Source organism: Salmo salar, chromosome ssa16 (assembly GCF_905237065.1).
Source record: "Salmo salar chromosome ssa16, Ssal_v3.1, whole genome shotgun sequence".
In the NCBI taxonomy this organism is placed as follows: Eukaryota; Metazoa; Chordata; class Actinopteri; order Salmoniformes; family Salmonidae; genus Salmo; species Salmo salar.
This window is the reverse complement of record NC_059457.1, coordinates 88,167,778-88,239,866: the sequence shown is the minus strand read 5'-3', so window position 1 is coordinate 88,239,866 and position 72,089 is coordinate 88,167,778. Positions and strand designations below refer to the sequence as shown.

The 72,089-nt window shown below is 39.9% G+C and overlaps 2 protein-coding genes across 3 annotated transcripts; both read left to right on the top strand.

Annotated features, from left to right (window-relative positions):
* Window positions 1-16,358: 16,358 nt before the first annotated feature.
* LOC106594916 (zinc finger protein 850-like) lies at window positions 16,359-28,330 on the top strand. Its single transcript, XM_045696748.1, has 3 exons — window positions 16,359-16,671; window positions 20,430-20,678; window positions 25,499-28,330. The coding sequence occupies exons 2-3, from the start codon at window positions 20,576-20,578 to the stop codon at window positions 27,655-27,657; spliced, it is 2,262 nt and encodes a 753-aa protein (XP_045552704.1). The 5' UTR covers window positions 16,359-16,671; window positions 20,430-20,575; the 3' UTR covers window positions 27,658-28,330.
* Window positions 28,331-35,574: 7,244 nt separating this feature from the next.
* On the top strand, window positions 35,575-53,447 carry LOC123727742 (oocyte zinc finger protein XlCOF6-like). 2 transcript variants are annotated; one of them, XM_045696750.1, is made up of 4 exons: window positions 35,620-35,730; window positions 39,038-39,286; window positions 45,310-45,377; window positions 50,917-51,204. In XM_045696750.1, exons 2-4 carry the CDS (start codon window positions 39,184-39,186, stop codon window positions 51,031-51,033), a joined length of 288 nt encoding a protein of 95 aa, XP_045552706.1. In that variant the 5' UTR covers window positions 35,620-35,730; window positions 39,038-39,183; the 3' UTR covers window positions 51,034-51,204. The 2 variants fall into 2 exon arrangements, with proteins under 2 accessions (XP_045552705.1, XP_045552706.1); XM_045696749.1 differs by lacking the exon at window positions 45,310-45,377 and having other exon boundaries at window positions 35,575-35,730; window positions 50,917-53,447.
* Window positions 53,448-72,089: the final 18,642 nt, after the last annotated feature.

Sequence of the window (72,089 nt, the reverse complement as noted above, 5' to 3'; positions counted from 1 at the left end):
GGTAGATCAGTGGTTATCTCTGTATTAGTATTATCCACATTAAAACACCTAGGTAGATCAGTGGTTATCTCTGTATTAGTATTACCCACATTAAAACACCTAGGTAGATCAGTGGTTATCTCTGTATTAGTATTATCTCTGTATTATCCACATTAAAACTCCTAGGTAGAACAGTGGTTATCTCTGTATTAGTATTATCTCTGTATTACCCACATTAAAACACCTAGGTAGATCAGTGGTTATCTCTGTATTAGTATTATCGCTGTATTATCCACATTAAAACACCTGGGTAGAGCAGTGGTTATCTCTGTATTAGTATTATCTCTGTATTACCCACATTAAAACACCTAGGTAGAGCAGTGGTTATCTCTGTATTAGTATTATCTCTGTATTAGTATTATCCACATTAAAACACCTAGGTAGATCAGTGGTTATCTCTGTATTAGTATTATCCACATTAAAACACCTAGGTAGATCAGTGGTTATCTCTGTATTAGTTTTATCCACATTAAAACACCTAGGTAGATAAGTGGTTATCTCTGTATTAGTATTATCCACATTAAGACACCTAGGTAGATCAGTGGGTATCTCTGTATTAGTATTATCTCTGTATTACCCACATTAAAACACCTAGGTAGATCAGTGGTTATCTCTGAATTAGAATTATCTCTGTATTAGTATTATCTCTGTATTACCCACATTAAAACACCTAGGTAGATCAGTGGTTATCTCTGTATTAGTATTATCGCTGTATTATCCACATTAAAACACCTAGGTAGATCAGTGGTTATCTCTGTATTAGTATTATCCACATTAAAACACCTAGGTAGATCAGTGGTTATCTCTGTATTAGTATTATCTCTGTATTATCCACATTAAAACTCCTAGGTAGAACAGTGGTTATCTCTGTATTAGTATTATCTCTGTATTACCCACATTAAAACACCTAGGTAGATCAGTGGTTATCTCTGTATTAGTATTATCGCTGTATTATCCACATTAAAACACCTGGGTAGAGCAGTGGTTATCTCTGTATTAGTATTATCTCTGTATTACCCACATTAAAACACCTAGGTAGATCAGTGGTTATCTCTGTATTAGTATTATCGCTGTATTATCCACATTAAAACACCTGGGTAGAGCAGTGGTTATCTCTGTATTAGTATTATCTCTGTATTACCCACATTAAAACACCTAGGTAGAACAGTGGTTATCTCTGTATTAGTATTATCGCTGTATTATCCACATTAAAACACCTGGGTAGAGCAGTGGTTATCTCTGTATTAGTATTATCTCTGTATTATCCACATTAAAACACCTAGGTAGAGCAGTGGTTATCTCTGTATTGGTATTATCTCTGTATTACCCACATTAAAACACCTAGGTAGATCAGTTGTTATCTCTGTATTAGTATTATCTCTTTATTATCCACATTAAAACACTTAGGTAGATCAGTGGTTATCTCTGTATTAGTATTATCTCTGTATTACCCACATTAAAACACCTAGGTAGAGCAGTGGTTATCTCTGTATTAGTATTATCTCTGTATTAGTATTATCCACATTAAAACACCTAGGTAGATCAGTGGTTATCTCTGTATTAGTATTATCTCTGTATTATCCACATTAAAACACCTAGGTAGAACAGTGGTTATCTCTGTATTACCCACATTAAAACACCTAGGTAGATCAGTGGTTATCTCTGTATTAGTATTATCTCTGTATTACCCACATTAAAACACCTAGGTAGATCAGTGGTTATCTCTGTATTAGTATTACCCACATTGAAACACCTAGGTAGATCAGTGGTTATCTCTGTATTAGTATTATCTCTGTATTACCAACATTAAAACACCTAGGTAGATCAGTGGTTATCTCTGAATTAGAATTATCTCTGTATTAGTATTATCTCTGTATTACCCACATTAAAACACCTAGGTAGATCAGTGGTTATCTCTGTATTAGTATTATCTCTGTTTTACCCACATTAAAACACCTAGGTAGAGCAGTGGTTATCTCTGTATTACCAACATTAAAACACCTAGGTAGATCAGTGGTTATCTCTGTATTAGTATTATCTCTGTGTTACCCACATTAAAACACCTAGGTAGAGCAGTGGTTATCTCTGTATTAGTATTATCTCTGTATTAGTATTATCCACATTAAAACACCTAGGTAGATCAGTGGTTATCTCTGTATTAGTATTATCCACATTAAAACACCTAGGTAGATCAGTGGTTATCTCTGTATTAGTATTATCTCTGTTTTACCCACATTAAAACACCTAGGTAGAGCAGTGGTTATCTCTGTATTACCAACATTAAAACACCTAGGTAGATCAGTGGGTATCTCTGTATTAGTATTATCTCTGTATTACCCACATTAAAACACCTAGGTAGATCAGTGGTTATCTCTGTATTAGTATTATCTCTGTATTATCCACATTAAAACTCCTAGGTAGAACAGTGGTTATCTCTGTATTAGTATTATCTCTGTATTACCCACATTAAAACACCTAGGTATATCAGTGGTTATCTCTGTATTTGTATTATCTCTGTATTACCCACATTAAAACACCTAGGTAGATCAGTGGTTATCTCTGTATTAGCATTATCGCTGTATTATCCACATTAAAACACCTGGGTAGAGCAGTGGTTATCTCTGTATTAGTATTATCTCTGTATTATCCACATTAAAACACCTAGGTAGAGCAGTGGTTATCTCTGTATTAGTATTATCTCTGTATTAGTATTACCCACATTAAAACACCTAGGTAGATCAGTGGTTATCTCTGTATTAGTATTATCTCTGTAGTACCAACATTAAAACACCTAGGTAGATCAGTGGTTATGTCTGTATTAGTATTATCTCTGTATTATCCACATTAAAACACCTAGGTAGATCAGTGGTTATCTCTGTATTAGTATTATCTCTGTATTACCAAGATTAAAACACCTAGGTAGAACAGTGGTTATCGCTGTATTACCCACATTAAAACACCTAGGTAGATCAGTGGTTATCTCTGTATTAGTATTATCGCTGTATTATCCACATTAAAACACCTGGGTAGAGCAGTGGTTATCTCTGTATTAGTATTATCTCTGTATTATCCACATTAAAACACCTAGGTAGAGCAGTGGTTATCTCTGTATTGGTATTATCTCTGTATTACCGACATTAAAACACCTAGGTAGATCAGTGGTTATCTCTGTATTAGTATTATCTCTGTATTACCCACATTAAAACACCTAGGTAGAGCAGTGGTTATCTCTGTATTAGTATTATCTCTGTATTAGTATTATCCACATTAAAACACCTAGGTAGATCAGTGGTTATCTCTGTATTAGTATTATCTCTGTATTATCCACATTAAAACACCTAGGTAGAACAGTGGTTATCTCTGTATTACCCACATTAAAACACCTAGGTAGATCAGTGGTTATCTCTGTATTAGTATTATCTCTGTATTACCCACATTAAAACACCTAGGTAGATCAGTGGTTATCTCTGTATTAGTATTACCCACATTGAAACACCTAGGTAGATCAGTGATTATCTCTGTATTAGTATTATCTCTGTATTACCAACATTAAAACACCTAGGTAGATCAGTGGTTATCTCTGAATTAGAATTATCTCTGTATTAGTATTATCTCTGTATTACCCACATTAAAACACCTAGGTAGATCAGTGGTTATCTCTGTATTAGTATTATCTCTGTTTTACCCACATTAAAACACCTAGGTAGAGCAGTGGTTATCTCTGTATTACCAACATTAAAACACCTAGGTAGATCAGTGGTTATCTCTGTATTAGTATTATCTCTGTGTTACCCACATTAAAACACCTAGGTAGAGCAGTGGTTATCTCTGTATTAGTATTATCTCTGTATTAGTATTATCCACATTAAAACACCTAGGTAGATCAGTGGTTATCTCTGTATTAGTATTATCCACATTAAAACACCTAGGTAGATCAGTGGTTATCTCTGTATTAGTATTATCTCTGTTTTACCCACATTAAAACACCTAGGTAGAGCAGTGGTTATCTCTGTATTACCAACATTAAAACACCTAGGTAGATCAGTGGGTATCTCTGTATTAGTATTATCTCTGTATTACCCACATTAAAACACCTAGGTAGATCAGTGGTTATCTCTGTATTAGTATTATCTCTGTATTATCCACATTAAAACTCCTAGGTAGAACAGTGGTTATCTCTGTATTAGTATTATCTCTGTATTACCCACATTAAAACACCTAGGTATATCAGTGGTTATCTCTGTATTTGTATTATCTCTGTATTACCCACATTAAAACACCTAGGTAGAACAGTGGTTATCTCTGTATTAGTATTATCTCTGTATTACCCACATTAAAACACCTAGGTAGATCAGTGGTTATCTCTGTATTAGCATTATCGCTGTATTATCCACATTAAAACACCTGGGTAGAGCAGTGGTTATCTCTGTATTAGTATTATCTCTGTATTATCCACATTAAAACACCTAGGTAGAGCAGTGGTTATCTCTGTATTAGTATTATCTCTGTATTAGTATTATCCACATTAAAACACCTAGGTAGATCAGTGGTTATCTCTGTATTAGTATTATCTCTGTATTATCCACATTAAAACACCTAGGTAGATCAGTGGTTATCTCTGTATTAGTATTATCTCTGTATTACCCACATTAAAACACCTAGGTAGATCAGTGGTTATCTCTGTATTAGTATTACCCACATTAAAACACCTAGGTAGATCAGTGATTATCTCTGTATTAGTATTATCTCTGTATTACCAACATTAAAACACCTAGGTAGATCAGTGGTTATCTCTGTATTAGTATTATCTCTGTATTAGTATTATCCACATTAAAACACCTAGGTAGAGCATTGGTTATCTCTGAATTAGTATTATCTCTGTATTACCCACATTAAAACACCTAGGTAGATCAGTGGGTATCTCTGTATTAGTATTATCTCTGTATTACCCACATTAAAACACCTAGGTAGATCAGTGGTTATCTCTGTATTAGTATTATCTCTGTAGTACCAACATTAAAACACCTAGGTAGATCAGTGGTTATGTCTGTATTAGTATTATCTCTGTATTATCTCTGTATTATCCACATTAAAACACCTAGGTAGAACAGTGGTTATCTCTGTATTACCCACATTAAAACACCTAGGTAGATCAGTGGTTATCTCTGTATTAGTATTATCTCTGTATTACCCACATTAAAACACCTAGGTAGATCAGTGGTTATCTCTGCATTAGTATTACCCACATTAAAACACCTAGGTAGATCAGTGGTTATCTCTGTATTAGTATTATCTCTGTATTACCAACATTAAAACACCTAGGTAGATCAGTGGTTATCTCTGTATTAGTATTATCTCTGTATTAGTATTATCCACATTAAAACACCTAGGTATAGCATTGGTTATCTCTGTATTAGTATTATCTCTGTATTACCCACATTAAAACACCTAGGTAGATCAGTGGTTATCTCTGTATTAGTATTATCTCTGTATTACCCACATTAAAACACCTAGGTAGATCAGTGGTTATCTCTGTATTAGTATTATCTCTGTAGTACCAACATTAAAACACCTAGGTAGATCAGTGGTTATGTCTGTATTAGTATTATCTCTGCATTATCCACATTAAAACACCTAGGTAGATCAGTGGTTATCTCTGTATTAGTATTATCTCTGTATTACCAAGATTAAAACACCTAGGTAGAACAGTGGTTATCGCTGTATTACCCACATTAAAACACCTAGGTAGATCAGTGGTTATCTCTGTATTAGTATTATCGCTGTATTATCCACATTAAAACACCTGGGTAGAGCAGTGGTTATCTCTGTATTAGTATTATCTCTGTATTATCCACATTAAAACACCTAGGTAGAGCAGTGGTTATCTCTGTATTGGTATTATCTCTGTATTACCGACATTAAAACACCTAGGTAGATCAGTGGTTATCTCTGTATTAGTATTATCTCTTTATTATCCACATTAAAACACCTAGGTAGATCAGTGGTTATCTCTGTATTAGTATTATCTCTGTATTACCCACATTAAAACACCTAGGTAGAGCAGTGGTTATCTCTGTATTAGTATTATCTCTGTATTAGTATTATCCACATTAAAACACCTAGGTAGATCAGTGGTTATCTCTGTATTAGTATTATCTCTGTATTATCCACATTAAAACACCTAGGTAGAACAGTGGTTATCTCTGTATTACCCACATTAAAACACCTAGGTAGATCAGTGGTTATCTCTGTATTAGTATTATCTCTGTATTACCCACATTAAAACACCTAGGTAGATCAGTGGTTATCTCTGTATTAGTATTACCCACATTAAAACACCTAGGTAGATCAGTGGTTATCTCTGTATTAGTATTATCTCTGTATTACCAACATTAAAACACCTAGGTAGATCAGTGGTTATCTCTGTATTAGTATTATCTCTGTATTAGTATTATGCACATTAAAACACCTAGGTAGAGCATTGGTTATCTCTGTATTAGTATTATCTCTGTATTACCCACATTAAAACACCTAGGTAGATCAGTGGTTATCTCTGTATTAGTATTATCTCTGTATTACCCACATTAAAACACCTAGGTAGAACAGTGGTTATCTCTGTATTAGTATTATCTCTGTAGTACCAACATTAAAACACCTAGATAGATCAGTGGTTATGTCTGTATTAGTATTATCTCTGTATTATCTCTGTATTATCCACATTAAAACACCTAGGTAGAACAGTGGTTATCTCTGTATTACCCACATTAAAACACCTAGGTAGATCAGTGGTTATCTCTGTATTAGTATTATCTCTGTATAACCCACATTAAAACACCTAGGTAGATCAGTGGTTATCTCTGTATTAGTTTTACCCACATTAAAACACCTAGGTAGATCAGTGGTTATCTCTGTATTACCAACATTAAAACACCTAGGTAGATCAGTGGTTATCTCTGTATTAGTATTATCTCTGTATTAGTATTATCCACATTAAAACACCTAGGTAGAGCATTGGTTATCTCTGTATTAGTATTATCTCTGTATTACCCACATTAAAACACCTAGGTAGGTCAGTGGTTATCTCTGTATTAGTATTATCTCTGTATTACCCACATTAAAACACCTAGGTAGATCAGTGGTTATCTCTGTATTAGTATTATCTCTGTAGTACCAACATTAAAACACCTAGGTAGATCAGTGGTTATGTCTGTATTAGTATTATCTCTGTATTATCCACATTAAAACACCTAGGTAGATCAGTGGTTATCTCTGTATTAGTATTATCTCTGTATTACCAAGATTAAAACACCTAGGTAGAACAGTGGTTATCTCTGTATTACCCACATTAAAACACCTAGGTAGATCAGTGGTTATCTCTGTATTAGTATTATCGCTGTATTATCCACATTAAAACACCTGGGTAGAGCAGTGGTTATCTCTGTATTAGTATTATCTCTGTATTATCCACATTAAAACACCTAGGTAGAGCAGTGGTTATCTCTGTATTGGTATTATCTCTTTATTATCCACATTAAAACACCTAGGTAGAGCATTGGTTATCTCTGTATTAGTATTATCTCTGTATTACGAGGCCCATCGAATACATTCCGAAGCTACTAGCTAACAGTCAGCTATCCTTTGCTAGCGGTCATCAGCTACCTTAATCCCGGATAACTCTCGCCAGTCTGTACAGCGCGACTCAAACCAGAGCTAGTCGGACTTATTCTTCTCCATATCTCCGGATTCCTACCGCAAGCTCTGAAATATAATTTTATTTATTTATTTATTTATTCATCCTACAATCTAAGCTTGATGCCCTCAATCTCACAAAACCTATCAATGAACCTACCAGATATAACCCCAAATCCGTAAACACGGGCACCCTCATAGATATCATCCTAACTAACTCGCCCTCCAAATACACCACTGCTGTTTTCAACCAAGATCTCAGCGATCACTGCCTCACTGCCTGCATCCGTAATGGGTCTGCGGTCAAACGACCACCCCTCATCACTGTCAAACGCTCCCTAAAACACTTCTGCCAGCAGGCCGTTCTAATCGACCTGGCCGGGGTATCCTGGAATGACATTGACCTCATCCCGACAGTAGAGGATGCCTGGTTATTCTTTAAAAGTGGCACGCCCTGGCCATAGAGAGGGTTTTATTCTCTATTTTGGTTAGGCCAGGGTGTGACTAGGGTGGGCATTCTATGTCCTTTTTTCTATGTTTTGTATTTCTTTGTTTTGGCCTGGTATGGCTCTCAATCAGGGACAGCTGTACATCGTTGTCGCTGATTGGGAGCCATACTTTGGTAGCCTGTTTGCCTTTGGGTTTTGTGGGTGGTTAATTTCTGTTTTGTATTGCTTACCTGACAGAACTGTTTGGCTGTCGATTTCTGTTTCTGTGTTCTCTGTAAAATAAATTAATGATGAGCACTAACCACGCTGCGCCTTGGTCTACTCCCTTCAACAGCCGTTACAAAAAGTGCCTTCCTCACCATCTTAAATAAGCATGCCCCATTCAAAAAATGTAGAACCAGGAATAGATATAGCCCTTGGTTCACCACAAAAACATCCTGTGGCGTTCTGCATTAGCATCGAATAGCCCCCGTGATATGCAACTTTTCAGGGAAGTTAGGAACCAATATACACAGGCAGTTAGGAAAGCTAAGGCTAGCTTTTTTAACAGAAATTTGCATCCTGCAGTACAAACTCAAAAACATTCTGGGACACTGTAAAGTCCATGGAGAATAAGAGCACCTCCTCCCAGCTACCCATTGCTCTGAGGCTAGGAAACACTGTTAAATCCACTATAATTGAGAATTTCAATAAGCATTTCTCTACGGCTGGCCATGCTTTCCACCTGGCTACCCCTACCCCAGTCAACTGCCCGGCACCCTCCACAGCAACCCGCCCAAGCCCCCACCATTTCTCCTTCACCCATATCCAGATAGCTGATGTTCTGAAAGAGCTGCAAAATCTGGACCCCTATAAATCAGCCGGGCTTGACAATCTGGACCCTCTCTTTCTAAAATTATCTGCCAAAATTGTTGCAACCTCTATTACTAGCCTGTTCAACCTCTCTTTCGTATCATCTGAGATTCCCAAAGATTGGAAAGCTGCCACGGTCATCCCCCTCTTCAAAGGGGAGACACTCTAGACCCAAACTGCTACAGACCTATATCTATCCTACCCTGCATCTCTAAGATCTTCGAAAGCCAAGTTAACAAACAGATTACCGACCATTTTGAATCACACCGTACCTTCTCCGCTATGCAATCTGGTTTCAGAGCCGGTCATGGGTGCACCTCAGCCACGCTCAAGGTCCTTAACGATATCATAACCGCCATCGATAAGAGACATTACTGTGCAGCTGGATTCATCGACCTGGCCAAGGCTTTCGACTCTGTCACCACATTCTTATTGGCAGACTCAACAGCCTTGGTTTCTCTAATGATTGCCTCGCCTGGTTCACCAACTACTTCTCTGATAGAGTTCAGTGTGTCAAATCGGAGGGCCTGTTGTCCGGACCTCTGGCAGTCTCTATGGGGGTGCCACAGGGTTCAATTCTCGGGACGACTCTCTTCTCTGTATTCATCAATGATGTCGCTCTTGCTGCTGGTGATTCTCTGATCCACCTCTACGCAGACGACACCATTCTGTATACTTCTGTCCCTTCTTTGGACACTGTGTTAACTAACCTCCATACGAGCTTCATTGCCATACAACTCTCCTTCCGTGGCCTCCAACTGCTCTTAAACGCAAATAAAACTAAATGCATGCTATTCAACCGATCATTGCCTGCACCTGCCCGCCCATCCAGCATCACTACTCTGGACAGCTCTGACTTAGAATACGTGGATAACTACAAATACCTACAGTGGGGGGAAAAAGTATTTGATCCCCTGCTGATTTTGTACGTTTGCCCACTTACAAAGAAATAATCAGTCTATAATTTTAATGGTAGGTTTATTTGAACAGTGAGAGACAGAATAACAACAAAAAAATCCAGAAAAACGCATGTCAAAAATGTTATAAAATGATTTGCATTTGAATGAGGGAAATAAGTATTTGACCCCTCTGCAAAACATGACTTAGTACTTGGTGGAAAAACCCTTGTTGGCAATCACAGATGTCAGACGTTTCTTGTAGTTGGCCACCAGGTTTGCACACATCTCAGGAGGGATTTTGTCCCACTCCTCTTTGCAGATCTTCTCCAAGTCATTAAGGTTTCGAGGCTGACGTTTGGCAACTCGAACCTTCAGCTCCCTCCACAGATTTTCTAAGGGATTAAGGTCTGGAGACTGGCTAGGCCACTCCAGGACCTTAATGTGCTTCTTCTTGAGCCACTCCTTTGTTGCATTGGTTGTGTATTTTGGGTCATTGTCATGCTGGAATACCCATCCATGACCCATTTTCAATGCCCTGGCTGAGGGAAGGAAGTTCTCACCCAAGATTTGACGGCACATGGCCCCGTCCATCGTCACATTGATGCGGTGAAGTTGTCCTGTCCCCTTAGCAGAAAAACACCCCCAAAGCATAATGTTTCCACCTTCATGTTTGACGGTGGAGAGGGTGTTCTTGGGGTCATAGGCAGCATTCCTCCTCCTCCAAACACGGCGAGTTGAGTTGATGCCAAAGAGCTCCATTTTGGTCTCATCTGACCACAACACTTTCACCAGTTGTCCTCTGAGTCATTCAGATGTTCATTGGCAAACTTCAGACGGGCATGTATATGTGTTCTTGAGCAGGGGGACCTTGCGGGCGCTGCAGGATTTCAGTCCTTCACAGCGTAGTGTGTTACCAATTGTTTTCTTGGTGATTATGGTCCGAGCTGCCTTGAGATCATTGACAAGATCCTCCCGTATAGTTCTGGGCTGATTCCTCACCGTTCTCATGATCATTGCAACTCCACGAGGTAAGATCTTACATGGAGCCCCAGGCTGAGGGATATTGACAGTTCTTTTGTGTTTCTTCCATTTGCGAATAATCGCACCAAATGTTGTCACCTTCTCACCAAGCTGCTTGGCGATGGTCTTGTAGCCCATTCCAGCCTTGTGTAGGTGTACAGTCTTGTCCCTGACATCCTTGGAGAGCTCTTTGGTCTTGGCCATGGTGGAGAGTTTGGAATCTGATTGATTGATTGCTTCTGTGGACAGGTGTCTTTTTTTACAGGTAACAAGCTGCGGTTTGGAGCACTCCCTTTAAGAGTGTGCTCCTAATCTCAGCTCGTTACCTGTATAAAAGACGCCTGGGAGCCAGAAATCTTTCTGATTGAGAGGGTGTCAAATACTTATATCCCTCATTAAAATGCAAATCAATTTATAACATTTTTGACATGCATTTTTCTTTATATTTTTGTTGTTATTCTGTCTCTCACTGTTCAAGTAAACATACCATTAAAATTCTTTGTCAGTGGACAAAAGTACAAAATCAGCAGGGGATCAAATACTTTTTTCCCCCACTGTAGGTGTCCGGCTAGACTGTAAACTCTCCTTCCAGATTCACATTAAGCATCGCCAATCCAAAATTAAATCTAGAATCGGCTTCCTATTTCGCAACAAAGCATCCTTCACTCATGCTGCCAAACATACCCTCGTAAAACTGACCATCCTACCGATCCTCGACTTCGGCGATGTCATCTATAAAATAGCCTCCAACACTCTACTCAACAAACTGGATGCAGTCTATCACAGTGCCATCTGTTTTGTCACCAAAGCCCCATATACTACCCACCACTGCGACCTGTATGCTCCCGTTGGCTGGCCCTCGCTTCATACTCGTCGCCAAACCCACTGGCTCCAGGTCATCTACAAGTGTCTGCTAGGTAAAGCCCTGCCTTATCTCAGCTCACTGGTCACCATAGCACCACCCACTTGTAGCACGCGCTTCAGCAGGTAAATCTCACTGGTCACCCCCAAAGCCAATTGCTTCTTTGGTCGCCTTTCCTTCCAGTTCTATGCTGCCACTGACTGGAACGAACTGCAAAAATCACTGAAGCTGGAGATTCCAATCTCCCTCACTAGCTTTAAGCACCAGCTCAGCAGCTCACAGATCACTGCACCTGTTCATAGCCCATCTGTATACAGCCCATCTACCTACCTCATCCCCATACTGTATTTATTTATTTATTTATTTTGCTCCTTTTGCACCCCAGTATCTCTACTTGCACATCCATCTTTTGCACATCTACCATTCCAGTGTTTAATTGCCATATTGTAATTACTTCGCCAATATGGCCTATTTATTGCCTTAATTCCCTTATTTTACCTCATTTGCACTCACTGTATATAGACTTTTTGTTTTATTTTTTCTACTGTATTACTGACTGTATGTTTTGTTCATTCCATGTGTAACTCTGTGTTGTATGTGTCGAACTGCTATGCTTTATCTTGGCCAGGTCGCAGTTGCAAATGAGAACTTGTTCTCAACTTGCCTACCTGGTTAAATAAAGGTGAATTTCTTTTATTTTTTTAACTGCAGTACCGAAAATTCCCTCTGAGCACAGTGGAAAACATGCTTATAGACTGTAAGCCTGGCCCCTTGATCCGAGAAGGGTGTAATTGCAGACCGCAGTTAGGGGCGTTCTCTGATATCGGGTGTTTAATGACTTCAAGTTTACACCAATTGATGCTCCCCATTGGTCCGTGGCCGTTTCTTTTGCGTTGGGGACAACAGTTGTTGACTACTGTAGCATTGTAGCTAAACATCACCCTAACCCGTTTCCTAACCTTAACCTCAGTCTCCTAACCACCACGTTAATTATCATAACCTGCCACGTTAGTTATCCAAACCTGCATGGTAAACAAGTCCCTAACCCTCACCATTTTCCTAACCTTAACCTCAGTCTCCTAACCTGCCACGTTAGTTATCATAACCTGCCACGTTAGTTAACCAAACCTGCATGGTAAACAAGTCCCTAACCCTCACCATTTTCCTAACCTTAACCTCAGTCTCCTACCTGCCACGTTAATTATCCTAACCTACCACTTTAATTATCCTAACCTGCCACGTTAATTATCCTAACCTGCCATTTTAATTATCCTAACCTGCGACTTTAATTATCCTAATCTGTTATGAATGCTATGTGCCTAGTTAAATAAATACTTTTTTTTAACAAATAGTCTCCATCACTTTCATAACACCGGAACTGACCAATGGCATGTATCATTTTTTATTATATCAGGGAACATCCACATCAAGAAACTGTACAGCAGTTCTCCTACTGGGAGGCGCGGGAAATAGTTTAAAGAGCGATTGGTGCTGAGGAAGCTATGGCAGTGGATGTCCCGCAGCCGGTTTAGATTCATAATGTCATTTACCAGTTGAAGGATACCGATTGTAAAGATTAATTGTACGTGCAGCTGAAAGGTGTTTGGGAGTTCAGGAATGAACATTGGAAGCATTGCAGGCAGTGGTGGAAAAAGTACCCAATTGTCATACTTGAGTAAAAGTAAAGATACTTGAGTCCTTTCCTATCAAGGTAAAAGTGAAAGCCACCCAGTAAAATACTACTTGAGTAACAGTCTAAAAGTATTTCGTTTAACATGTATCAAACGTAAATGTAATTGTTAAAATATACTTAAGTATCAAAAGTAAAAGTATAAATCATTTCAACTTCATTATATTAAGCAAACCAGACAGCACTATTTTATTGTAGTTTAAATGTACGGATAGTCAGGGGCTCACACCAACACTCAGGGTGCGTTCCTAAATTCGCTCTGACTATATACTCTGATTTCAGAGCACTCTGGTCTGAGGCTGCCAGAGGGAAGAATAATTGATGAAAAAAGAACGCTCAACATCCTTGAATACGGCTGGTGTCAGTAAACGTCGGCAAACAACGCGTAATTAAATTGTTGCCTGTAGCACAGTTAAAGTCACCAATGCTCTGGATAACATGAACACAGCCTAACCAGCTCTGCTAAGGCGAGTAAAATGGTCAGAGTTCTCTCATTTGCACTGGAAGTAGCTAGCAAGCTAGCCAATGTTAACCAGTTAGCTTGGATGCTTGACTGCCGTTGTGAGGTCAGAACGCTTGAATCAACCCTACTCCTCCGCCAGAACGTCCAGTGTGGTTCTGAACGCTCCGAGACCGATACGAACTGACAATCTGACAACGCTCTGAATTTACGAACGCCCAAGCGCACTCTGGCACTCCAGATTACATTTAAGATCACAAGCATAATTTACAAACAAAACATTTGTGTTTAGTGAGTCCCCCAGATCAGATGCAGTAGGGATGCGTGAATGGAACAATTTTCTGTCCTGCTAATCATTCAAAATGTAACTAGTACTTTTGGGTGTCAGGTAAATGTATGGAGTAGAAAGTACAATATTTTCTTTGAGAATGTAGTGGAGTTAAAGTACAAGTTGTCAAAAATATACTTAAGTACTTTACACCACTGATTGCAGGGAATACTGACTGAAGATGTTCCTCCCTACGAGGCCCATGAGACTGTGTAGGGATGTGATTTGAATAGGACTGTGACTGAAGATGTTCCTCCCTACGAGGCCCATGAGACTGTGTAGGGATGTGATTTGAATAGGACTGTGACTGAAGATGTTCCTCCCTACGAGGCCCATGAGACTGTGTAGGGTTGTGATTTGAATAGGACTGTGACTGAAGATGTTCCTCCCTACGAGGCCATGAGACTGTGTAGGGATGTGATATTAATAGGACTGTGACTGAAGATGTTCTTCCCTACGAGGCCCATGAGACTGTGTAGGGATGTGACTTGAATAGGACTGTGACTGAAGATGTTCCTCCCTTACGAGGCCCATGAGACTGTGTAGGGATGTGATTTGAATAGGACTGTGACTGAAGATGTTCCTCCCCCGAGGCCCATGACTGTGTAGGGATGTGATTTGAATAGGACTGTGACTGAAGATGTTCCTCCCTACGAGGCCCATGAGACTGTGTAGGGATGTGATTTGAATAGGACTGTGACTGAAGATGTTCCTCCCGAGCCATAGACTGTGTAGGGTGGATTTGAATAGGATGTGACTGAAGCTGTTCCTCCCTACGAGGCCAAATAGGACTTACTAATTTCCTCCCGAGGCCCATGAGACTGTGTAGGGATGTGATTTGAATAGGACTGTGACTGAAGATGTTCCTCCCTACGAGGCCATTGAGACTGTGTAGAGCTCCATTTTTATGGAATGGTCTGCCTACCCATGTGAGAGATGCAGACTCAGTCTCAACCTTTAAGTCTTTACTGAAGACTTATCTCTTCAGTAGGTCCTATGATTAAGTATAGTCTGGCCCAGGAGTGTGAAGGTGAACGGAAAGGCTGGAGCAACGAACCACCCTTGCTGTCTCTGCCTTGCCGGTTCCCCTCTTTCCACTGGGATTCTCTGCCTCTAACCCTTTTACAGGGGCTGAGTCACTGGCTTACTGGTGTTCTTCCATGCCGTCCATGGGAGGGGTGCGTCACTTGAGTGGGTTGAGTCACTGACGTGGTCTTCCTGTCTGGGTTGGCGCCCCCCCCTTGGGTTGTGCCATGGCGGAGATCGTTGTGGGCTATACTCGGCCTTGTCTTAGGACGGTAAGTTGGTGGTTGGAGACATCCCTCTAGTGGTGTGGGGGCTGTGCTTTGGCAAAGTGGGTGGGGTTATATCCTGCCTGTTTGGCCCTGTCCGGGGTATCATCGGATGGGGCCACAGTGTCTTCTGATCCCTCCTGTCTCAGCCTCCAGTATTTATGCTGCAGTAGTTTATGTGTCGGGGGCTAGGGTCAGTCTGTTACATCTGGAGTATTTCTCTTGTCTTATCCGGTGTCCTGTGTGAATTTAAATATGCTCTCTCTAATTCTCTCTTTCTGTCTTTCTCTCGGAGGACCTGAGCCCTAGGACCATGCCTCAGGACTACCTGGTATGATGACTCCTTGCTGTCCCCAGTCCACCTGGCCGTGCTGCTGCTCCAGTTTCAACTGTTCTGCCTGCGGCTATGGAACCCTGACCTGTTCACCGGACGTGCTTGTTGCACCCTCGACAACTACTATGATTATTATTATTTGACCATGCTGGTCATTTATGAACATTTTAACATTTTAACATCTTGACCATGTTCTGTTATAATATCCACCCTGCACAGCCAGAAGAGGACTGGCCACCCCTCATAGCCTGGTTCCTCTCTAGGTTTCTTCCTAGGTTTTTGGCCTTTCTAGGGAGTTTTTCCTAGGGAGTTTTTCCTAGCCACCGTGCTTCTTTCACATGCTTTGCTTGCTGTTTGGGGTTTTAGGCTGGGTTTCTGTACAGCACTTTGAGATATCAGCTGATGTACGAAGGGCTATATAAAAATTAATTTGATTTGATTTGATTTGTAGGGATGTGATTTGAATAGGACTGTGACTGAAGTAGTGGGATGTTATTTATCTATTTTTGTATTTTGTTTTGATGTCGTTGTCCCCCCTCCCTTTATCCACAATGGACATGTATTTGTTTCTACAGTTTATTAACGGTACAGTAGGTGGCGGCAGACACGTTATATTTGTGTAAATGTCAGTATACCAGAGAAGAAGATGACGCTGTTGTATTGTCGTTGTGGGGAACAGGAAGTTCCGGGTAGTTAACGACAGAACTGTGCTGTTATGTCGATAGGGGTTGTGTCCGTTACAATTGTATTATTGTAGGTATGTAATAGCACGTTTAAACTTTCTAATGTCGAAATAATATATAATATGCTAGGTAACAAATCCGTCAAGGTATTATCACGTTTGGTAAAGGTTTTAATTGTATGTGTTGTTTTGGGGTCAAACCGAGGGAGTGAAGAACGTGATTAAAAACGATTTTACAAGTCACATAGCTAGACTTTGGGTTTGTCTGAACATAATATCGTCAAACTCATTATATAAAGATTCCACTTATTTGAGTTCGTTTTCACATGTTCTTGGTTTTGTGTAAAATGTTTATGAGCTGGTAAATAGCCTCGTCCGAACCATCCTGATCTCGCGAGTTTACATACACTGTTTCGTTAATGTAAGCTCGCGAGATCAGGATGGTTCGGAGGACGCTAGTCAAATGGCGGCTTCAACGGTTTCGGTCGTCTTTCTAGGAGTTTGCTCGTGGTGAAATGGTGATGGAGTGTCAAAGTAGAGGGAAGCTAACTGAAGTTATCCATCACCATTTGGAGAGAGAGGCCAACTGCATGGAATGGCGTCGATTAATGCAGATGAATCAGAGCACGTGTCAAACTCATTCCATGGAGGACCAAGTGTCTGCGGGTTTTCTCTCCACCTTTGTACTTGATTAATGTATTAAGTACACTAATTAGTAAGGAACTCCCCTCACCTAATTGTCTAGGTTTTAATTGAAAGGAAAAAACTAAAACCTGCGGAGACTCGGCCCTCAATGGAATGAGTTTGACACCCCTGAAACAATGGAAATGGAGAGAGAGTTTGAGAAGCAACAGCTGTGCTGGAATGCGATCAATGTGGGGGACAGTTCTGATATGGAGCAGGAGGATGAGGGCCTAGAATGTGAATGGTCTGTAGTGGAAAGACATAGGAAGAACAGAGATAATGATACTGGAAGCAGTGGTGCATGTAGTATAGAAACTCTAAAGAGGTCCAAGGTAGGGAGCTAGAGTAATAATGTGTCACAGTGGAAAGTTGGGATGGTGTTTGAGGAGACCACAGGGCCTCATTTACACCCTATCTGATTAACCAAGGCCATAAAGAGAGGTGAAGTTAAACTGGGCCGCATCCGTGTAAATGAGAACTTGTTCTGAACTAGCCTACCTGGTTAAATAAAGGTGAAATAAAAAATTGAAAATGGTAGATTGTTAATATCTTGTACTAGTCAGGTTCATCAAGGGAAGATTCTTCAAATAGAAAAACTTAATAGGATGAAGCTCAGAAGCCGTGCTAAATTGGAGTAATCTCTGAGGTCCCAATATATATGTCCATGGATGATCTTCTTAAAGAACGTGAAGGGAGACAGAGTGGTTGAAGCCTAAAGGTTGATCAGTAGGAAAGAGGGTTAAAGAAGTGAAAGCTTATCAGTGTTGTTGGAAGGTTTTGATGGAGCTTCCATGGTTGGTCCTGTAGTAAGAGGACCTACTGTCATACTGATGGAGCTTCCATGGTTGGTCCTGTAGTAAGAGGACCTACTGTCAGACTGATGGAGCTTCCATGGTTGGTCCTGTAGTAAGAGGACCTACTGTCATACTGATGGAGCTTCCATGGTTGGTCCTGTAGTAAGAGGACCTACTGTCAGACTGATGGAGCTTCCATGGTTGGTCCTGTAGTAAGAGGACCTACTGTCAGACTGATGGAGCTTCCATGGTTGGTCCTGTAGTAAGAGGACCTACTGTCAGACTGATGGAGCTTCCATGGTTGGTCCTGTAGTAAGAGGACCTACTGTCAGACTGATGGAGCTTCCATGGTTGGTCCTGTAGTAAGAGGACCTACTGTCAGACTGATGGAGCTTCCATGGTTGGTCCCGTAGTAAGAGGACCTACTGTCAGACTGATGGAGCTTCCATGGTTGGTCCCGTAGTAAGAGGACCTACTGTCAGACTGATGGAGCTTCCATGGTTGGTCCTGTAGTAAGAGGACCTACTGTCATACTGATGGAGCTTCCATGGTTGGTCCCGTAGTAAGAGGACCTACTGTCAGACTGATGGAGCTTCCATGGTTGGTCCCGTAGTAAGAGGACCTACTGTCAGACTGATGGAGCTTCCATGGTTGGTCCCGTAGTAAGAGGACCTACTGTCAGACTGATGGAGCTTCCATGGTTGGTCCCGTAGGAAGAGGACCTACTGTCAGACTGATGGAGCTTCCATGGTTGGTCCCGTAGTAAGAGGACCTACTGTCAGACTGATGGAGCTTCCATGGTTGGTCCTGTAGTAAGAGGACCTACTGTCAGACTGATGGAGCTTCCATGGTTGGTCCTGTAGTAAGAGGACCTACTGTCAGACTGATGGAGCTTCCATGGTTGGTCCCGTAGTAAGAGGACCTACTGTCAGACTGATGGAGCTTCCATGGTTGGTCCCGTAGTAAGAGGACCTACTGTCAGACTGATGGAGCTTCCATGGTTGGTCCTGTAGTAAGAGGACCTACTGTCAGACTGATGGAGCTTCCATGGTTGGTCCTGTAGTAAGAGGACCTACTGTCAGACTGATGGAGCTTCCATGGTTGGTCCCGTAGTAAGAGGACCTACTGTCAGACTGATGGAGCTTCCATGGTTGGTCCTGTAGTAAGAGGACCTACTGTCAGACTGATGGAGCTTCCATGGTTGGTCCTGTAGTAAGAGGACCTACTGTCAGACTGATGGAGCTTCCATGGTTAGTCCTGTAGTAAGAGGACCAACTGTCAGAACTGGTCTTCCTACTAGTCCTGACATGGTTTCGAGGCCTGTTCAGAAATCTTGTGCCCATAATTGCGCTGTGACAAAGGATACTTTAATATTGAATAAAATGTACTTCATAGCTTTCATTGGTAAGGTTATCAACAACTTGGATTGTGTAAAGCAGAGATACCAGATTTAAAGTTATCTTGTAAACTTCAGCAGAGTTGTTGGTGGTAACAGATGTTATTGTTGGCATGGTATTTGATAAGCTGGATAACCTAAGGGTGGATTGTCTCAGCATGATATAGACCCCAATGTTTGCAACCACAGAAAGGGATCTATTGATAAAGTTTATTAGGGGTGTGGGAGGGTTTTTGGGGAAGGGGGGTGTGGTAGAAGTTAATAGGGATTTCTTGGTTTATTTTATTAGTACAGAATGAGACAGACATGAAACTTAAACGTTTGTTTGTGGACCACCATGATACCATAGGAGGTCTGCATCAACGGACTTCAGTGCAGGTAGTGCCTCATCAGAGAGAGAACATTTCAGTTGCACTACAGTTTTGAAGCTGAATGTAATGATTATCAGTTCTTTACATGTGTACTAATATTCAGACACATTCAGTTGTTTCTATATTCATCTATAGTTCAGGGTTTTCACATGGGGCTTAAAGTAAATAAATATTAGTGCCTGAAAAAGTCCTTGAATTTGACTTGCCACTGTACGACCCCTGATCATTCTTACTATGGTGTGAATGGGAAATACAATTGGTTTATGTGAGTGAAGTAATACAGTGAAGATAAGGTTATTCAGGAAAATAGTACATAGTGCTTCATAAAACATACTGCAACCTTGTACTAAATGGTTTTTGAGTCATTTATGTGAGTTGAGGAAATGTACTATAGATTAAGTGCACTTATGTTGTGCAATTTAAAATGTGTACTTTGTGTCTGTGAATGAATGTTTTGTCAAGGATTAGCTACCTGATCTACTGAAATGTGTTAATTGAACAACAAAAAAAAGAATATATTTTTACAGAATAAAGTGCCAGAACTGTCAAGTAAATATCTTTTGTGTCCGTTTGTCTTTATTACTACAGGCCGACTCAGATTAAGTGTGAGTCCGGTAACATCAACAGTGAGGACAAACCCAGCCTGCCTCTCTCCTTCCACACTGAGTCCAAACCTACAGTCACTGGGTCCTGATTGTGACAGTGGAGCCCAGTTTGCACTGCAGGATCCGGAGATGGCATCAGTGAAGCTGGAAGACTGCAGTCAAACACTGGAGCTGAATGTCAACATTAAAGATGAAGAGGAGGAGGAGAAGATTAGGACAACTGTTAATCATGGTAAGAGCAGGTTCTATCTATGTTATCTTCATAAATTAGACCTCCATAAGTTATGACCCAGTCTACTGCTAGGTTGAATTCTGTAATTCTGACATCACACATCCCTAAACAACTCAAGACTTCACAGCGAAGCAACATTTTTTTAAACTTGTAACGCCAGCCTATGCCCACACATTGTCTCAAGAACGTAAAAAATGTTTCATACCCTCAATCAGTTAGTTAGGCATACCTCATTTCAAAATAGGCCATGACATCATCACTGTCAATATTGAATTATAATTCTTCACGTTTTACCAGTGAAATGACCAAGCTGCGTCTGCATACCAATCGTTTGATCTCAATCAATTTCATGGGAATATGCATTTAAATCTTCTTGAATTACTGTTTGGTGAGCAAATTAGAGCAGATGGTGTTAAATTATATTGACTTCCTGTATTTTGTTTTAATCAAAGCACATTCTGCCTAATGGCGCGCGCTGTTGAGTTTGGGATGATTCAGCAAACCATCTTAAAATCTCGTAAGAAATGAGGTGTTGTTTTTGTTGTAACAGTAATGTTATGCTATAATATTTGGTTATGTGGACTACTAATTAATCATTAGGTGATCGTCCTAGACATTGATCTACCTACTAAACAAACACCATTGTGGCGGCTCATCGCTCCTGCAGCACTACACCCCTGCAGTCTGCTGCACCGAACTAGCGATTGATGCTCACCTGGCCTACTCTTTTGCCTCGCGCAACATTTGGTGACGCAGAAATGAGAGAACATGTTTGGCTGTTTTTATGAAAATCTGGGAATATTTGCCCAAGGAAACATTAAGTAGCCTAGTGATTAGAGCTTTGGGCCAGTAACCGAAAGGTTGCTGGATCGAATCCCTGAGCTGACAAGGTAAAAATCAGTCGTTCTGCCTCTTATCAAGGCCATTAACCCACTGTTACCCGGAAGGCCTTCATTATAAATAAGAATTGTTCTTAACTGACTTGCCTAGTTAAATAAAGGTTAAATGTAATAAATATATATATAATAAGGACGTCAGTCAATTGAAATGAATTAGGCCCAAACCTGTAGATTTCACATGACTGGGCAGGGATGCAGCCATGGGTCGGCCTTGGAAGGCATAGGCCCACCCACTCGGCAGCCAGACCCACCTCAGGTCCTTGGCTGACGTTGTTACACGTGGTCTACGATTGTAGCCAGTTTGCTCTGTTCTGTGAAGGGAGTAGCGAGATCTTCAGCCGTTTCCAGCTACAATAGTGATTTACAACATTAACAATGTCTACACTGTATTTCTGATCAATTTGACATTATTTGAATGGACAAAAAATGTGCTTTTCTTTCAAAAACAAGGATATTTGCAAGTGACCCCAAACTTTTGAATTTATTTATTTCACCACTAATGGTAGTGTTTTTTATATATATTTTTTTAACCTTTTATTTAACTTCCTTAGCATACTGGTTATTGTCCGGAATTTCGGATGACTGATGTGCTCAAAGTAAACTGCCTGTTAGTCAGGCCCAGAAGCTAGGATATGCATATATATAAATATTTTTTAAATCTTTATTTTAACAGGGAAAACAGACTGAGACCTGAATCTCTTTTACGGCTGTGTCCTGTGTAAACATGTTGATATGTACAGTTTTAGGCATACAGACAAGAACATTTCAAACATACAAAACAAAGACACAATTCAACAGAAACAATCACAGACAACATCATATTGATCCTCCATAACATTTTTGAAATGGGCAAGGGACACCAGAGTGTCTAACTTAAGTTGGATCTGCAGTTTGTTCCATAAATAAGGTGCAAAGAAATTAAAGGCAGTCCTACCCAACTCTGTGGAGACCGCAGGAGTCTGTAATGTAATCCACATCTGTGATCTGGTTTTAAAATTAGTATATCTAGTGGAAATTAATGATGATATATATGGAGGTAGTTTTAAAAGAAGTGCTTTAGAAATAAACAAGAGAGCATGTTGCTCTCGCCTCACAGATAGAGAGGCCCAACCCACGTTGATATAGGATACAGTGATGAGTTTTTTTAACTATCACCCGTGATATACTTGATAGCATTGGATAGAAATCACTCTGAAGTTTCTAATGTCTGTGAGTATAACAGAACTGATATGGCAGGCGAAAACCTCGAGGAAAATCCATCTGGAATTTTTATTTTTTGAGGTCACAGGTTTTTTCAATGCTTGCCTATGGCATATACAAATAGATTGGACCCAGATTGCAGTTCCTGTGGCTTCCACTAGATGTCAAGTCTTTAGAAAGGGTTTCAGGCTTGTTTTTTGAAAAATGAATAACTATTTGTAGTTTTTCCAAGGTGTCCCCTGTTAGAAAAGTGGTCATGTTGCACGTATCAACGAGAGTGCGCTCTTCGTTATTTATCTTCGCTATTGAACACACTATTCTCCGTCTTAAATATTATAGTTTATTTAGATATTAGAATACCTGAGGATTAATTAGAAACATCGTTTGACTTGTTTGGACAAACTTTACTGGCAACTTTTTGGATTCGTTTGTGTGCATGTTGAACGAGTGAATTACTGAATCAAGCGTGCCAACTAAACTGACATTTTTGGGATATAAACTTTATCGAACGAAACGACCATTCATTGTGTAGCTGGGACCCTTGGGATTGCAAACAGAGGAAGATCTTCAAAGGTAAGTGATTTATTTAATTGCTGTCTGTGATTTTGTGACGCCTGTGCCGGTTGAAAAAGTATATTGACGTGAGGCGCTGTCCTCAGATAATCGCATAGTATGCTTTCTCCGTAAAGCCTTTTTGAAATCTGACAACACAGTTGGATTAACATGAAGCTTTTAACCTGTTGGGGGTAGGGGGCAGTATTGACACGGCCGGATAAAAAAACGTACCCGATTTAATCTGGTTACTACTCCTGCCCAGTAACTAGAATATGCATATAATTATTGGCTTTGGATAGAAAACACCCTAAAGTTTCTAAAACTGTTTGAATGGTGTCTGTGAGTATAACAGAACTCATATGGCAGGCAAAACCTGAGAGGATTCTGAACAGGAAGTGGCCTGTCTGACAAGTTGTTGTTCATCTTGGCTCTTTTTATTGAAGACTGAGGATCTTTGCTGTAACGTGACACTTCCTACGGCTCCCATAGGCTCTCAGAGCCCGGGAAAAAGCTGAATGATATCGAGGCAGCCTCTGGCTGAAACACATTATCGCCTTTGGCAAGTGGCCGATCAGAGGACAATGGGCTTAGGCGCGTGCCCGAGTCGACCCCATGCTTTATTTTCTTTCGTCTGTTTACCTAAATGCAGATTCCCGGTCGGAATATTATCGCTTTTTAACGAGAAAAATGGCTTAAAAATGGATTTTAAACAGCGGTTGACATGCTTCGAAGTACGGTAATGGAATATTTAGAATTTTTTTGTCACGAAATTTGCGCCATGCTCGTCACCCTTGCTTTACCCTTTCGGATAGTGTCTTGAACGCACGAACAAAACACCGCTATTTGGATATAACAATGGATTATTTGGGACCAAACCAACATTTGTTATTGAAGTAGAAGTCCTGGGAGTGCATTCTGACGAAGAACACCAAAGGTAATAACATTTTTCTTATAGTAAATCTGACTTTGGTGAGTGCTAAACTTGCTGGGTGTCTAAATAGCTAGCCCTGTGATGCCGAGCTATCTACTTAGAATATTGCAAAATGTGCTTTCACCGAAAAGCTATTTTAAAATCGGACATATCGAGTGCATAGAGGAGTTCTGTATCTATAATTCTTAAAATAATTGTTATGCTTTTTGTGAACGTTTATCGTGAGTAATTTAGTAAATTCACCGGAAGTTTGCGGGGGTATGCTAGTTCTGAACGTCACATGCTAATGTAAAAAGCTGGTTTTTGATATAAATATGAACTTGATTGAACAAAACATGCATGTATTGTATAACATAATGTCCTAGGTGTGTCATCTGATGAAGATCATCAAAGGTTAGTGCTGCATTTAGCTGTCTTCTGGGTTTTTGTGACATTATATGCTAGCTTGAAAAATGGGTGTCTGATTATTTCTGGCTGGGTACTCTGCTGACATAATCTAATGGTTTGCTTTCGTTGTAAAGCCTTTTTGAAATCGGACAGTGTGGTTAGATTAACGAGAGTCTTGTCTTTAAAATGGTGTAAAATAGTCATATGTTTGAGAAATTGAAGTAATAGCATTTCTAAGGTATTTGAATAACGCGCCACAGGATTCCACTGGCTGTTACGTAGGTGGGACGATTTCCTCCCGCCGGCCCTAGAGAAGTTAAATGATGTAAGACACTTGTATTTTCATGAATGTTTAATATTACTATTTTTGTATTTTGAATTTCGCGCTCTGCAATTTCACCGGATGTTGTCGTACGTGTCCCGCTAGCATTTGGACATGCGCCCAAACAGGTTAACTAGGCAAATAAGAACAAATTCTTATTTTCAATGACGGCCTAGGAACAGTGGGTTAACTGCCTTGTTCAGACCTTGTCAGCTCGGGGATTCGATCTTGCAACCTTTCGGTTGCTCTAACCACTAGGCTACCTGTCACCCGTTATGTCCAGAAGAGGACTGGTCACCGCTCTGAGCCTGGTTCCTCTCTAGGTTTCTTCCTAGGTTCCTGCTTTCTAGAGAATTTTTTTGTGGCCACTGTGCTTCTACATCTGCATTGCTTGCTCTTTGGGGATTTTAGGCAGGGTTTCTGTTAAGCACTTTGAAAAACTACTGATGTTAAAAGGGCTTCATAAAATACATTTGACTGACATGTATATCACACCAACTGACTGGTTCTTCTGATGTTCACACAGGACACCATGTTGAGACATTCTCTACATCCAGAGAGCAACAGCAGGAAGATCACAGAGCTAAGAGGTCTCACCACTGCCCACATTGTGAAAAGATTTTCCCATTTCTATCAAAGCTAAAAATACACCTAAAAATACACAGAGGAGAGAAGCCTTACTCCTGCTCTGACTGTGGAAAATTCTTCAAAACATCAACTAAGCTAAAAGTTCATCAGAGAACACATACAGGAGAAAAACCTTACTCCTGTTCTGACTGTGGAAAAAGCTTCACGACATCAACGGTGCTAAAACTTCATCAGAGAAGACACACAGGAGAGAAGCCTTATTCCTGCTCTGACTGTAGAAAATGTTTTATAACATCATCTCAGCTAAAAGTTCATCAGAGAACACACACAGGAGAGAAGCCTTTCTTCTGCTCTGACTGTGGAACTAGTTTCTCTCAACTTTCCCACTTAAAAACACATGAACGCATACATACAGGAGAGAAGCCTCATTACTGCTCTGACTGTGGAAAATGTTTTAAAACATCAAATGAGCTAAAAGTTCACCAGAGAACACACACAGGAGAGAAGCCTTATGTCTGCTCTGACTGTGGAAAATGCTTCACAACATCAACTGATCTAAAAGTTCATCAGAGAACACACACAGGAGAGAAGCCTTATTCCTGTTCTGACTGTGGGGTGAGTTTCTCTCGACTCGGTACCTTAAAAACACACCAACAGATACATACGGGAGAGAAGCCTTACTTCTGCTGTGACTGTGGGGAGAGTTTCTCTCAAAAGACCAACTTAAAAGCACACCAACAAATACATACAGGAGAGAAGCCTTACTACTGCTCTGACTGTGGAAAATGTTTCTCCCAATTGGGTAACTTAAAATCACATGAACGTATACATACAGGAGAGAAGCCATACTCCTGCTCTGACTGTGGGAAGAGTTTCTCCCAATTGCATACGTTAAAAACACATGAACGTATACATACGGGAGAGAAGCCTTACGTCTGTGCGGACTGTGGGGTGAATTTCTCTCATCTGGGCACCTTAACAACCCACCAACGTATACACACAGGAGAGAAGCCTTACTCTTGCTCTGACTGTGGAAAATGCTTCACAACATCAACTGATCTAAAAGTTCATCAGAGAACACACACAGGAGAGAAGCCTTATTTCTGCTTTGACTGTGGAAAATGTTTTAAAACATCAAATGTGCTAAAAGTTCATCAGAGAACACACACAGGAGAGAAGCCTTATTCCTGCTCTGACTGTGGAAAATGCTTCACAACGTCAACTGATCTAAAAGTTCACCAGAGAACACACACAGGAGAGAAGCATTACTACTGCTCTGACTGTGTAAAATGCTTCAAAACATCAACTGAGCTAAAATTACATCAGAGAACACACACAGGAGAGAAGCATTACTACTGCTCTGACTGTGTAAAATGCTTCAAAACATCAACTGAGCTAAAATTACATCAGAGAACACACACAGGAGAGAAGCCTTACTACTGCTCTGTCTGTGGAAAATGTTTTAAAACATCAACTGAGCTAAAAGTTCATCAGAGAATACACACAGGAGAGAAGCCTTATTACTGCTCTGACTGTGGAAAACGTTTTAAAACATCAAATGAGCTAAAAGTTCATCAGAGAACACACACAGGAGAGAAGCCTTACGTCTGCTCTGACTGTGGGAAGAGTTTCTCCCAATTGTATACCTTAAAAACACATGAACGTATACATACAGGAGAGAAGCCTTACTCCTGCTCTGACTGTGTAAAATGTTTTAAAACATCAACTGAGCTAAAAGTTCATCAGAGAACACACACAGGAGAGAAGCCTTATACCTGCTCTGAATGTGGAAAATGTTTTAAAACATCAAATGAGCTAAAAGTTCACCAGAGAACACACACAGGAGAGAAGCCTTATGCCTGCTCTGAATGTGGAAAATGTTTTAAAACATCAAATGAGCTAAAAGTTCATCAGAGAACACACACAGGAGAGAAGCCTTTCTTCTGCCCTGACTGTGGAATTAGTTTCACTCAACTTTCCCACTTAAAATCACATGAATGTATACATACAGGAGAGAAGCCATACTCCTGCTCTGACTGTGTAAAATGCTTCAAAACATCAACTGAGCTAAAAGTTCATCAGAGAACACACGCATGAGAGAAGCCTTACCTCTGCTCTGACTGTGGGGTGAGTTTCTCTCACCAGAGCAACCTAACACACCAACGTAAAACACACCTTACTCCTGCTCTGTAGAAGGGTGGGCGTGTATCTCAAACGTCTAGCCAAAGGTTGTGTGCTTGAATCTCATCAAGGAGTACTTTAGCATTTTAGCTAATTAGCAACTTTGCAACTACTTACTACTTTTTAGCTATTACTTAGCATGTTAGCTTAGCATGCAACTACTTAGCATGTTAGCTAACCTTTCCCCTAAACCCATTTAACTCTACCTTAAACCCCTCACCCCTAACCTAGCTAACGTTAGCAACAACAACTTGGATTTCGTAACTTATCATACATTATACGAGTTCGTAACATATTGTATAAATAGCAATGCGTAAAATAATATATGAATTGTAATTCATAACATACATCCTACAAGTCATATTATACTGAACAACAATCTAAATGCAACAATTTCAAAGATTTACAGTTCGTATAAGGAAATCGATCAATTGAAAGAAATAATTGAGGCCCAAATCTATGGATTTCACATGACTGGGCAGGGGCTCAGCCATGGCTGGGACTTGGGAGGGCATAGGCCCACTTGGGAGACAGGCCCAGCCAATCAGAATGAGTTTTTCCCCACAAAAGGTCTTTATTACAGACAGAAATACTACTCAGCCCCCCCCAGACAATCCTGCAGGTGAAGAGGTCCTGGGCTGCCGTGGTTCTGTTTGCAGTTGTGAGGCCGTTTATGCCAAATTCTTAAAAGGACATTGGAGGTGGCTTTAGAGATATTACTCTCACAGCTCTGGTGGACATTGCTGCATCATCATACAATTCGTTCCCTAAATTGAGACATCTGTGACATTGTGTTGTTGCCTTTTTCCCCAGCACAAGGTGCACCTGTGTAATGATCATGCTGTTTTATCAGCTGCTTGATACGTCACACCTGTCAGGTGGATGGATTATCTTGACAAAGGCTGAAATGCTCACTAACAGGGATATAAACAAACTTGTGCACAACATTTGAGAGAAATAAGCTTTTTGTGCATATGGAACATTGCTGCAATTTTTTTATTTCAGCTCATGAAACCAACACTTTACATGTTTAGTTTATATTCTAGTTCAGTTTTTATTGGTAGGCCAATGTAATGTAACCTAACATACTAAATGGAGTGGCACGGATGTGTTTGTAATATATAATACGTTTTGCTCTGAGACCAGGTTGTTCCTCTGCAGTATTCTGTGGGAATGAGCTAGTAGACACTTTTTTTATTGAACCTGTATTTAACTAGGCAAGTCAGTTAAGAACAAATTCTTATTTACAATGATGGCCTAGGAACAGTGGATTAACTGCCTTGGTCAGAGGCAGAAGGACAGATGTTTACCTTGTCAGCTCGGGGATTCAATCTAGTAACCTCTTGGTTACTGGCCCAACGCTCCAACCACTAGGCTACCTCCCACCCCTAACATGTATCAGATAGAGATGGTGTGATGATCACTTTTCACCACTAGTTTGGGGGGGATTGTTTTACAACTTTATTTAATGATACACAGCTCATGAAATTAATACATGTGTTTATTAATTGTCTTTAAAAAACTAGATTAGTTATTTTAGTTACTGATCATGAATGTATTTGGATAACTGCATTGAAGCAAACTTTATTGATCTGCCAATGAAAAATAAAGTTACATGAATATGTACTGGTCAACCTCTTCTTCTCTTTAGTATTCAGTTCTTCATATTAGATCTGACAGTATGAATGGTTCTTATGGTTGTATTCAGTTCTTCATATTAGATCTGACAGTATGAATGGTTCTTATGGTTGTATTCAGTTCTTCATATTAGATCTGACAGTATGAATGGTTCTTATGGTTGTATTCAGTTCTTCATATTAGATCTGACAGTATGAATTGTTCTTATGGTTGTATTCAGTTCTTCATATTAGATCTGACAGTATGAATGGTTCTTATGGTTGTATTCAGTTCTTCATATTAGATCTGACAGTATGAATTGTTCTTATGGTTGTATTCAGTTCTTCATATTAGATCTGACAGTATGAATGGTTCTTATGGTTGTATTCAGTTCTTCATATTAGATCTGACAGTATGAATTGTTCTTATGGTTGTATTCAGTTCTTCATATTAGATCTGACAGTATGAATTGTTCTTATGGTTGTATTCAGTTCTTCATATTAGATCTGACAGTATGAATGGTTCTTATGGTTGTATTCAGTTCTTCATATTAGATCTGACAGTATGAATTGTTCTTATGGTTGTATTCAGTTCTTCATATTAGATCTGACAGTATGAATGGTTCTTATGGTTGTATTCAGTTCTTCATATTAGATCTGACAGTATGAATGGTTCTTATGGTTGTATTCAGTTCTTCATATTAGATCTGACAGTATGAATGGTTCTTATGGTTGTATTCAGTTCTTCATATTAGATCTGACAGTATGAATGGTTCTTATGGTTGTATTCAGTTCTTCATATTAGATCTGACAGTATGAATGGTTCTTATGGTTGTATTCAGTTCTTCATATTAGATCTGACAGTATGAATGGTTCTTATGGTTGTATTCAGTTCTTCATATTAGATCTGACAGTATGAATGGTTCTTATGGTTGTATTCAGTTCTTCATATTAGATCTGACAGTATGAATGGTTCTTATGGTTGTATTCAGTTCTTCATATTAGATCTGACAGTATGAATGGTTCTTATGGTTGTATTCAGTTCTTCATATTAGATCTGACAGTATGAATGGTTCTTATGGGCTGAGTGCCGGTAGTGTTTTTGTATGACTACAGTCAGGAGTTCTCTCTGACCCTGTGATGTCACCAGCACATTAAGTACATTCATCTTAACATAGCCAGGTGAGACAACCACATATCACAGTAAATACATTTCTCCTCAATTAGTCAGTGTTAGTAGGACAAGTGTCACATTATTATTATTATTATTTAGCATATATATATGGCGGTCATCATCATTAATCAAGTCGACTATACTGGCAAATCCTTTTTAATCTTTGTCATATGAAGAGAAATAATGAGAAATTATAGATAAAATGTATCGGTGCTCATCGGCCATTTGACATAAACATTACACAACAAGTTGGAAATTGCAAATTCAACAATGAGTGGTTTGGAAGGAATCAGTGGCTAACTGCAAGCATTGCAAAGCGATCACTAGAGTTCCCAGTTGTCTTGAAAGCACCATAAATCCAGAGAATGCCAGACTGATGACAAAGTTTGATGACAAAATATGTCCACGAAGGACCACTGCTCCACCTTCCTGTTCAAGTGAGCACAGCACAAGGTGAGTCCAAAAATGTCTTGTATGCTGCTGCATAAATTATGTAATATGCCAGGTAGATATGAATACTGTAGCTAAGAAAGTAATACTAAGTGTATGTTGTGTAGGAAGATGTTAGTGCCTCACCCTAATAATTTGGTCTATTTTCACCTCTTAATTTTGCCTACTGTTCTGACTTGGTGGTTCACATGTAGCCTATAACCTGTTTTTGAGAAATGTAATAATTGAATATTGTAAGAATTTTCATTGTCTGCTTATATGCCCTTTTATTTATCCTATGGTTCTGACTTGGCGTACAGTAAGAACGGCCCATGTTCTGAATTCTGTCGCTGTACATTTCAAAAGGGCTGAACAAACAGTTATATTGACAACGTCCGTCCTAGCTCACTCATTAATGTCTTAATCGAAATTACGGATTGCCTCTTATCCGCTTATCGTCCCCTTATGCCATAGGTTGTACATCTCAATTGTCAGTAGAAAGCACATTTGTTTAAGTAAGTCAGCCATGTTATTTTACTTTCAACTCGCTCAGCTCACTGTTACATTACAGCGCCACCAAATTCCATTTATTAAGTAACCATCTGTCTTATAAAACCGTAACATTTACATTTACGTCATTTAGCAGACGCTCTTATCCAGAGCGACTTACAAATTGGTGCATTCACCTTATGATATCCAGTGGAACAACCACTTTACAAGAGTACATCTATATCTTTTTTTGGGGGGGGGGGGTTAGAAGGATTACTTTATCCTATCCCAGGTATTCCTTAAAGAGGTAGGGTTTCAGGTGTCTCCGGAAGGTGGTGATGGACTCCGCTGTCCTGGCGTCGTGAGGGAGCTTGTTCCACCATTGGGGTGCCAGAGCAGCGAACAGTTTTGACTGGGCTGAGCGGGAACTGTGCTTCCGCAGAAGTAGGGAGGCGAGCAGGCCAGAGGTGGATGAACGCAGTGCCCTTCTTTGGGTGTAGGGACTGATCAGAGCCTGAAGGTACGGAGGTGCCGTTCCCCTCACGGCTCCGTAGGCAAGCACCATGGTCTTGTAGCAGACGCGAGCTTCAACTGGAAGCCAGTGGAGTGTGCGGAGGAGCGGGGTGACGTGAGAGAACTTGGGAAGGTTGAACACCAGACGGGCTGCGGCATTCTGGATGAGTTGTAGGGGTTTGATGGCACAGGCAGGGAGCCCCGCCAACAGCGAGTTGCAGTAATCCAGACGGAAGATGACAAGTGCCTGGATTAGGACCTGCGCCGCTTCCTGTGTGAGGCAGGGTCGTACTCTGCGAATGTTGTAGAGCATGAACCCAGGGGCGAAAATCTGATATCCACTTTGGAGGGGACAATTACATGAAATTTTCTCAAGAGCAATTCCTGAGGGGGACACCAAAAGTAGTGCTGTAACACATAGCCTACATTGTAATATGGTAAATGTATATTGAGGAACCAAAGAAATAAGGTGTTTGCCGTGGTACCCAAAACTACACAACTAATCACAACAGCAATACCATTGCCTTTAACAAATCTTAGTTCAGTCACCAGTTTAAGTTTAGAGTGGGGGTATCCATGGCATTTTCCAATTATGTTCCTATTTTACAAGTCAAAAAAATTGTTGCCAAACAAAGACTCAACAAACTTACCTGAGACTCCCTGTCTCTGCCAGTCTGTCCCTGCATATCTGTCCCCAACTCTGCTGTCTGTGTGCCATCTGTTGCCTGCTCTGCCTAATGACATCATTGTGAAACATTTCCATTAGAATTTCATTTCTTTCTTATGAACATTTTATCAACTAGTCTTTGAGATATTAGGCTACTAGGGTTCTTACTATGCGTTTTGGTGTATTGAAAAATACTCTGATGTCCGTCTTTTATTTTTCTGCCATTTTTCTACCTGGCTGGCTGGCTGGCTACACACACACACACACACAGTGTGTAGGAGATGGGCTTCTATCATCTTCAATCATTCTATTTGGGCTTCGATCTAAAAGGTAGCTAGCAAATGTGAAACGGATTAAAATGACAAGAGTTGACAGCTGTATGAGTTCACCATTTACACAACATATGCTGCAACCTTTTGTAATTTTAATAGTTTGTTTCATATTGGCTGGCTTCCAACAATAGCTGAATTTGCAAAGCTAGCGAGCACCAATTCAGTTTCAGTGGTGTTTGCTATAATCTTTGCTACCCGGGTTAAATAAAATAAATAAATAAAAGTTCCCTTGCGACAATTTAGCTTTTGCAACGAGACCATTAAATATATTTAAGACAATGGTAGAAGAGAGTGTAGTTCTGTTCAGTTTGGACTTCAGTTTATCGCTAACCTTATCACAGGGACTTTGAAGCACTAACTTACATCATCTGCATGCTGATCTCTGAATAAATTGACGATAGCAAAGATTCCATCTTTGACGAGGCCACATAAATGGAATAGGTACTAGCTAGCTTAATAGTTCATATTTGCGCGCTAGCTCTGCATATTCAGCTAGTGTGTGTGCGCGATTGACTGGATTAACCTCACGTCAGTTACGTTCATTGAGTGCCTTTCAGACAGTGGCTACGACCCCTCTGTTACCTTGCCAGTGGATCAAACCATTGTGAGGAAAAGGGTGGGGGGGTCGCAATCTTTTGAAACTTAAAAACGCGCTATTAAGTGTCTATAATCAGCACAATTGCTTTCATTGCGTATTATTGATATTATTTAAATTACATAGTTATGTTTCAGTGATATATTGGGGGGGACAAATCATATTTTTCCCAGGATGGGGGGGTCGTGTGTCCCCCGTCCCCCCCGGGATTTCCGCCCCTGCATGAACCTACAGGATCGGGTCACCGACTTGATGTTAGTCCCGGATTTATATTTACTATGTTACCTCTAGTCTATGAGACGAGGCTGCACCTTGACCTACATTATGCACATGCAGGTCAAGAGGTGTGTTTTCCCTTCAACATCTGCATGTGGCATAAACTCACCCACCTCACAGCATGAATCTAAAATGGTTGACTTTGGCTGTGAGTGATGGGAAAAAATCATACTAAGGCAATTACTTTAATAATTCAATGGATGTTTTGTTTACAAACTTGATGAGTAAATTGTCTTGTTTAAAAACAAATGTGACTTCTCTATGGGGCCGTCAATGGGAATTGGGCCGTGCTTCAGCTGAACTGCAGTACCGAACATGCCCTCAGCACAGTGGAAAGCATGCTTATAGACTGGAAGCCTGGCCCCTTGATCCAAGAAGGGTGTAATTGCAGACCGCAATTAGGGGTGTTCTCTGATATTGGGTGTTTCATCATATCAAGTTTACACCAATTGATGCTCCCCATTGGTCCGTGGCCGTTTCTTTTGCTTTGGGACAACAGTTGTTGACTACTGTAGCATTGTAGCTAAACATCACCCTAACCCGTTTCCTAACCTTAACCTCAGTCTCCTACCTGCCACGTTAGTTATCATAACCTGCCACGTTAGTTAACCAAACCTGCATGGTAAACAAGTCCCTAACCCTCACCATTTTCCTAACCTTAACCTCAGTCTCCTACCTGCCACGTTAGTTATCCTAACCTACCACTTTAATTATCCTAACCTGCCACGTTAATTATCCTAACCTGCCATTTTAATTATCCTAACCTGTTATGTATGCTATGTGCCTAGTTAAATAATAGTCTCCATCAGTTTCATAACACCGGAACTGACCAATGGCATGTATCATTTTTTATTATATCAGGGAACATCCACATCAAGAAACTGTACAGCAGTTCTCCTACTGGGAGGCGCGGGAAATAGTTTAAAGAGCGATTGGTGCTGAGGAAGCTATGGCAGTGGGTGACCCGCAGCCGGTTGAGATTCATAATGTAATTTACCAGTTGAAGGATACCGATTGTAAAGATTAATTGTACGTGCAGCTGAAAGGTTTTTGGGAGTTCAGGAATGAACATTGGAAGCATTGCAGGCAGTGGTGGAAAAAGTACCCAATTGTCATACTTGACTAAAAGTAAAGATACTTGAGTCCTTTCCTATCAAGGTAAAAGTGAAAGCCACCCAGTAAAATACTACTTGTGTAAAAGTCTAAAAGTATTTCGTTTAACATGTATCAAACGTAAATGTAATTGTTAAAATATACTTAAGTATCAAAAGTAAAAGTATAAATCATTTCAACTTCATTATATTAAGCAAACCAGACAGCACGATGTACGGATGTGATTTGAATAGGACTGTGACTGAAGATGTTCCTCCCTACGAGGCCCATGAGACTGTGTAGGGATGTGATTTGAATAGGACTGTGACTGAAGATGTTCCTCCCTACGAGGCCCATGAGACTGTGTAGGGATGTGATTTGAATAGGACTGTGACTGAAGATGTTCCTCCCTACGAGGCCATGAGACTGTGAAGGGATGTAATTTGAATAGGACTGTGACTGAAGATGTTCCTCCCTACGAGGCCCATGAGACTGTGTAGGGATGTGATTTGAATAGGACTGTGACTGAAGTAGTGGGATGTTATTTATCTATTTTTGTATTTTGTTTTGATGTCGTTGTCCCCCCTCCCTTTATCCACAATGGACATGTATTTGTTTCTACAGTTTACTAACCGTACAGTAGGTGGCGGCAGACACGTTATATTTGTGTAAATGTCAGTATACCAGAGAAGAAGATGACGCTGTTGTATTGTCGTTGTGGGGAACAGGAAGTTCCGGGTAGAAAACGACAGAACTGTGCTGTTATGTCGATAGGGGTTGTGTCCGTTTCAAATGTATTATTGTAGGTATGTAAAAGCACGTTTAAACTTTCTAATGTCGGAAGAAAATATAATATGCTAGGTAACAAATCTGTCAAGGTATTATCACGTTTGGTAAAGGTTTTAATTGTGTTATTTTGGGTTCAAACCGAGGGAGTGAAGAACGTGATTAAAAACGATTTTACAAGTCACGCAGCTTGACTTTGGTCTTGTCTGAACATAAACTCATTTGATAAAGAGTACACTTATTTGAGTTCGTTTTTACATGTTCTTGGTTGTGTGTAAAATGTTTATGAGCTGGTAAATAGCCATCCTGATCTCGCGAGTTTACATACACTGTTTCGTTAATGTAAGCTCGCGATATCAGGATGGTTCGGACGAGGCTTGTTTAATAGCGGCGGCAACGGTTTCGGTCGTCTTTCTAGGAGTTTGCTCGTGGTGAAATGGCCATATGAGGCTGTGTGATGGAGTGTCAAAGTAGAGGGAAGCTAACTGAAGTTATCCATCACCATTTGGAGAGAGAGGCCAACTGCATGGAATGGCGTCGATTAATGCAGATGAATCAGAGCACGTGTCAAACTCATTCCATGGAGGACCAAGTGTCTGCGGGTTTTCTCTCCACCTTTGTACTTGATTAATGAATTAAGTACACTAATTAGAAAGGAACTCCCCTCACCTAATTGTCTAGGTTTTAATTGAAAGGAAAAAACTAAAACCTGCGGAGACTCGGCCCTCAATGGAATGAGTTTGACACCCCTGAAACAATGGAAATGGAGAGAGAGTTTGAGAAGCAACAGCTGTGCTGGAATGCGATCAATGTGGGGGACAGTTCTGATATGGAGCAGGAGGATGAGGGCCTAGAATGTGAATGGTCTGTAGTGGAAAGACATAGGAAGAACAGAGATAATGATACTGGAAGCAGTGGTGCATGTAGTATAGAAACTCTAAAGAGGTCCAAGGTAGGGAGCTAGAGTAATAATGTGTCACAGTGGAAAGTTGGGATGGTGTTTGAGGAGACCACAGGGCCTCATTTACACCCTATCTGATTAACCAAGGCCATAAAGAGAGGTGAAGTTAAACTGGGCCGCATCCGTGTAAATGAGAACTTGTTCTGAACTAGCCTACCTGGTTAAATAAAGGTGAAATAAAAAATTGAAAATGGTAGATTGTTAATATCTTCTGCTAGTCAGGTTCATCAAGGGAAGATTCTTCAATTGGAAAATCATAATGGGACGAAGCTCAGAAGCCGTGCTAAATTGAAGGGAGTAATCTCTGAGGTCCCAATATCTATGTTCATGGATAATATTGTTAAAGAACATGTGAAGGGAGACAGAGTGGTTGAAGCCTAAAGGTTGATCAGTAGGAAAGGGGGTTAAAGAAGTGAAAGCTTATCAGTGCTGTTGAGGTTTGAGAAGGTTTTGTCTGGAAAAATACAGAATAGGATTCCTTGGCTTCAATGTCAGAGAATTTGACCCAGCCTCATCAATGAAATGTATTTATAAAGCCCTTCTTACATCAGCTGATGTCACAGAGTGCTGTACAGAAACCCAGCCTAAAACCCCAAACAGCAAGCAATCTGCATTGCTTGCTGTTTGGTGTTTTAGGCTGAGTTTCTGTGTAGAAGCACAGTGGCTAGGAAAAACACCCTAGAAAGGCCAGAACCTAGGAAGGAACCTTGAGAGGAACCAGGCTATGAGGGGTGGCCAGTCCTCTTCTGGCTGTGCACATTATAGTCATTTAGCAGACGCTCTTATCCAGAGCGACTTACAGTAGTGAATGCATACATTTTCATTTCAATCAAATTTCAAATCAAATTTATTTATTATTTTTTATTTTTTTTATTTATTATTATTTATTTTTTAAATGTAGTAAGAGGACCTACTGTCATACTGATGGAGCTTCCATGGTTGGTCCTGTAGTAAGAGGACCTACTGTCAGACTGATGGAGCTTCCATGGTTGGTCCTGTAGTAAGAGGACCTACTGTCAGACTGATGGAGCTTCCATGGTTGGTGCTGTAGTAAGAGGACCTACTGTCATACTGATGGAGCTTCCATGGTTGGTCCTGTAGTAAGAGGACCTACTGTCAGACTGATGGAGCTTCCATGGTTGGTCCCGTAGTAAGATGACCTACTGTCAGACTGATGGAGCTTCCATGGTTGGTCCCGTAGTAAGATGACCTACTGTCAGACTGATGGAGCTTCCATGGTTGGTCCCGTAGTAAGAGGACCTACTGTCAGACTGATGGAGCTTCCATGGTTGGTCCTGTAGTAAGAGGACCTACTGTCAGACTGATGGAGCTTCCATGGTTGGTCCTGTAGTAAGAGGACCTACTGTGCCCATAAATGTGCTGTGACAAAGGATACTTTAATAGTGAATACAATTTACTTCATAGCATTCTTTGTTAAGCTTATTAACATCTTGGATTGTGTAAAGCAGAAATACCAGGTTTTAAGTTATCATGTAAACTGCAGCAGAGTTGTTGGTGGTAACAGATGTTATTGTTGGCATGGTTTTTGATAAGCTGGATAACCTAAGGGTGGATTGTCTCAGCATGATATAAAGCCCAATGTTTGCAAACACAGAAAGGGATCTATTGATAAAGTTTATTGGGGGGGTGGGGTCGTAGAAGTTAATAGGGATTTCTTGGTTTATTTTCTTAGTACAGAATTAGACAGACATGAACCTTAAACGTTTGTTTGTGGACCACCATGATACCATAGGAGGTCTGCATCAACGGACTTCAGTGCAGGTAGTGCCTCATCAGAGAGAGAACATTTCAGTTGCACTACAGTTTTGAAGCTGAATGTAATGATTATCAGTTCTTTACATGTGTACTAATATTCAGACACATTCAGTTGTTTCTATATTTATCTATAGTTCAGGGTTTTCACACGGGGCTTAAAGTAAATAAATATTAGTGCCTGAAAAAGTCCTTGAATTTGACTTGCCACTGTACGACCCCTGATCATTCTTACTATGGTGTGAATGGGAAATACAATTGTTTTATGTGAGTGAAATAATACAGTGAAGACAAGGTTATTCAGGAAAATAGTACATAGTGCTGCCTAAAACATACTGCAACCTTGTACTAAATGGTTTTTGAGTCATTTATGTGAATCTAGGAAATCTACTATAGATTAAGTGCACTTATGTTGTACAATTTAAAATGTGTACTTTGTTTCTAATGTGAATGAATGTTTTGTCAGGGATTAGCTACCTGATCTACTGAAATGAGTTAATTGAACAAGAAAAAAGATAAAATATTTTTACAAAATAAAGTGCCAGAACTGTCAAGTAAATAACTTTTGTGTCCGTTTGTCTTTATTACTTCAGGCCGACTCAGAATAATTCTGAGGCCGGTAACATCAACAGTGAGGACAAACCCAGCCTGCCTCTCTCCTTCCACACTGAGTCCAAACCTACAGTCACTGGGTTGTGATTGTGACAGTGGAGCCCAGTTTGCACTGCAGGATCCAGAGATGGCATCAGTGAAGCTGGAAGACTGCAGTCAAACACTGGAGCTGAATGTCAACATTAAAGATGAAGAAGAGGAGGAGAAGATCAGGACAACTGTTAATAATGGTAAGAGCTGGTTCTATCTATAAGTTATCTTCATAAATTAGACCTCCATAAATTATGACCCAGTCTACTGCTAGGTTGAATTATGTAATTCTGACATCACACATCCCTGAACCACTCAAGACTTCACAGCGAAGCAACATTTTTTAAAACTTGTAACGCCTGCATATGCCCACACATTGTCTCAAGAACGTTGGAAATGTTTAATACCCTCAATCAGTTAGTTAGGCATACCTCATTTCAAAATAGGCCATGACATCATCACTGTCAATATTGAATTATAATTCTTAATGTTTTACCAGTGAAATGACCAAGCTGCGTCTGCATGCCAATCGTTTGATCTCAATCAATTTCATGGGAATATGCATTTAAATCTTCTTCAATTACTGTTTGGTGAGCAAATTAGAGAAGATGGTATTAAATTATATATACTTCCTGTATTTTGTTTTAATCAAAGCACATTCTGCCTAATGGCGCGCGTTGTTGAGTTTGGGACGATTCAGCAAACCATCCTAAAATCTCGTAAGAAATTAGGTGTTGTTTTTGTTGTAACAGAAATGTTATGCTATGATATTTGGTTATGTGGACTACTAATTAATCACTAGGTGATCGTCCAAGACATTGATATACCTACTAAACAAACACCATTGTGGCGGCTCATCGCTCTTGCAGCACTACACCCCTGCAGTCTGCTGCACCGAACTAGCGATTGATGCTGACCTGGCCTACTCTTTTGCCTCGCGCAACATTTGGTAACGAGAGAACATGTTTGGCTGTTTTTATGAAAATCTGGGGATATTTGGCCAAGGAAACATTTCTGGTTGGTCTCAAGGAATGTCACACAGGGAGACTTTTTAAAAATAACATGTGAAGTAGCAGCTAATGCTCATGGAGATCCTAACAATTATTATTATTATTAACCTTTATTTAACTAGGCAACTCAGTTAACAACAAATTATTATTTACAATGACGGCCTACACCGGCCAAACATGGACGACGCTTGGCCAACTTTGCGCCGCCCTATGGGACTCCCAATCACGGCCAGTTGTGATACAGCCTGGAATCTAACCAGGGTGTCTGTAGTGACGCCTCTAGCACTGAGATGCAGTGCCTTGGACCGCTTCGCCACTCGGAAGCTCATAAGTTTGATGAAATTCCATTATCTTTCAGTCTAATAGGGCTATTTACTTCCTTTTGTTGCTCTTCACCAGCTTCTTGTATGTATATTGTACATAAATATAAACACAACATGCAACAATTTCAACGATTTTACTGAGTTACAGTTCATATAAGGGGCGGCAGGTAGCCTAGTGGTTAGAGCGTTGGGCCAGTAACCGAAAGGTTGCTGGATCGAATCCCTGAGCTGACAAGGTAAAAATCTGTCGTTCTGCCCCTGAACAAGGCAGTTAACCCGCTGTTCCCCGGTAGGCCGTCATTGTCAGTAAGAATTGTTCTTTACTGAGATGCCTAGTTAAATAAAGGTTAAATGTAATTTCAAAAATATATATATATGTATTAAGGACATCAGCCAATTGAAATGAATTAGGCCCTAACCTGCAGATTTCACATGACTGGGCAGGGATGCAGCCATGGGTGGGCCTTGGAAGGCATAGGCCCACCCACTTGGCAGCCAGACCCACCTCAGGTCCTGGGCTGACGTTGTTACACGTAGTCTACGATTGTGAGGCCGGTTGGACGTACTGCCAAATACTCTAATACGACGTTGGAGGCAGCTTATGGTAGAGGAAATAACATTCAATTCTCTGGCAACAGCTCTGGTTGACATTCCTGCAGTCAGCATGCCAATTGCACACTCCCTCAAAACTTGAGTCATCTGTGACATTGTGTTGTGTAACAAAACTGTACATTTTAAAGTGTCCTTTTATTGTCCCCAGCAGAAGGTGCAACTGTGTAATGATTATGCCGTTTAATCAGCTTCTTGATATGCCACACCTGTCAGGTGGATGGATTAACTTGGCAAAGGAGAAATGCTCACTAACAGGGATGTAAACATATTTGTGCACAGAATTTGAGAGAAATAAGCTTTTTGTGTGTGTTGGAAAATTTCATTATTTTTTTTTATTTCAGCTCATGAGACATTTTGCATTTATATATTTTTTTCAGTGTTCTTTTTTTCATTACTGTTCTCTCCATGTTCGGCTGGAATTTAGCCTGAAAAGGATTTTAGAAATATGATTTTGGCCTACGTCTCGTTTTGCGCTGCACAGAGTATCAGATCTCAACAACGATTGGAGAAGTGTTGAACATAACCAGTAGACTACCACATCCTGATGATTTATATCTGATACATATATTTTTAATATTTTTATATATCAAGTTGTAGAAACATCTCAAGGATGATCAATGGAAACAGGATGCACCTGAGCTCAATTCAAAAGTTTGGGGTCACTTAACACCAGTCTCAACGTCAACAGTGAAGAGGCGACTCCGGGATGCTGGCCTTCTAGGCAGTGTTTCAAAAGCCAGTTTTATTGCTTCTTTAGTGAGCACCACAGTTTAAACCTGTGCTAACATAATTGCAAAAGGGTTTTCTAATGATAAACTTGGATTAGCTAACACAACCTAGCCATTGGATCACAGGAGTGATGGTTGCTGATAATGGGCCTCTGTACACCTATGTAGATATTCCATAAAATATCTGCCGTTTCCAGCTACAGTAGTCATTTACAACAATAACAAAGTCTACACTGTATTTCTGATCAATTCAATGTTATTTTAATGGACAAAAAATGTGCTTTACATTCAAAACAAGGACATTTCTATGTGACCCCAAACTTTTGAACAGTAGTGTATATTTAATATGTTTTATATATCAAGTTGTAGAAACATCTCAAGGATGGTCAATGGAAACAGGATGCATCTGAACTCAATTTTGAGTCTCTCGTTTTTCTGTTTTTTTTAGTTTTTTTTATAAATTAGCTAAAATGTATAAACCTGTTTTCGCTTTGTCATTATGGGGTATTGTGTGTAGATTGTTGAGGATATTTTTTAATTTAATTTTAGAATAAGGCTAACAAAATAATAACAAAATGTGGAAAAAGTCAAGGGGTCTGAATACTTTCCGAGGGCACTGTCAGACCCCTTCCCATTTTTCCCATTTTGGTACGTTACAGCCTTAATGTAAAATTTATTACATGTTTTTCCTCGTCAATCTACACACACTAACCCATAATGACAAGGCGAAAACAGGTTTAGAAATTTTCGGACCTCAGACTGGAGTGAAGGTTCACCTTCCAACAGGACACCGACCCTAAGCACACAGCCAAGACAACGTGGAGTGGCTTCGGTACAAGTCTCTGAATGTCATTGAGTGGCCCAGCCAGAGCCCGGACTTGAACCCGATCTAACATCTCTGGAGAGACCTGAAAATAGCTGTGCAGCGACACTCCCCATCCAACCTGGCAGAGCTTGAGAGGATCTGCAGAGAAGAATGGGAGAAACTCCCCAAATACAAGTGTGCCAAGCTTGTAGCTTCATACCCAACAAGACTCAAGGCTGTCATCGCTGCCAAAGGTGCTTCAACTAACTATTGTGTAAAGGGTCTGAATACTTACGTAAATGTAATATTTCAGTTATTTCTAAAAAACAGTTTTTTCCCTTGTCATTATGGGTATTGTGTGTAGATTGATGAGGAAAAAATAACAATTTAATCAATTTTAGAATAAGACTGTAATGTAAGAAAATGTGGAAAAAGTCAAGGGGTCTGAATACTTTTTGAATGCATTGTAGACGTTATTTCATGCTACTAAGACTTGTATGGATGACACCAGTATTGCCAGCATTTGTTTTATTCACTGGGTTATCTGGAGTGCTCAGAGTGTAGACTAAAGAAGTGAAGTAGACAAACTGACAGTGTTTTAAAGTTCTATGAAATGAGTCTGTGTCGTTACTAACCCTTTGTCACGAGAATTTCTATCCCAATGTTCTAACTGAACTATTTTATAACTCCATCTGTATCTTAGAGGTTGTAAGGCTCTAAGTTTTAATAAACAGATGGAGTCCCAGCATACACATGATCAGTTCTTTATTCAGAGAGCTCTGCCCTCTCAAGTTCAGAGCCCATCTTTTATACACACATCAGTCGAGAACCCCACCCCCGCTTTAGGCGGGCTGTATTGTTCCACTGTACACATACATTGTTTATCATATTCTGCAACATGTTTCATAATTTTCTTTATGCCTAACAGTTTCTCTACTCCACGGGTGGGGACAGAATGTCCTGTAAGGGACATCATGTTCTAATTCTATCCTGCCTACGTTGCACACATGATCAACTTATAGTCTTATGTGTCTAATGGATTTCACACACAGTGATACAGTTTCAGTGTGAAATATCTTAGTCATTACTTTAAACATACAAATTCTTCTATCAATCCACCCTTTGACTAAATATTACACACAAGATAAATGTATTTACAATACTGGGTTCTCAATGTCGGGGGTTAGTTCTATCACTACTTCCAGTTATAGCTCTTCATTTTCAAGATTTTCACTATAACCTTCACACGTCAGAACTAAGGAAAGTTTTATCCAATTGCAGATCATCAGGATCGAATTGGTCATCATCGTCCACCAGTCCTGGAGGCATGTATTCTTCATTCCATTGGTCTGAGTTAGGAATTGGTCCATACCTCACCATCTGCTGGGTCACAGCATTCTCCAACTCCTTGTTCACCAAGCCTCGGACACAAGGAATAAAACAACAACCACATAATACGAGCATACCCATACAAACAATAGCAGCCCCCAAGATGGTAGCTACTATGGTTTTCCATTTGCCAAACATTTCATCAAACCACCCTGTCACAGATGTGTTCACCCCTGAGTTCTCAGCCCATTCATCACTTAAAGCAGTCAACCCTGCTAGTGCCTTCGTGACACTTCCATCTGGTGCTGTATTATTTGGAATGAAAGTACAGCAATGAACACCCACCATTCTACATACCCCGCCCTTTTCTGCCAGTAACATATCGAGAGCCAGCCTATTTTGCCAAGTCATGAGGGAGGTGGCGGATAGCTGAGTTGAGATTCCCCTCACCGCATCTCTAGTCTGGTTAACAAATCGTTGTTGATTATAATATATATAATTGATCCAATCCACATTTTTGTTTATCGTCACCCACCAAAAGAACATGGTGGTAAAGCCTTCACCTATTTGATTCATAGCTTTGTATTCAGAAGAACATTTACTTCTTAGCAATGGTGGGGACGTAGTATAATTGGTGTCGGGAGGTGGTGGATCTGGATGTATCAGGAAAATTACCAAGACTATGATGTAGCTCAGGGTCCCCCACATTCCCCAAAACCGCCAAGCCCACCATACATCCCCTGGGGATGCCAATAGCATCCATCTAGACAGGGCTACTCCCATCCTGGTCAAAACTCCTCCTGTGCCTACTTTGGCCTCATATAACTGGCATCTGATGACTAATTCTAACTGGTTGGACCAATAACACCGGGGCACAAGTACCTACCCACCCTTTTGGTAGTATCTGTCAGAAACGTCCTTTGCTGGTACAAGCCCACCATACATCCGTTATAGGGGCTGTGAGGTTCAGAATTTTCTCCTGTGCTTCCGAATCTAAGTCAGTCACATTAACTACCGTTTTACAGCCATTCAAATCACCTACATTCTGCCCCTCTGATTCCTATTTTGTAGGTCACTCGTCCTGGGTCGTTTCTCTTTTAATTCTTAGCAATGGTGGGGACGTAGTATAATTGGTGTCAGGAGGTGGTGGATCTAGATGTATCAGGAAAATTACCAAGACTATGATGCAGCTCAGGGTCCCCCACATTCCCAAAAACCACCAACCCTCTCCTGCCCTTAGTCGATCTGCTAGGATCCACCGCATACCCACACCTCTATGAGTGCACACAGTGATGATGGGTCAGGATAGGGAATCTTCGTTAGGGAGGTAAACCCCGGGCCCTATTGGCACTCGGTTCTGCTCCCTAACTCTGTGTGTTTACACCAGTGTTTGTATGTGTTCCTACCTTTTTTCAGTGGGTAACGTGGACCCAAGTGGCTCTCTCAGCTGTTCTAATGGCAAAGGCGGTTATCAACAAAACCTGGTATGGGCCTTCCCAATGGGGCTGCTTCCAGTCTTTTCTCCTCAGGGACTGGATCCACACCCAGTCTCCTGGTTGGATTGAGTGAATGACCTTCTGTAATTCACCTGTGGGACACAAAAGCTTTGACATACGGGTGGGGTTAACAAATAATCTCATGTGTTCTACTATGGTATGCTCTACTTCTATATTGGCTTATTCTGGTCTCCCCAGTTCGGGCATTCTATATAATCTACTAAACACTTTCTGGAATGGAGACAGTCCATTTTTATCTTGGGTTATCCCAATAGTCATTAATACTATTGATAAGCATTGTACCCAATTTCTACCTGTGCTCATGTGTGTTTTCCTTAACCGTGCTTTAATCGTATCACTCCTGTGTTCAATTAATCCTGCTGATTGGGGGTAATATGAACTGTATTTCTTTTCCTATTTAATGTTCAATTTCTGGCCTATACTATCTTTTACCTGATTAGCAAAAAATGTAATCCATTGTCTAAAGAAATAGATTCTAATAAACCAAATCTAGGGATAACATACAGCATACAGCATGCTTTAGCTACCGTCATCGTGTCTGCCAAGTAAGTTGGGAACGCTTCTACGCATTTAATATATTTATCTATTATTGTTGAACACCACTTCTTTCCCTCACTTCGGGATAGTTCAATGAAGTCCATTTCCAATTGTTGGAATGGATATTCAACCGGGGAATATTCCCCTGGTGGTGCTCTAAGTCTGCCCTGGCGATTGTTCTGCGCACAAATAACTTAACTAGTATGGGCTAGGTGGGACGCTACCGTCCCACCTGCGGGACACAGCCAGTGAAATAGCAGGGCAGCAAATTCAAAACAGCAAAAATATCATAATTCAAATTTCTCAAACATACTACTATTTACACCATTTTAAAGATACACTTCTCCTTAATCGAACCACGTTGTCCGATTTCAAAAAGGCTTTACGGCAAAAGCAAAACATTACATTATGTTAGGACAGTGCCTAAAAAATAAAAGCCACACAGCCATTTTCCAAGCAAGGACAGGCGTCACAAAAACCAGAAATACAGCTAAAATTAAGCACTAACCTTTGATGATCTTCATCAGATGGCACTCATAGGACTTCATGTTACACAATACATGTATGTTTTGCTCGATAAAGTTCATATTTATATCCAAAAACCCCATTTTACATTGGCGCGTAATGTTCAGAAATGCTTTTCCTCCAAAAACTTCCGGTGAATGAGCACATCAATTTATAGAAATACTCATCATAAACGTTGATAAAATATTAAACTGTTCAAAGAATTATAGATAAACATCTCCTTAATGCAACCGCTGTGACAGATTTCAAAAAAAGCTTCATGGGGAAAGCACACTTTGCAATAATTTGAGTACAGCATTCAAAAAACAACATCAGGCAATACAGATACCCGCCATTTTGGAGTCATCTAAAATCATAAATAGCATTATAAATATTCACTTACCTTTGATGATCTTCATCAGAATGCACTCCTAGGAATCCCAGGGCCACAATAAATGTTGTTTTGTTTGATAAAGTCCATCTTTTATGTCCTCTTTGTTAGCGCATTCAGTAAGCTACTCCAAATGTAGGAAGCGTGCCGAAAATTTCACGACGAAAAGTCATAATAAGTTATATTTACGTTCGTAGAAACATGTCAAACGATATATAGCATCAAACTTTAGGGCCTTTTTAACATAAAAGTTCAATAATATTCCAACCGGACGATTCAAATGTCTTCAAAAATGTAATGGAACACAGCTACCCCTCACATGAACGCGCGCAATTGAGGCCATGTCATTCTCTCCATCAGACTCCAGGAGGTATTGTTCGCTATCTGTTCACTGCAAAATCCTGAAACAACATTCTAAAGACTGTTGACATCTAGTGGAAGCCTTAGGAAGTGCAAAATGAGCCCTAAGCCACTGTATACTGAATAGGCCCAGTCTTGAAAAACTACAAACCACTTCCTGGTTTGATTTTTTTCTCAGGTTTTTGCCTGCCATATGAGTTCTGTTATACTCACAGACATCATTCAAACAGTTTTAGAAACATCAGAGTGTTTTCTATCCAAATCTACTAATAATATGCATATCCTACGTTCTGAGCCTGAGTAATAGGCAGTTTAATTTGGGCACCTCATTCATCCAAACTACTCAATACTGCTCCCGGTCCCAGAAAGGTTAACATAAACAAAACATTTTTTTAAAGTAGTTATCCCATAGGCCTCAAAGTATTTCCTAACTTGCTCTACAATCCCCCCTGTTGACACATGGCTCTGCTCATGTGTCAATATTGCTGCATATCTAAACAGTGACTTTGGGAAGATTGGTAAATTATCCTTATGTCAGACATTATCTTGTAGGATTGCCCCTTTCTTATTTCACATGTCCAATTCTTTCTGGGGTGTTAGTTCTTAGCTATCCTGTAACAATTCTCTGTCAATTGTCCTATCTTCTGTAAGATTTATCTGTGCTGCTTTGTATGGTTTTAAAGCTGCTTTCTTTGCTTCCTCATCAGCTTTCTGATTTCCCTGACTGACAACATCTGTTCCTTTAGTATGGGCCTCACACTTACATATTGCTATTTTCTTAGGTAACAATACTGCCTCTAATAGGTCTAGAATCAATTTAGCATGTGTGATGGGTTTCCCTGACGTAGTTACCATGCCTCGATTCTTCCATTGTGCTGCGAATATATATATATATATATGGTATTAAATGCATACGAGCTGTCTGTATAGATAGTAACCTTTTTATCCTTTCCTATTTGGCAGGCTCTGGTCAACACTACTATCTCGGCCTGCTGTACAGAATAATTTCTAGGCAGTGGCTCAGCATCTAAAACCTTAGTTCCTGAAACTACTGCATATCCAGTAGCATTTGTACCATCTGGATTCTTTCATAAAGAATCATCCACAAACATGGTAATTTCTCCGTCTGGCAGAGACAAGTCCATCAGATCGGATCTAAATAATACCACCTCCTCAGTTACTTCAATACAATTGTGTGGTTCCCCATCACTCTCGATAGGCAACAAAGTTGCTGGATTTAGGGTAGTGCATCTCTCGATTGTAACGTTCAGTTGTCCTAACAGGAAAGCTATACACCACAAATATCTCATTAAAAACATATAAAACATTTTTTATTCTAATAATAATAAAACCAAAACGAATGCTAAACATAGCATATGTTTTATCTGTACAAATGAAATCTCTCCTTCGGGAGTCCACTGTATTTTATCTAACAATAACATGGGTTAATCATAAATTAGTCCCATCAATAATTTAATATATGTTGCATAGTGTGGGATCCATTATCTACAGTAATTTGCCATCCCTAAGAACTGCAACATATTTATTTTCATAATTAATTTTAACACTTATAAAATCACTGTTTTTCTATTTCCCTGCCCTGTTGGCTTAAAATATGTCCTAAATACTTAACATAAGTCTACCATAATTAAAACTTATTCTTGGTAACTTTATAATCTTATTCAACAAAAAATATATAATTAAACTATAATATCAATTTTCCAGCCTTGTTGTGTTAAATGTCACCCAAAAATATAATCTACATACAACAACAGCTAACTACCCAAGGGAGAATAAAACTTGGCTAGGTTTCTAAACATTACTTAACCTCTTACATCTAGACGTTCCGCTAGCGGAACACCTGCTCCAATATCCAATGATGGGCGTGGCGCGAAATACAAACTCCTCAAAAGTACAAAAACTTCCATTTTTCAAACATATGACTATTTCACAGCATTTTAAAGACAAGACTCTCCTTTATCTAACCACACTGTCCGATTTCAAAAAGGCTTTACAGCGAAAGCAAAACATTAGATTATGTCAGCAGAGTACCAAGCCAGAAATAATCAGACACCCATTTTTCAAGCTAGCATATAATGTCACAAAAACCCAGAAGACAGATAAATGCAGCACTAACCTTTGATGATCTTCATCAGATGACACACCTAGGACATTATGTTATACAATACATGCATGTTTTGTTCAATCAAGTTCATATTTATATCAAAAAACAGCTTTTTATATTAGCATGTGACGTTCAGAACTAGCATACCCCCCGCAAACTTCCGGAGGAATTTGCTAACATTTTACTAAATTACTCACGATAAACGTTCACAAAAAGCATAACAATTATTTTAAGAATTATAGATACAGAACTCCTCTATGCACTCGATATGTCCGATTTTAAAATAGCTTTTTGGTGAAAGCACATTTTGCAATATTCTAAGTACATAGCCCAGGCATCACGGGCTAGCTATTTAGACACCCGGCAAGTTTAGCACTCACCAATATCAGGTTTACTATTATAAAAGTTTGATTACCTTTTGTTGTCTTCGTCAGAATGCACTCCCAGGACTGCTACTTCAATAACAAATGTTGGTTTGGTCCAAAATAATCCATCGTTATATCCGAATAGCGGCGTTTTGTTCGTGCGTCCCAGACACTATCTGAAATGGTAAATCAGGGTCGCGCGCATGGCGCAATTCGTGACAAAAAAAATCTAAATATTCCATTACCGTACTTCGAAGCATGTCAACCGCTGTTTAAAATCCATTTTTATGCCATTTTTTCTCGTAAAAAAGCGATAATATTCCGACCGGGAATCTCCTTTTAGCTAAACAGAGGAAAGTAAACAGAGCTTTCGGTTGACGCGGGCACGAGCCTGAGTCTCACAGTACTGTAACCAGCCACTACCCAAACGCGCTACTTTGTTTCAGCCAGAGCCTGCAAAGCCACGATTCAGCTTTTTGCCGCCTTCTGAGACCCTATGGCAGCCGTAGGAAGTGTCACGGGACAGCTAAGATCCTCACTCTTCAATAAACAGAGACAAGAAGAACGACACCTTGTCAGACAGGCCACTTCCTGCCTGAAACCTTGTCAGGTTTTTGCCTGCCAAATGAGTTCTGTTATACTCACAGACACCATTCAAACAGTTTTAGAAGTTAAATGATGTAAGACACTTGTATTTTTATGAATGTTTAATATTACGATTTTTGTATTTTGAATTTCGCGCTCTGCAATTTCACCGGAGGTTGTCGTAGGTGTCCCGCTAGCGTTTGGACATGCGCCCAAACAGGTTAACTAGGCAAATAAGAACAAATTATTATTTTCAATGATGGCGTAGGAACAGTGGGTTAACTGCCTTGTTCAGGGGCAGAACGACAGATTTTTACCTTGTCAGCTCGGGGATTTGATCTTGCAACCTTTCGGTTGCTCTAACCACTAGGCTACCTGTCACCCGGTATGGCCTAGAAGAGGACAGGTCACCGCTCTGGGCCTGGTTCCTCTCTAGGTTTCTTCCTAGGTTCCTGCTTTAAAGGGAATTTTTTGTGGCTACTGTGCTTCTACATCTGTATTGCTTGCTCTTTGGGGATTTTATGCTGGGTTTCTGTTAAGCACTTTGTGACAACTACTGATGTAAAAAGGGCTTCATAAAATACATTTGATTGACATGTATATCACACCAACTGACTCGTTCTTCTGATGTTCACACAGGACACCATGTTGAGACATTCTCTACATCCAGAGAGCAACAGCAGGAAGATCAGAGAGCTAAGACGTCTCATCACTGCCCACATTGTGAAGAGATTTTCCCATTTCTATCAAAGCTAAAAATACACCTAAAAATACACACAGGAGAGAAGCCTTACTCCTGCTCTGACTGTGGAAAATGCTTCACAACATCAATTGATCTAAACGTTCATCAGAGAACACACACAGGAGCGAAGCCTTATTCCTGCTCTGACTGTGGAAAATGTTTTAAAACATCAACTCAGCTAAAAGTTCATCAGAAGACTCACACAGGAGAGAAGCCTTTCTTCTGCCCTGACTGTGGAACTAGTTTCTCTCAACTTTCCAACTTAAAATCACATGAACGTATACATACAGGAGAGAAGCCTTACTCCTGCTCTGACTGTGTAAAATATTTCAAAACATCAACTGAGCTAAAAATTCATCAGAGAACACACACAGGAGAGAAGCCATACTCCTGCTCTGACTGTGGAAAATGTTTTAAAACATCAAATGAGCTAAAGGTTCATCAGAGAACACATACAGGAGAGAAGCCTTTCTTCTGCCCTGACTGTGGAACTAGTTTCTCTAAACTTTACCACTTAAAAAGACATGAACGTATTCATACAGGGGAGAAGCCATACTCCTGCTCTGACTGTGGAAAATGTTTTAAAACATCAAATGAGCTAAAAGTTCATCAGAGAACACACACGGGAGAGAAGCCATACTCCTGCTCTGACTGTGGAAAATGCTTCACAACATCAACTGATCTAAAAGTTCATCAGAGAACACACACAGGAGAGAAGCCTTTCTTCTGCCCTGACTGTGGAACTAATTTCTCTCAACTTTCCAACTTAAAATCACATGAACGTATACATACAGGAGAGAAGCCATACTCCTGCTCTGACTGTGTAAAATATTTCAAAACATCAACTGAGCTAAAAGTTCATCAGAGAACACACACAGGAGAGAAGCCATACTCCTGCTCTGACTGTGGAAAATGTTTTAAAACATCAAATGAGCTAAAGGTTCATCAGAGAACACATACAGGAGAGAAGCCTTTCTTCTGCCCTGACTGTGGAACTAGTTTCTCTAAACGTTACCACTTAAAATCACATGAACTAATACATACAGGGGAGAGGCCATACTCCTGCTCTGACTGTGGAAAATGTTTTAAAACATCAAATGAGCTAAAGGTTCATCAGAGAACACACACAGGAGAGAAGCCTTATGTCTGCTCTGACTGTGGAACTAGTTTCTCTCAACTTTCCAACTTAAAATCACATGGACGTATTCATACTGGAGAGAAGCCATACTCCTGCTCTGACTGTGGAAAATGTTTTAAAACATCAAATGAGCTAAAAGTTCATCAGAGAACACACACTGGAGAGAAGCCATACTCCTGCTCTGACTGTGGAAAATACTTCAAAACATCAGCTGAGCTAAAAGCTCATCAGAGAACACACACAGGAGAGAAGCCGTATTCCTGCTCTGACTGTGGAAGATGTTTAAAAACATCAAATGAGCTAAAAGTTCATCAGAGAACACACACAGGAGAGAAGCCTTATGTCTGCTCTGACTGTGGAAAATGCTTCACAACATCAACTCATCTAAAAGTTCATAAGAGAACACACACAGGAGAAAAGCCTTACTCCTGTTCTGACTGTGGAAAATGTTTTAAAACATCAAGTGATCTAAAAGTTCACCAGAGAACACACACAGGAGAGAAGCCTTTCTTCTGCCCTGACTGTGTAAAATGTTTTAAAACATCAACTCATCTAAAAGTTCATAAGAGAACACACACAGGAGAAAAGCCTTACTCCTGTTCTGACTGTGGGGTGAGTTTCTCTCGACTGGATACCTTAAAAACACATCAACATATACATGAGAGAAGCCGTACTCCTACTCTGCCTGTGTAAAATGCTTCAAAACAGCAACTGAGCTAAAAGTTCATCAGAGAACACACGAATGAGAGAAGCCTGCTTATTTTGCTCTGACTTTTGGGTGAGTTTCTCTCACCATAGCTACTTAACACAACAATGTGTACACACAGGGGAGAAGCCTTACTCCTGCTCTGTGGAGTCGTGCGCGTGTAAGTCAAACGTCTAGCCAAAGGCTGCGTGTTTGAATCTCATCAAGGAGGACTTTAGCATTTTAGCTAATTAGCAACTTTGCAACTACTGACTACTTTTTAGCTATGTTAGCATGTTAGCTTAGCATGCAACTACTTAGCATATTAGCTTACCTTTCCCCTAAACCCATTTAACTCTACCTTAAACCCCTCACCCCTAACCTAGCTAACGTTAGCAACAACAAATTGGAATTCGTAACATATCATACATATTACAAGTTCGTAACATATTGTATGAACAACAATCTAAACGCAACAATTTCAAAGACTTACAGTTCGTATAACGAAATCAGTCAATTGAAATTTGAGGTGGCTTATGGTAGAGATATAAATATTGAGTTCTCTGGCAACAGCTCTGGTGCACATTCCTGCAGTCATCATGAGAATTGCACATTCCCATAACTTGAGACATCTGTGACATTGTGTTGTGTAGCCTTTTATTGTCCCCAGCACAAGGTGCACCTGTGTAATGATCATGCTGTTTTATCAGCTTCTTTATATGCCACACCTGTCAGGTGGATAGATTATCTTGACAAAGGCTGAAATGCTCACTAACAGGGATATAAACAAATTTGTGCACAACATTTGAGAGAAATAAGCTTTTTGTGCATATGGAACATTGCTGGAATTTTTTATTTCAGCTCATGAAACCAACATTTTACATGTTTAGTTTATATTTTAGTTCAGTTTTTATTGGTAGGCCAATGTAATGTAACCTAACAAAGTAAATGGAGTGGCACGTATGTTTTTGTAATATATAATACGTTTTGCTCTGAGATCAGGTTGTCCCTCTGCAGTATTCTGTGGGGATGAGCTAGTAGACACTTTTTTTATTGAATCTTTTTATTGAGCTAGGCAAGTCAGTTAAGAACAAATTCTTACTGCCTTGTCAGCTCGGGGATTCGATCTTAGCAACCTTTTGGTTACTGGCCCAACGCTCCAACCACTAGGCTACCTTCCATCCCTAACATGTATCAGATAGAGATGGTGTGATGATCACTTTTCACCATTAGTTTGGAGGGATTATTTTACAACTTGATTTAATGATACACAGCTTATGAAATGAATACATGTGTTTATTAATTGTCTTTAAAACTAGATGACTTATTTTAGTTACTGATCATTATGTGATTGGATAACTGCATTGAAGCAAACTTTATTGATCTGCCAATGAAAAATAAAGTTACATGAATATGTACTGGTCAACCTCTTCTTCTCTTTAGTATTCAGTTCTTCATATTAGATCTAACAGTATGAATGGTTCTTATGGTTGTATTCAGTTCTTCATATTAGATCTGACAGTATGAATGGTTCTTATGGTTGTATTCAGTTCTTCATATTAGATCTGACAGTATGAATTGTTCTTATGGTTGTATTCAGTTCTTCATATTAGATCTGACAGTATGAATGGTTCTTATGGTTGTATTCAGTTCTTCATATTAGATCTGACAGTATGAATGGTTCTTATGGTTGTATTCAGTTCTTCATATTAGATCTGGCAGTATGAATGGTTCTTATGGTTGTATTCAGTTCTTCATATTAGATCTGGCAGTATGAATGGTTCTTATGGTTGTATTCAGTTCTTCATATTAGATCTGACAGTATGAATGGTTCTTATGGTTGTATTCAGTTCTTCATATTAGATCTGACAGTATGAATGGTTCTTATGGGCTGAGTGCCGGGAGTGTTTTTGTATGACTACAGTCAGGAGTTCTCTCTGACCCTGTGATGTCACCAGCACATTAAGTACATTCATCTTAAAATAGCCAGGTGAGACAACCACATATCACAGTAAATACATTTCTCCTCAATTAGTCAGTGTTAGTAGGACAATTGTCACATTATTATTATTATTATTTGTATTATTATTATTAATTGTATTATTATTATTTGTATTATTATTATTAATTGTATTATTATTATTATTATTTGTATTATTATTGTTTGTATTATTATTGTTTGTATTATTTGTATTATTATTATTTGTATTATTATTTGTATTTTGTGGGGGGAATACTCTTTAAAGACGTAGGGTTTCAGACCTTTTCGGGCAGATGGGCAGGGACTCTGCTGTCCTAGCATTAGAGGGAAGCTGGTGATACCATTGGGGTACCAGGACAGAGAAGTGCTTTGACTGGGCTGAGAGGGAGCTTGACCTCCTGTAGCAGTGGGACGGCCATGAGACCAGAGGTGGCAGAACTGAGTGCTCAGGTTGGGATATAGGGTTTGAGCATAGCCTGAATGTAGAGATGGGGCAGTTCCTCTTGCTGCACCGTAAGTGAACACCATTGTCTTGTAGTGGATGTGATCTTCGACTGGAAGCCAGTGGAATCTACGGAGGATCAGGGTGACATGGGGGAACTTGGGAAGGTTAAACACCCAGACGGACTGCAGTGTTCTAGATAAGTTCAGTGGCGACCCATCATTCAGGGCAGGTGGGCCACCAGTTTTGAGCCCCACAGTTTTAGCAATAAAAAAGTGAAGAAAAAAAAGATCTGTTTGCAAACAATGGAGAAAAAAAAACAACATACAATTGAGTAATTAATAAATCTGCATACAGACACGGTCTGTTTTCTTGAGTACGGCAGCTCCAAAATGCAGGTGTTTCAGTCTAGTTCATTGCTTTCTGTGGAGGTGGGGCAAGCCAGCAGAAAATACAGAGCGTTGCGCCGTGATAGGCTAAGTGTTCTGTCATTCATGGGGACAATACTTCACTGCCAAGTCTAAGGGTAGAACTTGAAAATTCAAGCCCCTTGGGTGCTGCCATAGAGTTACATTCAAAGTGCCCATCCAAGAAGGCTCAAGGTCATTGTCCACAGATAAAATAACGTCAAATCATGTTATATCTACAGTCGCTTTGATTGGACTGATCATGTCAACATCATACTTTCAAAATCTGAGCTAGCAGTCATCATCATGAATCAAGTTGACAATCTACTGGCAAATCCTTTTTAATCTTTGTCATATGAAGAGAAATAATGAGAAATTATAGATAAAACGTATCGGTGCTCATCGGCCATTTGACATAAACGTTATACAACAAGTTGGAAAATGCAAATTCAACAATGAGAGGTTTGGAAGGAATCAGTGGCTAACTGCAAGCATTGCAAAGCAATCATTAACCTGCTATTCAGTGGAGTGGCTGTGTGATACCAAGTCTAAGATGAAGGGGCTCTTTTCCTAGTTTAAAATTGTAAACATTCAACATGGGCCATGCTGTCAATGGAGCTTGATTTGTGCCGCGCTCAAAACAACTTAACTCGGTACTGCAAAATCTGACTTGAGTGAGTTCAAGACAACTGGGAACTCGGGGGAAAAACAAGCAACGACTGGGAAAATACATTTTGAACTTTCATCCAACTCGGAATTGTAAATTGGGACCTCAGGCCTCTTTCTACAGCTACGACCTGAAGATCACTGATGTCATCATTTTTTTCTTTGAGTTCCCAGTTGTCTTGAAAGCACCATTAATCCAGAGAATGCCAGACTTTGATGACAAAGTTTGATGACAAAATATGCCCACGAAGGCCTGCCGCGCCACCTTCCTGTTCAAGTGAGCACAGCACAACAAGGTGAGTCCAAAAATGTCTTGTATGCTGCTGCATAAATTATGTAATATGCCAGGGAGATATGTATACTGTATCTAAGAACGTAATAGGCCCTAACAGTTTGTGGGCACCGTTTCTCACCGTTATAGTGCAATTAATGTATCGTTTAGTATTGTGTAGTGGCTTTGCTGGCATGCAACAACCTTTTTTTAAAAAATATTCTTTATTTAACAAGGCAAGTCAGTTAAGAACTAATTCTTATTTACATTGACGGCCTACCCCAGCCAAACCCGGACGATGCTGGGCCAATTGTGCGCTTCCCTATGGCACTCCCAATCACGGTCGGATGTGATTTAGCCTGGATTTTGATGGGACTGTGGTGATATCTCTTGCACTGATATGCAGTTTCTTAGACCGCTGCGCCACTCGGGAGCCCTTAAAAGGTTTGCGGCTAACGTGGGGTAGGAGTTTGACGGCACAAGCGGGGAGCCCAGCCAACAGAGATTTGAGAAATGTTTTGGTACTCTTCTCCAGATCTGTGCCTCGCCACAAACCTGTCTCGAAGCTCGACTGACAATTTCTTCGACCTCATTGCTTGGTTTTTGCTCTGACATGCACTGTCAACTGTGGGACCTTATATACACAGGTGTGTGCTTTTCCAATCATGTCTAATCATTTGAATTTACCACATGTGGACTCCAGTCAAGTTGTAGAAACATCTCAAGGATGATCAATGGAAACAGGATGCACTTGAGCTCAATGTCGAGTCTCAGAGCAAAGGGTCTGAATACTTACCAAATAAGGTATTTACTAAAATTTCTAAAAACCTGTTTTCGCTTTATCATTATGGGGTATTGTGTGTGTATATTGACGAGGGGAAAAATGCATTTAATACATTTTCAAATAAGGCTGTAACGTAACAAAATGTGGAAAAAGTCAAGGGGTCTTGTATAATGCCCTGTATATGCTTCAAACTACAGATTTAAGGAACTAAAGTGATAAACACAATGGCATAATGGAAAATGCATGTCCAATGGTTATCTCTGTATTAGTATTATCCACATTAAAACAACTAGGTAGAGCAGTGGTTATCTCTATTAGTATTATCTCTGTATTAGTATTATCCACATTAAAACACCTACGTTGAGTAGTGGTTATCTCTGTATTAGTATTATCTCTGTTTTACCAACATTAAAACACCTAGGTAGATCAGTGGTTATCTCTGTATTAGTATTATCTCTGTTTTACCAACATTAAAACACCTAGGTAGAGCAGTGGTTATCTCTGTATTAGTATTATCTCTGTATTAGTATTACCCACATTAAAACACCTAGGTAGAGCAGTGGTTATCTCTGTATTAGTATTACCCACATTAAAACACCTAGGTAGATCAGTGGTTATCTCTGTATTAGTATTATCTCTGTTTTACCAACATTAAAACACCTAGGTAGAGCAGTGGTTATCTCTGTATTAGTATTATCTCTGTATTACCAACATTAGAACACCTAGGTACAGCAGTGGTTATCTCTGTATTAGTATTATCTCTGTATTAGTATTATCCACATTAAAACACCTAGGTAGAGCAGTGGTTATCTCTGTATTAGTATTATCTCTGTTTTACCAACATTAAAACACCTAGGTAGAGCAGTGGTTATCTCTGTATTAGTATTATCTCTGTTTTACCAACATTAAAACACCTAGGTAGAGCAGTGGTTATCTCTGTATTAGTATTATCTCTGTTTTACCAACATTAAAACACCTAGGTAGAGCAGTGGTTTTCTCTGTATTAGTATTATCTCTGTATTAGTATTACCCACATTAAAACACCTAGGTAGAGCAGTGGTTATCTCTGTATTAGTATTACCCACATTAAAACACCTAGATAGATCAGTGGTTATCTCTGTATTAGTATTATCTCTGTTTTACCAACATTAAAACACCTAGGTAGAGCAGTGGTTATCTCTGTATTAGTATTATCTCTGTATTACCCACATTAAAACACCTAGGTAGATCAGTGGTTATCTCTGTATTAGTATTATCTCTGTATTAGTATTATCTCTGTATTATCCACATTAAAACACCTACGTAGAACAGTGGTTATCTCTGTATTAGTAATATCTCTGTATTATCCACATTAAAACACCTAGGTAGAGCAGTGGTTATCTCTGTATTAGTATTATCTCTGTATTATCCACATTAAAACACCTAGGTAGAGCAGTGGTTATCTCTGTATTAGTATTATCTCTGTATTACCAACATTAAAACACCTAGATAGATCAGTGGTTATCTCTGTATTTGTATTATCTCTGTGTTATCCACATTAAAACACCTAGGTAGATCAGTGGTTATCTCTGTATTAGTATTATCTCTGTATTACCCACATTAAAACAACTAGGTCGAGCAGTGGTTATCTCTGTATTAGTATTATCTCTGTATTAGTATTATCCACATTAAAACACCTAGGTAGAACAGTGGTTATCTCTGTATTAGTATTATCTCTGTATTAGTATTATCCACATTAAAACACCTAGGTAGAACAGTGGTTATCTCTGTATTAGTATTATCTCTGTATTATCCACATTAAAACACCTAGGTAGATCAGTGGTTATCTCTGTATTATCCACATTAAAACACCTAGGTAGAACAGTGGTTATCTCTGTATTAGTATTATCTCTGTATTATCCACATTAAAACACCTAGGTAGATCAGTGGTTATCTCTGTACTATCCACATTAAAACACCTAGGTAGATCAGTGGTTATCTCTGTATTAGTATTATCTCTGTATTATCCACATTAAAACACCTAGGTAGAACAGTGGTTATCTCTGTATTAGTATTATCTCTCTATTACCCACATTAAAACACCTAGGTAGAGCAGTGGTTATCTCTGTATTACCCACATTAAAACACCTAGGTAGATCAGTGGTTATCTCTGTATTAGTATTATCTCTGTATTACCAACATTAAAACACCTAGGTAGAACAGTGGTTATCTCTGTATTAGTATTATCTCTGTATTAGTATTATCAACATTAAAACACCTAGGTAGATCAGTGGTTATCTCTGTATTATCCACATTAAGACACCTAGGTAGATCAGTGGTTATCTCTGTATTAGTATTATCTCTGTATTACCAACATTAAAACACCTAGGTAGATCAGTGGTTATCTCTGTATTAGTATTATCTCTGTATTATCCACATTAAAACACCTAGGTAGATCAGTGGTTATCTCTGTATTAGTATTATCTCTGTATTACCCACATTAAAACACCTAGGTAGATCAGTGGTTATCTCTGTATTAGTATTATCTCTGTATTACCAACATTAAAACACCTAGGTAGATCAGTGGTTATCTCTGTATTACCCACATTAAAACACCTAGGTAGATCAGTGGTTATCTCTGTATTAGTATTATCTCTGTATTACCCACATTAAAACACCTAGGTAGATCAGTGGTTATCTCTGTATTACCCACATTAAAACACCTAGGTAGAACAGAGAGGACAGAGCATGTGGCTTTGCAACACACAGGTGTTTCATCTCCACACTGGGATGATTTTAACAGTGCAACGCCACACAGGTCTCATGCCGCTCAGGTAGGAGGGTACCAGAAATAAATGAATAAAAAACACTAAACTAATGAAGGAGCACACAGTCACCAACAATATATCTCTGGTGTCAATACTTTCAACTGGCTCAGCTCGCTGTTACAGTACAGCACCACCAAATTCCATTTACCGTAATTTCCGGACTATTAAGCGCACCTGAATATAAGCCGCACCCACTGAATTAAAATATATATATATATTTTGAACATAAATAAGTCGCACATGTCTATAAGCCGCAGGTGCCTACCGGTACATTGAAACAAATTAACTTTACACAGGCTTTAACGAAACACGGCTTGTGTTACAGTGTAGGTTCCGTCCCTCTCCTAACTAACTAGCCATTTCACATCGGTTACACTTGTAACAAAAATAAATAGGCTTTAACGAAGCACGGCTTGTAACAAAAATACATAGGCTTTAACGAAACACGGCTTGTAACAAAAATAAAAAATTAGCAGTAAGCTTTAGTTGTCTTTTTGCACGGAGTCAATTCCTCACGCTGCTGTTTCCAACGTCTTATCATCGACTCATTAAGACCAAGCTCCCGTGCAGCAGCTCTATTTCCTTTTCCAACAGCCAGATCAATCGCCTTCAACTTGAAAGCTGCATCATATGCATTTCTCTGTGTCTTTGCCATGATGAGGGTGACAAAATGACTACCGTAATCAGAATGATGGGAAGTTTGAGAGCGCTCGATTTAATCTAAACAGTAAACAAAAAAGTTGTTCGACCTTAACCCGTTCGGCAATTTCATTGGTCTAATGAAAGCTTCATGCCGGCAAAAAACTGAGCACGTGACAGAATGGTTTTTTGGAGAAAAAAAAATTGAAAGTGGGAAAAATCTATATATTAGCCGCGTCATTGTTTAAGCCGCGGGGTTCAAAGCGTGGGAAAAAAGTTGCGGCTTATAGTCCGGAATTTACGGTAGACTAAAGAAGTGAAGTAGACAAACTGCCAGTGTTTTAAAGTTATATGAAATGAGTCTGTGTAGTTACTAACCCTTGTGATCCTTTTGCCCCTTTTCAGCTTTTGACTCTTACCCACTTTTAGAATAGTTTTATTCCCCTTTTGTATTGTACAGCCTACTGATATGAAGTCATATGTATATCTCACCAACTGACTGGTTCTTCTGATGTTGTTCACACAGGTCACATTGAGACATTCTCTACATCCAGAGAGCAACAGCAGGAAGATCACAGAGCTAAGAGGTCTCACCACTGCCCACATTGTGAGGAGATTTTCGCCATTCTATCAAAGCTCAAAAAACACCTAAAAATACACACAGGAGATAATCCGTATTATTGTACTGACTGTGGGAAGAGCTTCACAACATCACAATCTCTGACAGTTCATCAGAGAACACACACAGGAGAGAAGCCTTACTCCTGCTCTGACTGTGGGAAGAGTTTCTCCCGATTGGATACCTTAAAATCCCATGAACGTATACATACAGGAGAGAATCCTTACTACTGCTCCGACTGTGGGGAGAGTTTCTCGCAAAAGAGCAACTTAAAAGTACACCAACGAATACATACAGGAGAGAAGCATTACTCCTGCTCTGACTGTGAGAAGAGTTTCTCTCGATCAGATAGCTTAAAATCACATGAGTGTATACATACAGGAGAGAAGCCTTACTACTGCTCTGACTGTGGAGAGAGTTTCTCCCGATTGGATACCTTAAAAACACATGAACTTATACATACAGGAGAGAAGCCTCACTACTGCTCTGAATGTGTAAAATGTTTCACAACATCAACTGAGCTAAAAGTTCATCAGAGATTACACACAGGAGAGAAGCCTTACTTCTGTTCTGACTGTGGGAAGAGTTTCTACCGATTGAGTACGTTACAAACACATGAACGTATACATACAGGAGAGAAGCCTTATTCCTGCTCTGACTGTGGAAATAGTTTTTCTCACCAGAGCAACTTAAAAACACATCAACGTATACATTAAGGAGAAAAGCCACATCAGTTCTCTCAGACCAGCTAAGATTAAAGTCACTCCATCACTCAATTTTGATCTCAAAGGAAGTGGTAACGTTGAATGAAGCGTAGAACACTATTGTAATCTTATTGTTTCTCACTGTGAGAGAACTGTCCAGTGGAAAGGGAGAGTTATAGAATGTTAGCCTCTTTACTTTACTGATTAGTGTGCACCTTTAGTTTTGGTGTGCTTTGTTAGATTCTACTGTAAACATATTGACCTTGGATTTGCCTGTAGTGTTGAATACCCTCTGTGAGGCTTCTCATTTTAAAAACAAACACAGGCTATGTTTGAATACTCATACTAACTGCACTATTTGTGATGTGAATGGACTATATAGTATGCTTATTGGTCATAGTATGGATATAATTAGCATGCAATTCGCCAAAATACGAAGTATACACACAGAGGACACTATTTCTGTACTTTTAGGGCCCATAATGCAATTCTTAAAAAAAAGGGGCGTCGCTTCACAAGTGTTCAGATTTGAAGAAAATGGGGGAAAATATGCAGCCGATGTCCAATGAGAGCGAATACAAATTCATTGCTTTAACTAATTATGACAAATTTTTTGCAAATGTTGAGCAATGTAATCAAGTAATGACTTTTCAAGTAAGTTACGTTACAAGTTATGTTGGCTGTCAATTTGTTAGCTACGCTAGCCTTACGAACTGCATAGCATTACAGCAGTATGTACTGGTATGTTAGCTAACGTTAGTTGGATACTAATAACGTTATATCGAACTTGCCAGGCAGTATATTAACTATCTGGTATCTAACTAACCAACATTTATTGACTTGATTATTCACATCATTCTATACTGTAGTCATTGTGCATTTCAATGGACATTGTTAATTCTGGCTATCTACTCCGATTTCAGAACACTCTTGTGCAGAATGACTGATGAATTTACGAATGCTCAACACCAGTTGAATATAGCCGGTGTCAGTAAACGTCGGCAAAAGAAAGCCTAATAAATTATTGCCAGCAGTCACCAACGCTCTGGATAACATGAAAACAGCCTAACCAGTTCTGCTATGGCAAGTAAAACGGTCAGTGAGGTGTACTCTCATTTGTGTCTGGAAGTAGCTAGCAAACGTTAGCCAGTTAGCTTGGGTGCTTGACTGCCGTTGAACGCTCGGATCAACCCTACTCCTCGACCAGAGCGTCCAGTGTGCGCTCTGAACGCTCCGAGAGCGAAATGCTCTGAATTTATGAACGCCCAGAGCGCACTCTGGCACTCCAGATTGAATTTACAAACACACCCGAAATCTTGAAATGTTTAGCTAGTCATTTGTTATGCTAACAACTAGCAAGAGGTTACATAGCAACAGCATCCGGTAGACAGGCAAAGCTCTAGTACGCTCAACTGAAACGATACCGTTCGTTTACAGTATACTAAAATGAACTCTAGTATGTAGTATATACTCATTAAGTATACAGTATGTTAGTATGGGTATTTAAACACAGCTATAGTCTGCCAGGTGAATGGGTGGTACTGCTTCCCTCTCAGCCTGGTCTGACTGTCTGTGGGGAGAGTTTCTCAACAGTTTTACTGTTTTTACTTGTTTTTATTCAGGTCCCAATGTCTCATTTGCTATGGTGCCCTGAGGACAAACATTCCATCAATACAACCAAAACAAAGATATATTTTTTTTAGCTACAAGACAGCAATAAATACATAACATCAGGTTATTACAATAAGTTATAATAGTCATTTGAAACAATTGCACACTTCAGTGAACGCATTTAACAACAGAGTTTTAAACTGCCCTATCGGCACCAGGGAATCCAGGTGGAATTAGTTTTGTAAGGTATTCTATAACTGTGATGCGTTAAAACAAAGGTGGATTTACCAAACTTTGAAGACAAGCGGGGACCAACCCTGCGAACGGGTCTGGTATCTCATTTTATATATTTCAAGAGGGAAGTGAGGTATGTTGGAAGCTTGTGGAGATGGAAGCTTTGTAAACAAGAAGGGAGTAATGAAGTGATCTATGGGACTTCCGTGAGGAAGTGACCTTCTGACCTTCTGATACAGGATGCAGTGATGGATATTAAAACTGTCACCTGTAATAAAGCAAAGGGCGCTATGGTAGACGGCATTCAATGGTTTAAGAGTAGTGGCTGCTGCATTCTAGTAAATGGTGTCACCATATTGAAGAACTGGCAGGATAGCATGAAAACACACCAATGTATGCATTTTAACTAATTAGCAACTTTTCAACTACTTACTACTTCTTAGCATATTAGCTTAGCATGCAACTACTTAGCATGTTAGCTAACTCTTCCCCTAACCCCTAACCTGGCTAACTTTAGTAACAACAAATTGGAATTCGTATTATATTACAAATTAGTAACATATTGTATGATTAGCAATGCGCAACATACCATATGAGTTGTCATTTGTAACATACCATATGTCCTATAATTTATATTATATTGTACGACCGCTATTACATTGGTAGGCCAACATAACATATCATACTAAATGGAGTAGCACTAATTTTTGTAACATATAATACGTTTTGCTCTGAGACCAGACTGTCCCTCTCAGTTCTCTGTGGGAATGAGTTAGTAGACACAACATGTATCAGATAGAGATGATGTGATGATCAGTTTTCTGTGGGAATGAGTTAGTAGATACAACATGTATCAGATAGAGATGATGTGATGATCAGTTTTCTGTGGGAATGAGTTAGTAGATACAACTTGTATCAGATAGAGATGGTGTGATGATCAGTATCCTGTGGGAATTAGTTAGTAGACACAACATGTATCAGATAGAGATGATGTGATGATCAGTTTTCTGTGGGAATGAGTTAGTAGACACAACATGTATCAGATAGAGATGGTGTGATGATCAGTTTTCTGTGGGAATGAGTTAGTGGACACAACATGTATCAGATAGAGATGATGTGATGATCAGTTTTCTGTGGGAATGAGCTAGTAGACACAACATGTATAAGATAGAGATGATGTGGTGATCAGTTTTCTGTGGGAATGAGCTAGTAGACACAACATGTATCAGATAGAGATGGTGTGATGATCAATTTTCACCACTAGTTTGGGGGGATTATTTTACAACTTTATTTCATGATACATAGGTTATGAAATGAATACATGTTTTTATTTTTTGTCTTTAAAACTAGATGACTTATTTTAGTTACTGATCATTATGTGTTTGGATAACTACATTGAAGCAAACTTAATTGATCTGCCAATGAAAAATAAAGTTACATGAATATGTACTGGTCAACCTCTTCTTCTCTTTAGTATTCAGTTCTTCATATTAGATCTGACAGTATGAATGGTTCTTATGGTTGTATTCAGTTCTTCATATTAGATCTGACAGTATGAATGGTTCTTATGGTTGTATTCAGTTCTTCATATTAGATCTGACAGTATGAATGGTTCTTATGGTTGTATTCAGTTCTTCATATTAGATCTGACAGTATGAATGGTTCTTATGGTTGTATTCAGTTCTTCATATTAGATCTGACAGTATGAGCAAGGCAGTTAACCCCCTAACAACTGCTCCCCGGGTGCAGATGACTTCAATTAAGGCAGCATACCCCCCCAAGACTATTTACATAATGAACTGGACATTTCAACAGTTTGACCCTCAATATAGTCTTGGGCATTTACTGAGCTGTAACAATGGACCATGGAAAAGGTCTGTTGAAATGAATACTGTAGTGGTGTGAGGAAGGTAACACAAGGTTCCATTCCCCAATAGTAAGTATTGAAACAGATGAGTGAATAATAGAGCCTGTAATTGTCAATGTAACACCTGACCACATACCTATAATGCAGATAATGTAACATGATGAACCTTAGGTTTTCAGATGTATGATTTTTTTATTTTTTATTTAAACCTCCTCAGGGGTGGATTTATTACGCCGTTCTGTTGTAAAACATTGTCTGTTGGAAAACTTTTTGCATCAGAAACCGTTTACTCCAAATTGAAAAGTTTTGCAATGACAAGGAGAGTTTCTATTGGACAAATTCAGGTAGGTCCCTCCCAATTTCATTCCATTTGCTTTTTAAATGGTAAATTGTTTCCGTTGCAAGGCGTAATGAATACATTCCAGTTCTTAGTTGTAGTGCCTTTCACTTCTTTGAATCCACCCTTCCAGTGGGATAAAGATGATACTTTTTTGTAAGTAGGGCTGGGCGGTATACCGTATTTTACAACGTACTGGTATTGTTGCACAGACCGGTTTGGGTTTTTACTTAACCTATAACGGTATGTTAATGTTTGATTTGTTAAACGGGATACGCCCTGTGTAACATCCATTTTTATTTTATTTTACTTCGCTTCTCTCCATGCCTCTTTCCACACAGACCTAGCCCCACCCCTGTCACTCCAGGAGGTATTTGTTGTTGCTCGACCATGAGACACTTGTGTTCCGTCTGCAGGGTCAATGCAGCACATGCAACAATGTTGATGACAACTGTTGGGTTATATTTTCTTAAACTAGTTGTGGTGCATAACTTATGAAAACTAATGCTAAACATAAGAGGTTTATATTGTATTAACATAGATTGAGCAACATATAATAGATATGACTAACTGGAGGGTTGCTGACTAGTAGTGTAGGCTGAGTAGACTCGTGACACACACACACACTGCCTGGTTGTGGGGCCGCTCAAGGACAGGTGTATGTGAGGAACTAATAGAGGGGAGAATGGCTGTGGCATAAGAACAGGCACTGTCCTTGGGTGTCTGACTCTCGGGTACACACACGAAGATAAGCTAGAAGACAACTATGCTTGGCAACAAATATGCGTCTAGAGGCTGGGACCAGCCTGCACGCCAACGATAGGATGAGTAAGTTTAAACCACGCTCATCCTCCCTCTGACAGGCCAGCAGTGAGCGGGAACTATTTCTGTCAGAGTATTTAATGAAAAGCAAAGGATGTGTCACTCAGTTCTCTGTCTGCCCTGCGTGGTGACACAGTGAGCCCGTATATACGAACTTCATATTTACCATTTAAATGTTTGCTTCATTAAATACATAACTAAAGGAATTCTATTGAGTTAACTGTTTTATTCCAATACCAGATTCGAATTGACGCAACCCGACACAACGATGCTGTTTTCTCTTTACTTCTTAATATAAACCACTAGCGTTCTAAAATTACACTACTAGTTCGTGTTTTCTTAGCAAGTTGGGCCTAAATATTGTTAGCTGCTAATGCTAATCGCTAGCTAGCAATCTAATAAATGTACTGAGTCAGAGCAAACGTAATTAGCTATACAGCCTGATAATACCAGTGATGCTGTAGACCTAAATCAGCATGTTGTTTGGACAACAGTATCTTCAAAATCAAAGAGGAATATGTGAAGCAGGAATGTTAGCTACATGAAGTAGCTAAGAGAAAACACGTTGGTTCCTACTCTGTCACAACTGCTCCCTGGCATTTTCATTTGTCATGTCAAACACTGTATTCAAAGAGCCCACTATTATATTTTAACTATATAATTTAGAATAATCACTAACACTACTTTACACCCAGCGTCAAAACACTTTATGACACGTTATTGTCATAATATGTCAATAACAGCTGATAGAACTTGTCATGACCTGTTTAGACATATTGCATTATTTTATGACTGGTTATGACATCTAGTGTGTCAAAATCCACAAAACCAACCACACATGGCAAAACATTCCATTACACCATAGCCTGTGTGTCGACAGTATGTTTGTTCTATATCTTTTCTGATGACTGGGATGAATGCAGGAGCAAATTTCAGCTGAGAGACATGGCCCGATGTAATTATACAAAAGAGAAGAGTTTGACCAGCAAAAATGTACAAACTTTATTTATTGGCAGATCGATTCAGTTCAATGCATTCATTCAAAACCCTTTTCTCATAAATGACTAAAATTACAATTGAATAAATACATGAAGTCATTTCTAAGATTGTGTATCGTTAAATACTTGTTTAGTATTAAAAACGGATCATCACACCATCCCTATCTGATACATGTTATGTCTACTAGCTCATTCCCACAGAGAACTGATCATCACATCATCCCTATCTGATACATGTTATGTCTACTAGCTCATTCGCACAGAGAACTGATCATCACATCATCTCTATCTCATACATGTTGTGTCTACTAACTCATTCCCACAGGATACTGATCATCACATCATCTCTATCTCATACATGTTGTGTCTACTAACTCATTCTCACAGAAAACTGTTCATCACATCATCTCTATCTCATACATGTTGTGTCTACTAACTCATTCCCACAGAAAACTGATCATCACACCATCTCTATCTCATACATGTTGTGTCTACTAACTCATTCCCACAGGATACTGATCATCACATCATCTCTATCTCATACATGTTGTGTCTACTAACTCATTCCCACAGAGAACTGCAGAGGGAAGCATTACCATCCAGTCAACCATCAGACTACATAGTTTTAGTAATGGGCACTGATATGGAAAATCTACAGTTTATCAATATGAGTTCAACTTTAATTTGTCTAACTGATATCTATATATCAGTTTGAATAAATAACAATTGTGACTGTGTGGACTTATTTCCACAGCTTTGTGAAGTCCAGACAACTGCTTGCTGATTGGCTATTGGGGCAAGTGTGATTGTTCTGTGGGCCTAACCCACCCAACCAGTGTAAATACAATGGGACCCAGTTGATGGCCCATCAGCAGCCTGTTAAATATGCTAAATTGAGAGCCTATTTGAGGGTTTTGTGCCTGGGGAACCAGTCATGTATGCTGTTAACCAAAACTTTTATCACAGTATGCCTTGCTCATTTACCACTCACCGGACAGTTTATTAGTTACACCAATTTTGCCTGCAGAACAGCCTGAATTCTTCAGGGCATGGATTATGCATGTTGTAAACGTTCTACAGGGATGTTGGTCCATGCTGATGTGAAAGCATCAGGCAGTCTTTTTTTATTTCACCTTTTATTTAACCAGGTAGGCCAGTTGAGAACAAGTTCTCATTTACAACTGCGACATGGCCAAGATAAAGCAAAGCAGTTCGACAAAAACAACACAGAGTTACACATGGAATAAACAAATGTACAGTCAACAACACAATAGAAAAATCTGTATACAGTGTGTGCAAATGAATTAATGAGGTAAGGCAATAAATAGGCCAATAGTGGCAAAGTAATTACAATTCTGCAATTTACACGAGTGATATATGTGCAAGTAGAAATACTGGTGTGCAAAAGAGCAGAAAAACAAATATGGGGATGAGGTAGGTAGTTGGTTGGATGGATGGGCTATTTACAGATATGCTGTGTACAGCTGCAGTGATCGGTAAGCTGCTCTGACAGCTGACGCTTAAAGTTAGTGAGGGAGATATAAGTCTCCAACTTCAGTGATTTTTGCAATTTGTTCCAGTCATTGGCAGCAGAGAACTGGAAGGAAAGGCAGCCAAAAGAGGTGTTGGCTTTGGGGATGACCAGTGAAATACACCTGCTGGAGCGCGTGCTACGGGTGGGTGTTGCTATGGCGACCCGTGAGCTGAGATAAGGCGGAGCTTTACCTAGCAAAGACTTATAGATGACCTAGAGCCAGTGGGTTTGGCGACGAATATGTAGCGAGGACCAGCCAACGAGAGCATACAGGTCGCAGTGGTGGTAGTATATGGGGCTTTGGTGACAAAACGGATGGCACTGTGATAGACTACATCCAATTTGCTGAGTAGAGTGTTGTAGGCTATTTTGTAAATGACATCGCCGAAGTTGAGGATCGGTAGGATGGTCAGTTTTACGAGGGTATGTTTGGCAGCATGAGTGAAGGAGGCTTTGTTGCGAAATAGGAAGCCAATTCTAGATTTAACTTTGGATTGGAGATGCTTAATGTGAGTCCGGAAGGAGAGTTTACAGTCTAGCCAGACACCTAGGTATTTATAGTTGTACACATATTCTAAGTCAGAACCGTCCAGAGTAGTGATGCTAGTCGGGCGTGCGGGTGCGGGCAGTTGAAGAGCATGCATTTTGTTTTACTAGCATTTAAGAGCAGTTGGAGGCCACGGAAGTAGTTGTATGGCGTTGAAGATTGTTTGGAGGTTTGTTAACACAAAGTGTCCAAAGAAGGGCCAGATGTATACAGAATGGTGGATCAAATAATCACCCGCAGCAAGAGCGACATCATTGATATATACAGAGAACAGAGTCGGCCCGAGAATTGAACCCTGTGGCACCCCCATAGAGACTGCCAGAGGTCCGGACAACAGGCCCTCCGATTTGACACACTGAACTCGATCTGAGAAGTAGTTAGTGAACCAGGCGAGGCAGTCATTAGAGAAACCAAGGCTGTTGAGTCTGCCAATAAGAATACGATGCTTGACAGAGTCGAAAGCCTTGGCCAGGTCGATGAAGACAGCTGCACAGTACTGTCTTTTATCGATGGCGGTTATGATATCGTTCTGGACCTTGAGCGTGGCTGAGGTGCACCCGTGACCAGCTCGGAAACCAAATTGCATAGCGGAGAAGGTACGGTGGGATTCAAAACTTGGCAGTGATCTGTTTGTTCACTTGGCTCTCGAAGACTTTAGAAAGGCAGGGCAGGATGGATATAGGTCTGTAAACAGTTTGGGTCTAGAATGTCTCCCCATTTGAAGAGGGGGATGACCACGGCCACTTTCCAATCTTTAGGAATCTCAGACAATACGAAAGAGAGGTTGAACAGACTAGTAATAGGGGTTGCAACAATGGCGGTGGATAATTTTAGGAAGAGAGGGTCCAGATTGTCTAGCCCAGATGATTTGTAGGGATCCAGATTTTGCAGCTGTTTCAGAACATCAGCTGTCTGGATTTGGGTGAAGGAGAAGTTGCTGCGGGGGGTGCAGAGCTGTTGGCCGGGGTTGGGGTAGCCAGGTGGAAAGCATGGCCAGCCATAGAGAAATGATTATTGAAATTCTCGATTATAGTGGATTTATCAGTGGTGACAGTGTTTCCTAGTCTCAGTGCAGTGGGCAGCTGGGAGGACGTACTCTTATTCTCCATAGACTTTACAGTGTCCCAATTTTTGGGGGAATTAGTGCTGCAGGATGCAAATTTCTGTTTGAAAAAGCTAGCCTTTGCTTTCCTAACTGACTGTGTGTATTAGTTCCTGACTTCCCTGAAAAGTTGCATATCGCGGGGACTATTCGAAGCTAGTGCAGTCCGCCACAGGGTGTTTTTGTGCTGGTCAGGGGCAGTCAAGTCTGGAGTGAACCTAGGGCTATATCTGTTCTTAGTTCTACATTTTTTGAAAGGGGCATGCTTATTTAAGATGGTGAGGAAAGCTCTTTTAAAGAACAACCAGGCATCCTCTACTGACGGGATGAGGTCAATATCCTTCCAGGATAAACAGGCCAGGTCGATTAGCAAGGCCTACCCGCAGAAGTGTTTTAGGGTGCATTTGACAGTGATGAGGGGTGGTCGTTTGACCGCAGGTAATGAGGCAGTGATCGCTGAGATCCTGGTTGAAAACAGCAGAGGTGTATTTAGAGGGCAAGAGATTGAGGGCATCTAGCTTAGATTGTAGGATGGCCTGGGTGTTAAGCATATTCCAATGTAGGTCACCTAGCAGTACGAACTCTGACGATAGATGGGGGGCAATCAATTCACATATGGTGTCCAGGGCACAGCTGGGAGCTGAGGGCGGTCTATAACAAGCGGCAACAGTGAGGGACTTATTTCTGGAGAGGTGGATCTTTAAAAGTAGAAACTCAAACTGTTTGGGCTTAGACCTGGATAGTATGACAGAACTCTGCAGGCTCTCTCTACAGTAGATTGCAATTCCACCTCCTTTAGCAGTTCTGTCTTGACGGAAAATGTTGTAATTGGGGATGGAAATGTCAGAATTTTTGGTGGCCTTCCTAAGCCAGGA

Bases quoted from the DNA above. Each gene is read 5' to 3' on its own strand.
- LOC106594916 (XM_045696748.1), top strand. From the start codon at position 20,576: ATGGCATCAGTGAAGCTGGAAGACTGCAGTCAAACACTGGAGCTGAAT. The intron at 20,679-25,498 runs GTAAGAGCAGGT...ATGTTCACACAG, and splicing joins TAGGACAACTGTTAATCATG to GACACCATGTTGAGACATTC.
- LOC123727742 (XM_045696749.1), top strand. From the start codon at position 39,184: ATGGCATCAGTGAAGCTGGAAGACTGCAGTCAAACACTGGAGCTGAAT. The intron at 39,287-50,916 runs GTAAGAGCTGGT...ATGTTCACACAG, and splicing joins CAGGACAACTGTTAATAATG to GACACCATGTTGAGACATTC.